At 30.8% G+C, this 72,089-nt stretch overlaps 2 protein-coding genes and 1 long non-coding RNA gene across 5 annotated transcripts; 2 read left to right on the top strand and 1 right to left on the bottom strand.

Moving 5' to 3' along the window:
- The first annotated feature begins 19,602 nt into the window (after positions 1–19,602).
- Positions 19,603–25,832, top strand: LOC101510385 (monosaccharide-sensing protein 2). The gene is made up of 6 exons (XM_004500628.4): positions 19,603–20,119; positions 20,216–20,329; positions 20,409–20,975; positions 21,066–22,009; positions 24,250–24,437; positions 25,183–25,832. Exons 2-6 carry the CDS (start codon positions 20,251–20,253, stop codon positions 25,625–25,627), a joined length of 2,223 nt encoding a protein of 740 aa, XP_004500685.1. The 5' UTR covers positions 19,603–20,119; positions 20,216–20,250; the 3' UTR covers positions 25,628–25,832.
- Positions 25,833–35,076: 9,244 nt separating this feature from the next.
- Positions 35,077–66,694, bottom strand: LOC101510931 (alpha-1,3-mannosyl-glycoprotein 2-beta-N-acetylglucosaminyltransferase). Of its 3 annotated transcripts, XM_073369115.1 has the most exons (18): positions 66,414–66,694; positions 66,281–66,331; positions 66,097–66,184; positions 61,971–62,033; positions 58,850–58,884; positions 58,689–58,765; positions 58,542–58,587; positions 58,342–58,404; positions 56,072–56,138; positions 55,913–55,981; positions 55,751–55,820; positions 55,580–55,641; positions 49,325–49,414; positions 48,990–49,084; positions 40,784–40,846; positions 40,661–40,699; positions 40,409–40,579; positions 35,077–35,567 (listed from the first exon to the last, which is right to left on the bottom strand). In XM_073369115.1, exons 1-18 carry the CDS (start codon positions 66,480–66,482, stop codon positions 35,451–35,453), a joined length of 1,335 nt encoding a protein of 444 aa, XP_073225216.1. In that variant the 5' UTR covers positions 66,483–66,694; the 3' UTR covers positions 35,077–35,450. The 3 variants fall into 3 exon arrangements, with proteins under 3 accessions (XP_073225216.1, XP_073225217.1, XP_073225218.1); XM_073369116.1 differs by lacking the exons at positions 66,097–66,184; positions 66,281–66,331; positions 66,414–66,694 and adding an exon at positions 64,357–64,397; XM_073369117.1 differs by lacking the exons at positions 66,097–66,184; positions 66,281–66,331; positions 66,414–66,694 and adding an exon at positions 63,914–63,934.
- Positions 36,117–40,060, top strand: LOC140920563 (uncharacterized). The gene is made up of 2 exons (XR_012163261.1): positions 36,117–39,237; positions 39,338–40,060. It is a non-coding gene; the product is annotated as an uncharacterized lncRNA (long non-coding RNA).
- Positions 66,695–72,089: the final 5,395 nt, after the last annotated feature.

Raw genomic sequence — 72,089 nt, 5'->3', positions numbered from 1 at the left:
TTTTATTAATTTATAGCCGTTAACTTCTTTTTAATTTATTAAATAATAATAATTTTGTAACCATTAGCTATTTTTTAGTTAATATACCACCGCCTTTTTTTTCTTTAATTACGATTGTTAGCTCATTAATAGAAATAATTTGTTACTCATACTTTTTCTTCACAATTTTTGTTACAGAAGTTTATTAAAATTTTTATTAACGTACTTTTTTTATTTATTTTTCCATTTTATTATTTCAAACAAAAAATATTTGTGGCAAATGGATCCAAATCAACATAATCTTCAACAATCTTGGTTGCATTTTATGCAAAATTATCATCATCCTGATGTTCAAATATTAATGTATAAATTAAAGTAATGAAATATAATATGATTTTTTAAAAGTTAAACAGTAAAAAATGAATGAGTTGATTTAGGGTGATGTGCCATAGTAGAACTTGAATCATGTTGAGTTAACCGTTGGAATAAAAAATGAGTGAATTGTTTTAAGATGATGTGGCACAGTGGACCTCATCTAAAGAATTCATATTGAATTCACAGTTGGGAGATGCTCTAAGACCATTTATTTACTTATTTACTTATTGTCTTATTGGGCCAAGTGGGGAACATATTTGATTCTTCGATAGTACCTCCAATCTTACCTAGTGCTTGTTTGGATTTACATTTGAATGTAATGTCTCTTTCCGCATGTTGTTTGAATGCTAAAAGATGGAGCAACTTTTTATTCCAAGTCAAGTTTGGAATTGGAGCAATGTCTAACTGATTCTGAAAAGTTGGTGGCTCATGGAGTATACTTCTATTATTCCTGTATTACCTTTACGTATACATAGTGCACGGCTTCCAATTAATTTTTGCGTGTCTAAAGATTTTGTTTTTCTAAGGTTTGATGAAATTTATTTTTTTTACAGAATTTATTAATTAATATACAGGAGTATTTATGATATAAAAAATAAATTAAATTGAATCATATTAATTATTTAATTTAATTGTAAATTATTTTTGAATTAAATTCAGTTTAATATTAAATCAGTTTGAAATTAATTTATAAATATAAATTAGTTTAATATTTTGAATAAATTTTAATTAAAATCGATATTAAACTAATTTTTTTTAAAAAAATTAATATTTTTTTTATAATTATTTTTAAATTGTTTCAAAGAAATGTTTTGTTTATTCTTTTCCAAAAAAATAAATGTTAAAAGCTTTACAAAATAAATAGTTTTGATTATAATATTTAATATTTGTTTTAATCCACTTTCTTTTATTAATTAAAATTTAATAAAAATAATGTTATTGATTTTTTAGTTAGATGCATAGTTTTTAAAATTTGATCTGGGTATTAGTCCGACCAGGAACTGAAGCCATATCGGTCTAAAATGTGTATCTAACCGATTGTACCAGTGAACTGGTGATTTTGTGATCGGAACCGTTGTACTCTTGAACGGTTCAATACAAAACAAATAATAATATTCTCTTTTGGTATTTTTCTCAACTGGACCCTTTTTTTCTAACTCTTTATTATTAGTATATTGGCCTCTTCCACCATAAGTAAATGCCAAAGGTTATATATACTATATATATATATATATCGTCCCACAGCTGGCACAGTTGGATACTTTTCTAGTTTTTTTTATTTAATAAATTACTAAATTGATCTTTGATTCTATGAAACATTTAAAAACCTCCGCATTTAAAGTTGTTTAAAGTAACTAGTTTTGAACTCAAACCACGATTATATTTATAATCGGTTATAAGTTATAAATAATTAAATATTTAAATTATAATTTTGAATTAATTCAAATGTTTTAAATATAGTTGTCTATTTTTTAACTTGGATATTCATATATAGATAATGTTTTTTAAATAAAATATTTTACTTTTTTCAGGAAAAAATTTTGAAGTCATTTTTTGAAAAGAGTGAAAGAGTTAGTCTTATAAGTCAATACTTTTTCTATGGTTATTATTTGTATAATGAGACTTAATATTATTAATATTGTAAGAAGATATATTTTAATTTGTTATGTGAATTTATTTAAAGTATAATAAAATTCTTAGAATAGTTTGTTTATTTAATGAAACATTAAATTTGACTAAATTATGAAACCTCATTGAATATAATGACTATTCTTAAATTGTCTCTAGTTAAGTTTGAGACAAGAGTAATGTATAAAGATTATTATGTGATTAAGCTGATAATCACATCTAATGAATATAAGTTATCAAGTCTTTATAATTATTAGGTGTAATATTTGTATTAGATTGATCCACTATGAGAACGTTACATAATAGTTATATAAGTATCATTAATGATTCTCATGTGATTATAATCCGTAATCATTCGAGTTAAAGTCACTACAATCCCTATTTATGTATAATATGACAATCATAATTGTGGTTATTGAGTTTACAATAAATCATGTAGAGAGGGATATAAGTGATATAGATGATATTTATCTCTCATACATAAAAAGAGTTATGTCTTGAGCCTCTCGATAGTATAATATATGAAATATGTGTCACCATACTAAAAATGAATCAATATAAAATATTTGCTACATTAATTAGTGATCAAGAAGACTTGAGAATCTAGAAATAAATTATTGAACCTAACAAAAATGCACATTTATTGTACAGTAAATAGTAGCCACAGTAAAGTTATAATCGTATAACTGATTTTCTTATAAATTAGGTAGTAATGATGCATTGCTATATATATGTTTATAATATTTAATATTTTATATTCTTATCAATTAAGTGGGAGTCTATAGTTTCACATGATAGAATAGTTAAATGAAAAAATAAAAATTTAATAAAATAAAATAAATTGGACTTATAGTAAGTTTTGAGAGTAAGGTAGAAATGAGTAAGATATATATATATATATATATATATATATATATATATATTTATTTATTGTGTCTTCTCTAAACTTAAGCCTATAATTATTTTTATTAACCTAAGCCTGTAATCATTTTTACTGTAACCATTAGATAACACTGATGCAACCTTTCATGTGGACTGAATATAAATACTACCATAATTTTGGTGATTTTATCATATTCAATACTTCAAGAGATAAACACATAAATTTCATGTGAAATGTTATGTATGTGTAATCTATGACAATAAATAATTTTCGCTCTTAAAAATAATTTTAAAATATATCTATTGATTATCAGACGTTATTTACTTTATTAATATTTTAAAATAGTTCTTAAATTTATTAGTTATTATATAAGTCCATCTGTGGACAACTTTTTAAGACAGGGATTTAACAAATTTGTCAAATCAAAAAATGTTTAGGCAAATCTTGTTTAACTTTCAAAACCTAACAAACCAATTAATGTATCATAATGAAAAGCCAAAATTCATAACTTAATCAATCTACTAGTCCATGGCCTATAAAACAACCTCAGTCAATATCACATCCTCAAAATGTTTGAAATGGTCTTACCCGATTCTTCTCTAGTAAATGTCTAAATGACATGGTTCTCCTCAGCTAGACATTAATGAAGCTGAGAGCATTCTTCTGAGTATTTCTTTTATATCTAAAGAGACACAATATTTTAAAATAAAAAAATTGAAAAAAAAAATTGAAAAAAAAAAAAAAAACATAAATGAATTGGAGAAAAGGTTGTGCACATTCAGAGTCAGATTACATAAATTTCTCAACAAACACTTATAAAAGAGAAATATGAAAGAAAAATTATCCTTTTAGTTTGAATTAAAACTAGTTTCTCCTATATATGTTTAAATTGGCTTTTGCACATAAAATTGACATGTGAAATCGGAAGACAACATAGGAAGACTTAGTCATGTGAAAATCACGAGGAAAAATGGAGTCGAAAGGAAGACTTGATTGACGCACACAAAATAATGTACCAAAAAATATTTCGGAGAGAGAGATAGAAACAGACACATTAAACAATAAATATTAAATTTTTAAATTCTAAAAAATAATACATCACATAGTTCAAATTTAGCCAAACTGAGCCAGCTAATGACTGCACGCGTGATGATGATTTGAGTGCGTTCTTTTTGTTCATAAAATTGAGCACCGTTTAGAACACACCTCAAAGGTCATCCTCACTCATTATAATAATATTAGTATGTAGTATATCTTTCTTATGTGACTTTTTTATTTTTGAAATTCACACACCACTAACTCTAAATTTAAACACTTAGTGTTTAAGTTTTAACATCATTTCCTCACACTTATTATGTGAAGGGGGAGTATAATATAAAATAATGATAATTATGGAGAAACTAAAAAATAATTGTGTCGTAACAACCACAACAAATCTAAATCCTTATATAAAAATAAAAACAAATCTAAATTATTTTCATACACAAAGTGAAAAAAAATATACAGAAGGAAGAATAATTTTTTTATTGTTATGATTAAAAAAGTTAATTTTCTTAGTGTGACAGTGATTGAATAAGATTTTTCAGCATTATTTAATTATGAGAAAGAGAAAATAAGTGTTTAGTGATGTAGTACAACTAATGGAAGAAATAGCAATACCATATATTGAATTTTAAATATATTTTTAATCATTTTATTTTATTTAAAAGTAATTTTTTATTTTTTATTTTTTAAATTGGATTTTTGGTTTAATATTTTACAACATCTTAGATTTTATTACCTTTTGAATTGTTATTATATTGCATGTACTTTAATAATGTGACAAAAACAATTAAATTAAATCAATATCATCAATCAATCCATGTTCAGGAGGGGAGCAACAAAATCCTAAAAGTCATAAAATAGTGGAATTAAAAACTCAATTTTAATAATAAAAAAATAAAAGGATTAAAATTAATTTTATATAAAATAAAAAGATTAAGTGTCAAATATATTATTACTATGTATACGTCTTGCACCGGGTAAGAATATTTTTCACCATGAAATAAAAAATTCCACCAAATCTAATGGTACAATATACACCCAAAATATTATTCCTCTTATTTTCCCACATCTCACTTCTCTTTCCAATAAATAATTGTATATATGGTTATTAATTTTTAATTGCAACACTTATATACGGTTATTAAATTTTAATTGGTAATTACCTTGGGGAAAAAGAGCAATAAAAATTTAAAAAAATACTAGGATAGAAAAAAAAAAAACATATTGTAAAAGCAGATTAACACAAGCGTCTATATCATCCTAATTGTTGACACTTAATTTTATCTGTTACTTTATGATTTTTAATAAATTTATTAAAAAAATTAAAATAATAATAATAATAATAATAATAATAATAATAAATAGTTAAACTTTTAAATTCTTTTTTAAGAACTATTATGTTTATTTCCTTTGTGTTCCTTTAATTTATATAAATAAAAATTATTGTGAATTTTTTTGCATATTATTCAAGTCTGATATATTATTTTATAAAATGTATTTTATTTTTTCTCTTTATATTTGGCTCCTTCATAAAATTATGACTATATTTTCCACTGGAAACATAAAAATATTAAGAGATATTAAAGGAAAAAAAAACTACATGATTGTTATTTGATTTGATACGTTTCATTTTTTTGGTTAATCATGTATTTTTTAATTCTTTTTCATATTACGGGGTTTGAATATGTATGTATGCTATACGATTTTTTCCCTAAATTTTAAAAATTGGATAGAGTTTTAAGATTTGATGGTATTCCACCAAATCACAGGGAAAAAGAGGTAAAGTAAGTTTAAATATATAATGAGTTAAATAATTTCAATCAAAGATTTTAAAATATCTCCTTCTATTGTCTTTTCTTTGATTTCATTATTGCTTTAATAAAACAGTAAACTAGATAAAGAAATAATAAAAATTAAAAACAGTGAACCCTGCAATTTCTAAATACAAGGTTACACAGTTAAACTAAAATATAAAAATATTGATTTCGAACATACCTATATCAACGGTGAACCATTCTTAAGATTGAGTATTTTGAAATTGTTAAACAAGGAAAAACTATAAACTAAAAATGTTGCAAATGAACTTTAATAATTATTTATACCCTCTACATTTTGTAGAAGCTGTCCAATTTTTCACAACTGCATTTAATAAAAAGAGTTACATATAATTATTTTTTTCAAATACTTATTTTAATATAATTTTTTTGATATAATTTTGTCATTTAACTTTTTTGACATAATTTCATTTTTAATTTTTTCGAATTCAATTGATATCCACTTGTTCAATTTTTAATTACTCTCGAATTTAAATTTATTATAGAAAAACCCTCAACAAACTCTCTACATCTTTTTATTTTGTTCTATTTTCAAATAGATTTGTATATTAATTTTTTTTATTTTAACATAATTTCACCAAACTTTACACATTATGTGTTATGATTGTTTTTAAACCATCATTGGGGAAGGAGATACACATTTAAAATGCTCAAAAAAGGGATAGTATTTTGCCTCTCCTCTCTCTCTCAAACATCAATTTCATGTTTTAAGTTGATGTTAATTAGGAATTTGTGGTTGTTCTTGCGGGAATGTGCCATTAAGTTGGGGGATGATCCAGCAGTTGAGGATGGTGGCTGGATTTTAGGAGGGCGGTGGGTGACCTGACCAAGTAAAGTTTAAAATGAGAAAAACAAGAGTAACGATTATAAAAAAATAATTGATATATTTATAGTTGATTCATATTATCTAATACCGTCTTTGAATTGGTATTATCCACTTTATCATTTAAATTATTGATTGATATTATCTAATATCGTCTTTGAATTGATATTGTCTACTTTATCCTTTATATAAAATTATTGTTCATTTTAAGAAAGTCATATATATATATATATATATATATATATATATATATATATATTTATATATATATTATATGAGGAAGATACAACTTAGCCACATGATCTTTAAAGAAAAATTTATATTATTTTAAAATGAAAATATATTAATTATTTTTAAAATTTTAAAATAAAAGAGTCCTGAGAACTTAAAATACTATTCAAATACGTTTTTAATACATTTATTCTTTGGAAAGTTATACCTTGAATAATTATCTTTGGATTCATTTTTGGCTTTTATATATATATGTTTGGTTTTTGCGTTTATCTTTCATTTTTGTCTATATAACTTTTTTATTTTAAATTTATTCATGTAAGTTCAATTTTATTTTAAAATCGTCTTCCTATTAATGACAGTTACAAAAAATTGACATACAAAATAAAAAAATCATGAAAATAAAAAAATTGCAATTTATATATATAAAAAAAAACACACAAACTCACTAAATCAAATACATATGTTTTTATAAATTGATGATTATATGAACCAAGCATATATTAAAAAAATACGCAAACTCACACTAACCAAACATATATTTAAAATACATATTTGAAAAATAAAAACGCTAACTCACAACAAATATATATTTAAGCCTCAATTTTTTATACGGTGAAACAAACACCTTCGATAAAGGCCATATACACGTTTAGTGTATACTATTTTACACCCCATACTAGTAAAATACCTCTGTTTCACATATATTAGTTAAAGAAAATTATTTAATTTATTATAATTAATAATAAACAAATAAAATTGCAATTGATAATAAGTTATAGTAATTTATTGTTTTATTATTTTCAAGTAAAGTATATTTGACGGTTTATTAATGACAAATACTCTTTCCGTGTTTTTCAATATAGACCGTGATAAAAAATTTGCTTTGTGTTTTTGTGTATATCATTAACAAATATTTATCGTGTTTTTTATGCATTAAGTATCAAATTTTAGCCCACATTTGTTTAATATTTATTAAATGACAAATATTTGTCATGCATTTTTTTAAATATTTATTAATGATAAATATTTGTCATGTATTTTTTAACATGTATCAACGACAAAAAATTTGTATTGTATTTTTATATGCATATGATTGACAAATATTCATCCAGTTATTTTAATGTTTATCACTCATAAATATTATTTCAAATTTTTTATATATTAGTTATAAAAATTTATTTCACATTTTTTTTAATATTTATCAATGATAAAAATTTATCTCTTGTATTTTGATGCATCAATTACAAAAATTTATTCCACGACGAAATTATTAGAGACAACAAAATCATCAGAGAAAACAAAATTATCAGAGGCAGCAAAATCATCATAGACAACAAAATTATCACACAAATCGAGTTGAAATTGAAAGTAGACATGTGTCAGCAATATAGAAGATGATGGACAAAATAGTAATTTTCAAAACATTTAACTTTCTTACATTATATTTTGATTACCCTTCGGGGTTAGTAATGAGTTACAAACAATAAATATTTTGACTATTACACTAATAACCAGCTTTCTAATAAGTTACTTTATAATTTATTAAACTAGTTTATAAATTGATAATAAGTTAGTTGATAATTTATTCATGTACAATAAATTTCTAAAATTAAATTTACATTTTATGTCAAATTTTAAACGATAAATAAATTGTTTCTTACTATTACTATTTATACATATGAACTTTGCAAAACTTTTGGAGAACTCTTTAAATTTATGTTTACATTGTAATAAAAAAAAAAAGTAAATAGTGTATAAAAAAAATTCAAATTTATGTTTATATTATAATAAAAAAAAAGTAAATGATGTAAAAAAAAAATGAATTGCATGGTTTGTCTATTTCATAGATTTGCTACATTTTTTGGGTTTTCTACTCATAAATGAAAGAAATATAGTAAAAGATAAAGAGAAGAGGAAACACGAGAGACAGTAAAATGGACAATCACATTGGAAGGAGGAAGAGAAATCAAAGAGAAAGGTAGAATCTATAAGATAACATCAACTAACCTAACTAACAATAATGTTGATGGTTGAGAATTGGCGATAGAAAGATTAAAGTTAGTTTCTTTTGACACAAGTTACAAAATAAAATAGGAGTAAGATCTCTTATTCAATTTTTGAATCTTATCTATGGTAGAAACTTGAGGCTAAAAACTTTCATAATAAATTATTAGATCTTTGAGAAATTGTGGAACAAATGGCGAGGAAGAGATGTGGAGATATTAAATTTTGATGATAATGCCCAACATAGTACTAGTAATTCAAATTGCAACAACATTTATTGTGTTATTAATACCATGGTCATTGAATCCAATTTGGAAAAGGATATACTAAGTTATGGTGCTTTTAAGTTAGTTTGACGGAGAATGGAGCAAAACGAGATATTTTTATCAACATTGAAGATGATGGTGCTAGAAAAGATTGATTGTTGTATATGCATACCAAACAGAAATGATTATTTACTTGATTTGCTTGTTTTTATTATCGTTAGTTTATTGATTTTTTAGTGGACATGTACTATTTATGATTTTTATGAACATTTTGTGTTTGAATTATGATATTTAAACCATATCTCTTTCTTTATGTTTTATGTATGGTTTTTTTCAATATAGTAATTGGTTTTTATGTATGTTCTTTTACTAGTAGGTGTATTATGGATGTTTTATGTATGATATTTTACTAGTAGGTGTAAGACACATGTTGGTGTTGGATACTAACACGACATTAATATCTTAATTTCATTGAATTAATTTTTTTTCTCAATTTATTATCAGTGTCAATACATCACTATTGTGTATGATATATGTGTCAGTATTCGTGCTTCATACAATAGAATTCCTAATGTAAAGAATGATGTTTCAATTGTAGAGATAGGAATATGAAGAAGAAAACATAAGAAATAAAATGAAATAGAAAAATGAATTGAGTACAAAAAAAAAATCAATAAGACAATAGACAGAATATTAGATAAAAATATCACATTTTTTGTTATTTTAAATTAAGTAATTATGTCATTTTAGATTGTTAAAAGTTAAAAATTTCAAACACTTTAATTTTAATTAAAATTCTATTTTTTAGCTATAAGTCATTAGTTATCAACTAGCTTATAGTTTAATTTTATCAAACAAAACCTATATTAAAAATACTAAATTTATTTGTTCATAGCGGTTTGTCATTTACATTACATTCATGTCATATATTTATTTTGTCATATATTTATTTTGTTTTTCAATCATGCAATAAATTTTATTATAATATGTTTTTCAAAATATTATCAACAAATATTATTACTATTTTTATAAATAGTCTAATATATTTTTTGGCAACGCCAACAAGCTTGCTTATAACTTATTAAACTAATTTATAAACTTGTTGGATTAAAAAAAATGTGTTTGATGAACAAGTTTTTCTCAAAACTTATAACTTATAGTTTTTTATATTATTTTTCATTTATAATCTAATTATTTTTTTTTTTTATTCTTATGTAATATAAAATAACTACCTCACTCGCTTACTATAATTATATTATTGTGATAAAACAATACCCAGGAGAGGGATAAAATTATCACATTTTTTTTGTTATTTTAAATTAAATAATCATGTCATTTTATATTGTTAAAAGCTAAATTTATCAAACAAATAGTTTAATTTCAATTAATTAACTTTTTAACTATAATTCATTAGTTATCAGGTAGTTTTTCAACTATCAGTAAACTTTTCAGTTATCTGTCAACTTTTCAACTATTAATTAACTAATAAATTAATTTTATCGAACGGAGCCTAAGAGTTAATTATATCACAAAGATTGATTGACAAAATAAAAAATATATATAATTTACACCGTTAGTGTATATGTTTTATAAAATTAAGCTACAAATTAGCTCATAGATGACAACTAATGACTTATAGTTGAAAAATTAATTAATTAAAATTCAACTATTTGTTTCGTAAATTTAACTTTAACCAATCTAAAATTACACATAATTATATTTCTTACATTATAACTTTTGTGGTAGAAATCCAAACAAATACAATAAAGCTCTGAAATAAAAAAAAAATAAAAAAACCAACTAGAATCATGCAATCTATTTATTTATATTATTACAACATGAACATAAATTTAAAAAGTATATATATATATATATATATATATATATATATTTATAAATAGTAATTGTAGAACAATGCAATTCATCTAATGTTTATAATTTAGCATAAAAAATGAATTTAATTTTAATAATAAATAATAAGATGGAGAAATAAAAATAAATATGACAACAAATACTTTACTTGATTTGTATTTGATACAAATTTTTACTTTAATCAATTTGTGTTTGATAAGTATCAGATGAATGTTTTTAGAATTATTTCAAAGAATCTTTTGAAACCAAATCTATAATAAAAACTCACTAGATTGAATGCATGTATTTGTTTAGATGGAACAATAATAACTATTTCAGTCATTCTTGATCATAATCATGAACTAAGCCCAACCAAGGCACCGTATTTTTTCTACTAAAATCAATGGCTCTAAGTATAATCGCTTTATTTTTTTTTAGTAGTGGTGGATCTTGAATTAAAACATTAAGGTGATCAAATTTTTAAAATTTTAATGGATAAATAAAAAGTATAATATTATATATAAGAATTTTAAATTATAAATTTTCAAAAAATATATTGGAGAGAGAAGTAGTAAATTAAATTTTGGTTAGCATTTTTAATAATTAAAAATTAGTTGGAATTTAGGTTATAAAGTTTATTTTATTTTATAATTATAGTAGTTATTTTTTATGATTTTTTTTATAAATTATTCTCTTCTATTTATTTTTTTATTTTTTATAATAGACATCTAGATTATAATTTAGTCTACAAAAAAATTGGTATTTATTCCAATTTTAAAAATTGAGCCTAATAAAAAAATATAATTTTAATAATTAAAAAAATTGATAAAATAAATTTTAGTCTATATACATGTGAATCCAATGAAAATCTACACATACCAAAATTAATTAATGTAACAAAAAAAATGCATATATAGTATATTATTTTTACATCTTACATTCAAACATATATCTGGAATGTATAACCCAACTACCACAATTCAACTCATAAAGATAATTCAACTCATAAAATACAACATTAAAATAATATACACTATAATATCTATATTAATTAATATATCTATTAACATATGTCATACTAGATCTGGTCGGAATTCATCACTAATTATTATATGTCAAATCACATAAACCTCATTATTAATTATATAATTTATTTTTCATAATCTTATTACAATTAAGAATAATCCAAATTATTAAAAAACAAAATAGTGAGAATTTTAGAAGGGCCATGGTCATCCTATATCTCAATCCCAACGAAGCTTTTTTGAGACCATAACAAATACTTTGAATTAAGTGCTGTTCAATTCTAATTCCACGTAGTGACTAAGAAACGCTGGACGGCAAAGAATGTGTTTTGTGGATTTGTTGCTGCTTGATAATTTGCCTACTTTCAATTAATTGGTATTTAATTCCAATTCCAATTGCAACAGATTAACAAACGCTCAGAATGTGTTTTGTTGATTCGTTGATACTTGATACTTTGCCGCATCATCGATTTCGATGGACACCGACGCAACTGTGTTGGACCAAGATCTATCTATGTCTATATATGGCTTTGCCTTCCTTATTGAATTTCTTAAATTCAATATTTTTTTTTTATTTTTAAAGTTAAATGATGACGAAATATCACATTTAATATACATTAAATGACCACTTTAAAATATATAGTTTACTATTTCTTTTTACTAACTTCACTTAAATCTAAAATTATAGTCAACAGTTGTACATTCATCCACTTAACTCATACCACAACCTCCTTTTCTTAACTCCTATTTTTCATTAATCAATCAATTGCACTTAACTGCTTCCATTTATTCTTTTATTATTAACTTCCCAATATTGTCAACTACCTAATTAAAAAAAAGTTAACCGGTCCACTCCACTTCTGCCAGCATCATTTCAATCTCTCATTTTTTTTTAACAATAAATCTTTCTTTTAGTACATATATATCACTCCTTCCATATTAATTTAATTTAAATTGTAATGTTTTATTGATGAAACTTATAAGATTAAAGCTGTTGGTGTAACTTTATTTTCGATTGACAATCGATTAACCTCTTGAGAATGTTTATAGTCAACAATTAAGAGACTATGAAAGAGAAATACAGACACAGAATGCAAGAGATAGAAGACAATTCAAACTTTGACACACAATTTGCATGGTGAAACTTTGGAGGAACTCATGATTATAAAGCAGGATCAGAGCATTAGGCAAATCAATGACATATCACCCAATTAGTTATTAAACTCAAAATATCACTGAGAAAAAATTGAGTTTTTAATACAGCAGATTTAAGTCCTTTACGTGTTCGACGTATTTAATATATATATATATTAAATATTTTATAATTATAGATTTTTATATTGTATTAAGGTGCATAAATATTTAATATAGTTATTACGGGCAATTTTGATTTCTATTTATATTATTTATGGATAACAGACGTCCTGTTCAGTATTGCCACATAATTATTTCAATTGACATGACGGGCAAGTGGACAATGATTCATTATTTTTAATAATTTTATATTCTTAATAATAACTAATTCAATTTAATAATTCAAATTTAAACTCATAATTTTGAAATTAAAATTTATAATTTTCTACATTCTATAAAACCTCAATTCTTTCAATCAAACTTATTATTTAAATTTTTTTATTAACTCACTGTATTAATTAATTGAAAGAATTGCGGTTTTAGGGAAGGTAGAAAATAATAAGTTTTAATTTCAAAATTATAAATTTAAATTCAAATTTGATAAATTAAATTAGTTATTATTCAAAATTTAAAATCATAAAAAATTATGTGTCATTATCCACTTACTGAGTAGGACTTCCGTTAATCCGTCGACATAAATTTGACAACATGGACTTATGGTGCAATTAGTGAATTTTTTGAGGACTAAAATTTATATATTTTTTTAAAATAAAGAGCACACTTGAAATGTTTCAATTTTGTTGGGATCTAAAATATATTTAATTATTTTTTTATTTAGTCATAAAACATTTAAAGGAATGTATATTGTGGTTAAATAAATTAATGAATGTAGGACGGTAACAAACTGTTGTTTTTTAAAACTACTATTTTGAGGTAGAGTGAAGATAATTTTAAAATAATAACGTAAGCAACATAAGAACTCTAGAAAATTAAGAAGAAATCACTCAAGCAAGATATTCATGCGAGCGAATTTCTTCACTTTGTTAACAACATCATGCATTGGAGGCAACCTTATTTATTTCACACTTTCTATCAATATTATGCAATTGATTTGATTTCTTTTCCAAAATAATTTCTAGTTCTCAATCTTGACTCCTATGTATTTTAAAAAAAAAATATGGATTAATAATAAAACGTAACAACTGTGGAATGAATTAGGCATTGAAATGGTGTAAATGTCAATCCTTATACCAAGTAGAAATTTCCACTAACTAATTTTATGGCAGCTGAAAATTTCCATTTACTTGACAATCAAAGAAAGTTTTACTATATTCATGAAAAATTTGCTATTTTTTAAAATATTTTCTCATCCTAAAATTGTAGATCGTAATTTCACGTTAACAAGATTTTAAGATCTCTCAACAACAAAACGAAGCAAGATATATCAAGCACAACCAATATTAATATTATTAATGTCAACGGTAAGAGTACACATATTTATATTTATTTGGTAAGAGTATAAATATTTATATAGTATTATGTAAAAAAATTGTTTATATTCAAAAGCATACGAAGTACAAATTTTTTAATACAAAAGGACGATATAATTTTCAAAATACCAATGTCATGGTCAAATCCATATTGTCTACTACTCCGAGTACATAATGATGCAATGCAATATTATTTTATCATAAATTATTACGTGACACATGTTGCATTAGTGGGAAGATGTCAATTTCTCAAGTAAATCATTCTCAATAGTTACTAGATTTGTTTCTTGACTATTCAACTCAAGGACTACATTTTAGAAAACATATTAGAAGTACAACCATATACTCTCATTCACTTTGATTGGTGTTCATGTCTTGTAACTGGTTGTGGTATATATGCATTTTGTGCTTAAGGTTAATTTGTTGCAACATAAGAGGATTCTATCCAAACGAAGATTCTAGACCACGCTTCTTATAATTATACATTTACAATACTGAATATGAGCTATAAAATAGGATGCAAGAAAATCCTCAACTTCATCGGTCTATAGTGTATAAATTGCAACAAATGCTCTATCAATACAATTCTTTAGTAATTAACTTGAGACAACTTGTACTATGTCCAAATGTACATGAGTGTAGGGTCATTATCAAAGAGCGTCCAATTAGCCAACCGCTATATACTCTATTTTCTGCTTCGCCAGTCGCAACTATAAATGTTGGCGTTTATGTTGAATCTATGGAACATGGAAGAAATATTCATGTTGTAAGACATGTTGTAAATCTATCAAAGGTTTAAGAGACAAAATTATATTATGACCCCTACAGTATCCTTTATTGTTACCTTTTGGGATGCATGGATGAGACCCAAACACAAAAAATGGTAACGTAATAAATATAACGTATTGAGAGTATTATAACTACATGCTTCAGGTACATTTCAATTCATTAACAATATCAAAACATTATATTTTCAAAAGGCTTTAGTTTTAATTATAATAAGTAATAATTGTTTCATCAACCATTGATTCGTCCCTACAATCGATCTATATTGTTGAAAGTGGGTCGCCTTTTACAACAATATGTTGTAAAAACTTATGTCAATATTTTATTTGGAGATTAAGGTGGGTTTGAACACACCAACATAATATTTGCGCTCAAATATGTCAAAGTTTGTAAGATGTTTACTACAGGTACTCATTGTAGTATTATAATAATTATGACTTATTAAAAAAAGTTACAATTACTTATTTATAAATATGCCAACATATTCAATTTTTCATTGTAGAAAATATCGGTCAAAGAACATTACTTCCCTAATCATTTATTGGTAGTCATCTAAACATGAAACACCGTTATGAAGATGAAATGACTATTGTTCTTAATGATAGAAAGCCATATATTTTCTTGATAATGACATGCATAAATTAAGATAACATATGAATTTGGCCATTTTATATCGTCATGATTTGCTAGCAAAAATATTTTAATCCAAATTTGAGCAATTGAAGGATGATGTGATTAACAAAGGGATTTTAGGAAAAAATAAAAGTTACATATACGTAACTGAGTTTTAGAAACATGGACTGCCACATGTGCATATGTTGTTGATTTTGGACAATAAGGACAAATTATGTGACCTAGAAGAGTACGAAAGTGTGGTTACAACAAAAATATCAAAGATAGAATCATAATCATAATTACATGAGACAGTACTAAAACACATGATTCATAGACCTTGTAGTAGACTCAACCATAATTCTCCATGCATGAATAATGGAGAATTATCCAAAGGAACAATTGGAAGAGACACAACAAGCCAATGACTCATATCCACAATATGGAAGAAGGTTTGATGAACCTACATCTATAAATAGAAACAAGTTAGTTGACAATAGATGGGTTGTTCCTTATAACCCTTGGCTATTGTTAAAATATGATTGTCACATCAATGTGCAGGTTTGCAGTAGCATCAAAAGCATAAAGTATACATGCAAGTATGTTTACAAAAGCTCTAGTCGAGTTGCAATAGAGGTTCATAAAGGGTCAAGTATGAATGAGATATAACAATATGTTGATGCAAGATAGATTTGTGCACCGAATACCTTATGGAAAATATTTTGATTCACTATTTACCATTTATATCCCTTTGTTGAAAGATAAAAAATCCACATATAGAATCATTATCATGTACAATTTTTTAATCAACAAAGAATTGCAAATATATATAAATAATGACAAAAACTCCAAAGCAATGCTCACACAATTCGTTGCACTAAATCAAACAGATATAAAAGCTAGAAATTATTTGTACAAACAGATTCATGACTATTATTAATGGAACCAGAGGAATAAGGAATGGTGTTGAATGCAATTAAAGAGAAAAGTTTTTGGTCGGATCTATACAATATCACCTTCAGAAGGAGAAACATTTTATTTGTGTGTTTTGTTGTCTCATGTCAGAGGATCAACTAATTGGGGATATCTTCTTACAAATAACAATAATTGATTTCCTACATTCAAACAAGCAGCGAAGGGTATCTAAAGACTGATAAAAATATTCATGAATGCTTAGTTGAGGCATCAAATTACTGAAAGTCATATACCATAAGGAGATTGTTTGTGACTATATTAGTTTTTTGTGCACCAACAAATATTACATGACTTTTAAATGACTTTTACTCTCACATGATATAAGATCATTAATCGACAAATATAGTCATAGGATCAAGTTTAACTAATATGTTATTGAGGGATTTGAACGTGTTCTTGGTTCCATTTGAAAAGTCCATAAAAAATATGATATCCCACCATTGCAAAAGGTAACTACAGAAGATAACACACTGTCAAGGGTTGTAGAAGAAGAATTATCAATCTAAATTTCCAATGAAGAAATGGAGTCTATTAATAAGTTAAATAATGATCAGACGATAACTTTTAGAATCATTGTGAATGTTATACTTACCCCAAAAAATGATGATGTAAAAAAATTGAATGATATAATTATCAATCAATTTTCTATAGAAGAACAAAATTTGCTATCGTTTGATAGGGACACCCACAACTGATATCTACAAGAATTCTTAAACTCAATTGATCAAGGTAGTTTGCCAACACATATTTTAAAAGTCAAGAGAGGTGCACCATTTATGTTGGTGCGAAACATAAATCCTAATTATGGTGTATGAAATGACACAAGATTGTTATGTCGTGGTATTTTTAGAAATATGTTTTATGTCAAAATTCTAATAGGAAATAACGTTGGAACAAGAGTCTCATTCCAATGATTAAATTAAAAACATCTGAGAGTTTTGAGCTTCTCTTATGTTTAATAAAAAACAATTTCCTATGAAACTAAGTTTTGTGCTTACAATAAATAAGTCATAGGGACAAATCATTTTGATGTTAGAATTTATCTACCACAACATGTTTTTAATGATGAGTAGTTGTATGTAGCTTTGTTAAGATGAGTTTCACAAACTGCAAGAGAAGTCCTTATTAAATAAGAAAAAATTGAAGGGAGCGGTGAGGAATACACCAACAATGTAGTTTTTAAATATATTATTTTGTCATAATCATATGTATCGTTCTCTTATATTTATAAAATTATGTATACAAATATTATATTTGCGATTCTTTGTTACTAACTAAATTACACTAAAAATTGAAACAAATAATAATTAAACAATTATTTTAATAATTGATGATTTTCATAAGGCAATAAAAAATACAAAGATATCTTCAATTTATGTGGAGAGTTTAAAATAAAACAATAGACATGAAGGTTAAGTGTCACAAATATACTCCAAAATATATATTATATATCATTATTTTATTCCTTCAATTGATTCATCATATAAACAAACTATGATAGGATGTAGACTTTGCAACAACAAAAAATGGGCAAATGTGGAAGAATGTATAATAACTTGGTTCTATTAAGAAGAGGGACAACAAAGTTGTTTAAAAGTGTACAATTTACACAATTATAAAGTCCTGTTATGCTAATTACACAAATATTATACTCAATTGAATAAGATTTCACAATAATAGCGGATAAAAATAAATTTAAAAAAATGGTAAATAGATAATTAATTTCTTAAAAGATGAATAAGTAATTTATATGATTCATCTAAAAAAAATAAAAGTATTATGAATCTGCATAATGCAATATCAAGTGCAAACCATCATAGTAGCAGATCTTCGTTTTTTGTTTGTTTGACGCATAAAAGAATAACTGAATTCCGATCGGGGAGGGTGATGACGTGGAGAAGAGTGAAAGAGCAATAAGGGCAGGTGTCCAGCAGAGAGGCTCCGTTGCAAAAAAAATAGGGGGCTCCATTTGCGTTTCCTTACCTGCTTTACTTTTCGACCCGGCGAATAGGATCGCTTACTTGTCTTCTTTTCTATACGCCTTTCGTTGTCTGCCTGCACTCTCTCTTAGTATTTTTATTATTATTATTATTTTTATTTTTTTATTATTATAGTAATAATTTTTGTAAGAATAAAAAATATAAAAAAAGGAAGGAAGGAGCTGCTGATCCTCATTTCATCTGATTGATTGATTACACAACAAGTTGCAAGTTGCAGTGAGTGAGTGACCCATGTCCTTTTCTGCATCTGAAACACGGACCCAACTCTGCTCAAAACCTAGGTGCCGAATTGATTAGGAAGGAAGGAAGGAAGGAAGGAAGGACATCATATAAACAAACTATGATAGGATGTAGACTTTGCAACAACAAAAAATGGGCAAATGTGGAAGAATGTATAATAACTTGGTTCTATTAAGAAGAGGGACAACAAAGTTGTTTAAAAGTGTACAATTTACACAATTATAAAGTCCTGTTATGCTAATTACACAAATATTATACTCAATTGAATAAGATTTCACAATAATAGCGGATAAAAATAAATTTAAAAAAATGGTAAATAGATAATTAATTTCTTAAAAGATGAATAAGTAATTTATATGATTCATCTAAAAAAAATAAAAGTATTATGAATCTGCATAATGCAATATCAAGTGCAAACCATCATAGTAGCAGATCTTCGTTTTTTGTTTGTTTGACGCATAAAAGAATAACTGAATTCCGATCGGGGAGGGTGATGACGTGGAGAAGAGTGAAAGAGCAATAAGGGCAGGTGTCCAGCAGAGAGGCTCCGTTGCAAAAAAAATAGGGGGCTCCATTTGCGTTTCCTTACCTGCTTTACTTTTCGACCCGGCGAATAGGATCGCTTACTTGTCTTCTTTTCTATACGCCTTTCGTTGTCTGCCTGCACTCTCTCTTAGTATTTTTATTATTATTATTATTTTTATTTTTTTATTATTATAGTAATAATTTTTGTAAGAATAAAAAATATAAAAAAAGGAAGGAAGGAGCTGCTGATCCTCATTTCATCTGATTGATTGATTACACAACAAGTTGCAAGTTGCAGTGAGTGAGTGACCCATGTCCTTTTCTGCATCTGAAACACGGACCCAACTCTGCTCAAAACCTAGGTGCCGAATTGATTAGGAAGGAAGGAAGGAAGGAAGGAAGGAAGGAGGTATGGAAATGGAAAATTGGATTGGATCTGTGATTTAGGATCGTGAGAGTCTTTTTATAGTATCTTTTATTCCAACGGCCTTGTTTGCTCTTTCAGGCTGATTCATTGCGAAAGTTTTTTTTTTTGAAACAATGAGCGGAGCTGTTATTGTTGCTGTTGCTGCTGCTATCGGTAACTTACTGCAAGGATGGGATAATGCCACTATTGCAGGTTCGTCTCTCTCCCTCTGATTATTCATTTTAATTAAATTAAATTCGCCTCCGGATCTAACTTTGTTTCCTTGTTTCAGGATCTATTCTATACATAAAGAAGGAATTTCAATTAGAAAATGAACCCACAGTTGAAGGTCTAATTGTGGCTATGTCACTTATCGGAGCCACCGTTGTTACTACATGCTCCGGAGCCCTATCAGACTTGCTAGGACGACGTCCCATGTTGATTATATCCTCTGTCCTTTATTTTGTTAGTTCTCTTGTCATGTTTTGGTCTCCAAATGTTTATATCCTTCTCTTTGCAAGACTTTTAGATGGTCTTGGAATTGGTTTGGCAGTTACCTTGGTACCTCTTTACATATCTGAGATTGCTCCTCCTGAGATTAGGGGATTACTCAATACACTTCCACAGTTCACTGGTTCTGCTGGTATGTTTTTCTCCTACTGTATGGTCTTTGGGATGTCACTAACCAAGTCCCCCAGCTGGAGACTCATGTTGGGTGTTCTTTCCATCCCCTCTCTTATTTATTTTGCACTCACAATATTGTTATTGCCTGAGTCTCCAAGATGGCTTGTCAGTAAAGGCCGAATGCTTGAGGCTAAGAAGGTTTTGCAGCGCCTTCGTGGATGCGAAGATGTCGCTGGTTAGTTATCTTTTTCTTCAATGCTTACTTGCTTTTCCTTTATTATTAGTTTATTAGTATTAGTTTATCATTGTTTTCGGGCATGAGCAGGTGAGATGGCTTTACTGGTTGAGGGTCTTGGGGTTGGGGGTAATACATCCATAGAAGAGTACATAATTGGTCCGGCCAATGAATTTAATGATGAAGAGGATCCATCTACGGGTAAAGATCAGATCAAGTTGTATGGCTCCGAACATGGTCAGTCCTGGGTTGCCAGACCTGTCACTGGACAGAGTTCCATTGGTCTTATGTCTCGGAAAGGAAGCATGGCAAATCAGAGTGGTCTTGTGGATCCTATGGTGACCCTCTTCGGTAGTGTCCATGAGAAGCTCCCGGAAACAGGAAGCATGCGAAGCACTCTTTTTCCACACTTTGGAAGCATGTTCAGTGTCGGGGGAAATCAGCCTAGGAATGAAGATTGGGATGAAGAAAGCCTTGCTAGAGAGGGTGATGACTATGTCTCTGATGCTGCGGCCGGTGATTCTGATGACAATTTGCACAGTCCATTGATCTCACGTCAAACAACTAGTCTGGATAAGGAAATGCCTCATCCTGCCCAGGGTAGCCTTTCAAGCATGAAGCAAGGTAGTCTTTTACAAGGGAATGCAGGAGAACCTGTTGGGAGTACTGGGATTGGTGGTGGTTGGCAGTTAGCTTGGAAATGGTCTGAACAAGAAGGCCCAGATGGAAAGAAGGAAGGTGGTTTCAAGAGAATATATTTACACCAAGAGGGTGGTGGTCCTGGATCTAGACGCGGGTCTGTGGTTTCACTTCCTGGTGGTGATGTGCCAACAGATGGCGAGGTCGTACAGGCTGCTGCTCTTGTGAGTCAACCAGCTCTTTATACCAAGGAGCTCTTGCATCATCAGCCAGTGGGACCCGCTATGATTCATCCATCTGAAACAGCAGAAAAAGGGCCAAGTTGGAATGATCTTTTTGAACCGGGTGTGAAGCATGCGTTATTTGTGGGAGTAGGACTTCAAATTCTTCAGCAGGTAATAATATTTTTTTTTATTGTTTGCTGTGTTCTTTGTTTCCATCTATAATAGTTGTGCTTTAGTACTTTTATTTTATTCTTTGTGATGAAACAAAACATTATTTGTGTAATTGTGTTGTATCCAAGTGGTTGTTAATGGTTCTTAAAATATGGGTCGAGTCTAACTCAACCCTACAAAATTGACTTGTAAGGTGTAGGATACCTCCCACTTATAAACACTTTTTCATATCATATCAGATTTAATGTGTCATTCCTGACACCTTTTCATACTGTATCACATTTATTGTGCGACTCTTAGCACACACCACTAACGTCCAAGATTGGACATCTAAAGTGTGACCCGGGTGGTCCGATAGCAAGTGACCCAACATATCTTAGATAGACTCTGATAGCCTTTTAGAAATTGGATTAGGTCTAACTCAATCCTACAAAATGGACTTGTAAGGTAAGGGCTGCCTCTCACTTATAAACACGTTTTCAAGTCATATTTCATCCAATGTGAAACTCTTAATAATTCTTCTTTTCGTCTTATTCATTTCCTTGAAGACGTTTAACACTATAGCGTGCGATCGCAGAGTGCCGGTGTGGTCCACTGCGACACATTTGGCCCGCGAACCTCATTCAACAAGTGCTGCAGTGTTTTCATTCTTTTGCATCCACAATTGGGGTTTGAGGGAGAAAATAAATCCCTAAAAAATCCATCATTTTAACTATTCTGTCTATTTTTATAAGGGTATATCAGTCATTTTGTTATATTTTAAGTGACCTGTATTTTACTCTTCATGAATTCTTCTTTCTCCCTGTGTTTGTGGCTTTGTGCAACTATCTTTTTCTCATTCTCCCTCTGCTTCGTGCGGTTGTTCTTTTGCGGAGCTCTGTTTTTGTTCCCGTTCTCATTCCTCTGCTCTGTTTCAATTTTTGAGTATTTATGTATTCTGTTGGGATTTATGTTTAGTTTGTTAATGTTTTTTAGTCTTTCCAATAGTGGCTATCCTGCTATATTGGTTTTGGGGTTCGGCACTCCAAGTCACTATCCGATATTAAAAACACAGGCTTAGCATGCAAGGACAACATTCACTTTCATCATCTACCTCCATTACACCTGTGCAATTATTCATACATATTAAGTATAGATGTTAAATGATACCCTCGATTTACGTTTGCCAGAATAATTGGACTCTTTGTGTTGTGGTTATTGGACTAGGGTTGTGCTATACAAGTATATACCTAGATTAGCTGCATAAGTCGGTTTTAGTGGTTTGAGTCTAATGCACACAATTTCTCTTAAAATTCATCTTTTCCAAGTTTTGACTTTGAGATGTTGTGGGAGTGAAATTATTGTAGTTGGTGTATGTGTAAAACCATTCAGTATTCACATGTTTTCACTCACTCAATTGCTTAAATTTTAGGTATAGTTGGTTCAAGCCAAATTTCTTTGGATTTGAGCTTTTTGGTTATAATTAAAAAAACTTGACATTTATTAAAGAAATAAGTATGCACATATTGTATCTAAACTTTAATGAAATTCCTTTCTTAGAAAAGCTTTAATGAAATTGTGATAAACTGTTTACCTCAAAATCTCTCGTAATTGTTTGACCCATAGTCTTACAGATTTTTTGGATCTTCTCCATATATGCCCAATCCACTTATGTTAAGACTCTATCATTTCATATCTTACTAGATTATCATTATATTCTGATTGAATTTCATATCTTTGAGACTTTGACAGCCTTAAAAGGAAAATGCCAATTGGATGGAAACTATTTATTCATTATATGTAATCAATAGCATTTCATTTTTGAAAATTAATAACATAAATCCTTTGAATCAATGTAATTGAATAAATTATACTTCATAGGTTGTCATGTTAGTGTTACTGCTTTTACTTTGATGCAGAAAAAAACCCAATGATGAGGCAGTTTGAAATCAAGCTAAACCTTGTTTTTCCTAAATAGGAGGTTGTGCCTTTTGATTTGGTACTTATCTAGTGGCAGGCAATGTTACTATAGAATCACCCATACTTGCTGTGTTCTATTGTAGAAGAGAAAATGAAAAAAAGAAAAGCGAAAAAGAACCATTGATAAAATATTTCCAGCTTAGGAACAATTAACCCGCTGAATTTTCCAATTAAATCAGTAAGATTTCATTCATTAACCAATCCTTGATGCTTGACTTGACTCTATTACTGGTTAAATTTTATGCTGGACTATCATTTAGCTCCCCTTTGAATCAATGCAGTTCTCTGGTATAAATGGTGTCCTCTACTATACACCACAAATTCTTGAGCAGGCAGGTGTTGGTTATCTTCTTTCAAACCTGGGCCTTGGTTCTACTTCATCGTCTTTTCTAATTAGTGCGGTGACAACCTTGTTGATGCTTCCTTGTATAGCTGTTGCCATGAGGCTCATGGATATTTCTGGCAGAAGGTATATATCTCCCCTCTACCATTTTCTATTGACATCTGTTGTTCATTCTGTAAGAAATATGTTTCAAGAGGTGGATGTATGTTGGTGGGTTTTCTCTTCAAATTATTATTTCTGTTGCATTTTAATCTGTGTTTTTCTAGAATCTCAGACTGATTTAATAACAAGGTGGGCTTGTCATTTTTTACACTTTGCTGTATCAAGCCTCATTAAATTTTCTTGATATTTATACCGGTTCCATTGTCCTCTTTCTTTTCACGTTTTTAAAAGAAAACTCTGTTTTTTACTTTTTGTGATTGTATACAAAAGTACATACTCATATTTTGCTTCGTATCATTGTAGGGTTTTTCTTGTAGAGTTGTTTAATGAAACATCTTTCTACGGTTACATTACATCGATCATTATTTCTTGTTTTACTGCAGAACTTTTATTGATGTTGGGTTGTTTTAGTTCTGTAATTCTTGCAGTTGTCAAGGATAATATAATGTAAGGTTTTAAAAACTGATCATCATTAGAGATAATCTTGAAATTGTTCTTATTATAATTTGTTCAGAACAAGGTTTCTATTTTGACAGCAAATAATAATAGTTTATGTGTTATATTAATAGAGAGAATTAAATCGATGACATCTTTATCACTCCAACCTTTATGTCTCTCAAACCACATCATGACTTGGTTCATAACAAGGTGAACACTTGTAAGGCATGGGTGCTTAATATTTGCTAACTCTGTTTTTAAATTCTTGCAGGACTTTGCTGCTCACTACAATCCCTGTCTTGATAGTATCTCTTCTCATATTAGTCCTAGGGAGTTTTGTGGATTTGGGCAGCACTGCAAATGCATCAATCTCAACCATTAGTGTTGTTATCTATTTCTGTTTCTTTGTCATGGGATTTGGGCCAATTCCGAATATACTTTGTGCTGAGATCTTCCCGACTCGAGTTCGTGGTCTTTGCATTGCCATATGTGCTCTTACCTTTTGGATATGTGACATCATTGTTACCTATTCACTCCCAGTTATGCTAAATTCTATGGGCCTTGGTGGTGTTTTTGGTTTGTATGCAGTCGTCTGCTTCATAGCTTGGGTGTTTGTCTACTTGAAAGTTCCAGAAACCAAAGGCATGCCACTGGAAGTGATCATCGAGTTCTTCTCCGTCGGAGCAAAACAAGCTGAGACTGCCAAGCATAACTGACTGAAGGATATGATAAATTGAAAGTTTTGACTGTACCTTCAATTGTTTTCAATCTACGGTTTTGTTTAAATTTCTTTCCTCTTTTCAATTTATCTTCTGTTAATCTCTCTTTACCGTGGGTTGAGATTGAGAAGCATGAAACTTTGTTTTTGTAAAAAAAACGTTCATTTTTCTGTTATTCGACGACATCAAAATTGTTTTTTTATCTGCTTTTTTGGGGGAGAACCGACTCTTACGGAATGTTTGACAGAGATGGCTAGTGTATGATGAATTGAGGATCTTTAGAGATGGCTAGTGTATGATGAATTGAGGATCTTTAGAGATGGCTAGTGTATGGTGAATTGAGGATCTTGGTATAGGCTAATACTAAAAGCTATATAATAAGAAAGTTTGTTTGAATCCCCCTATTTTTTTAAAAATGTATTTGTTAATAAGTGTCATAAGAATACGTGTTTAGTATTCTAACAGTAGAAATTCTATATTGAAAAGAGTAAATTTTAAATTTATGAGAAATTGAATACATCCCTTAACATGTGTTTTTAAGGTATTTGATAGCATTTTTGGTAACATTTGAAGGGCAAAAAAACGTGTTTGCCTAGAAGTACACAAGGGTAAAAGAAATGTTTTTATTTTATTTTATTTTATTTTATTATTATTATTTTTTTTTAATTTGTACTTCGAAAATGTATATGGGATTGGAAAAACATTAGCGGCTGTTCATTCATCTCTAATTTTTATTTAAAATTTGTGAAAACACTATTGGATTTGAACTTACAATAAATTAAAAAATCTCATTTTTTATTATTGCATTATGGAATCCTGTAAAAAGCTGTAAAGTATCGTTTGATTCAAAGACAACTAAAAAACGATTTGATTTGATCCAATGTGATTTGAGTATAATTATGTTGATTCTTTTTACATAGACAATATATAAATACTGGCAAACAATATGATGTTTGGTTTGAATTGCATTTTCATTTCCTTATTAACATCAAAGTCAGACCAGATGGATTTAACTGGTTGGAACTAATAACAAAATATATGTTCATCATGAATACCAGAAAAATCGGCGGTCCGATTGATTTCATAGGTTGGATTGTGTTTTGTTTTTCATATAATATAAACAATGAAACGACGCCATTTTGCGTAAGGAAAATCAAAATAGAGAGGACAATTTCTTCTTCCTTTTTTGCTCTTTTGTTGGCGGAAGGTCGATTTGGTTTCAAAGGTAATAAACAAAGAAGCAATGGGCGCATATGAGAAAAAAGATGTGACAACATGTCACCTATTATCTAAATAGAATGAAATTTGAGTTAATTCTGTTTGTTTTTTCATTGTTTTTATTATTTTTTATTTTATAAATTAGTTATTTGAATTTCTCCTTTAAAAGCCTTAGTTGGTAAATTTTTTATTGGATTCCTTTTGAGGGTGTCATGGATTAAGGGATATTTATAAGTAGATTTCTCTTCCTCCTATATTCTCATAGGCCTTCCACTATTCTAAAATTACCTTCTTTGAATTGAGAGATCTAAACGATGTTTATTCGAATTTATTATTCAGACATTACTTATATATAAATGAGCTCCTCATTCTTCCTCATATATGTGTTTTCAAAATTTTCAAATTCAAAAAATCTAAACTCCCAAATCCCTTTGCAAATATTTGATTTTCCGTTAAAACATCACATTTCGCTTGTTGACAAGTCATACACTAGAGGTAAAGTGTTGTTTTCCCTTTATTTCATTTTGCAAATTGTGTTTTTCTATGATTGATAATGTCTAGCTTGATCGATCTAAACATTGTGTTGGATAAATTTTTCCTAATTAACAGTGTCTGAATCCATTGAACCAAACACTCTATCTGTGTAATTTTTTAGGGTTAGTGTGCCATTTATCATTAGTTAGTTTTAAATGTTTCTATTTTTTCTTTGTTTGTTTCGGTGATGGAGAGAGATGTTATGAATTCTTGTATTATAAATGGTAGGGTTTTAGCTCATTTTATTTGTGCACACTGTTAGAGGAAACATGATTATGAGAGAGATCAAAATTCGCATGCAACATTGCAAGCAGAAGAGATGCAAACTTAGACGTCGTCACCACCACCACCACCACCACCACCAATTTTATCATTTCTTGGTGGCCCCCCCAATATATGTCACTATTGGGACCTTTTTCACTACCATGTGGTAGACTACACTTGAGTCGGAGAGGTAAAATGTTCAAACACAACTTTGTGTATGGTTTGTCAAAGTGCATCATAGGATTTGTTAGGCACTTACACTACAAGAATTATATGATTTTGTTAGGAACAAAAGCCATAGGAAATGATTAAAAAATGTCTTAGGAAGTTAAGCATTTTCAAGGGCCACACAACCATAGCTATATTTTGGTCAGAAATGCATACTTAGGGTTGAAGCCCTCGCAAAACATGTTTTTAGGGCTTTGGCCTTCACTACATATCTAGGATTAAGACCATCACTATTGCCATGTTACAGAATCTTTACCAGGACTTAGATTCTCACTATTGCCATGGTTAATTAATTTATTATAAAATTTAAATTTAATTATATAAATTGCTTTTGGTAAAAGTTTAATTATATAGGTGTGTGTATATATATAATTGTTTATTAAAATTATTTAATATTATAATAAATCATTTATATAATTAAATAAATAATTTTAAATTTAGTTAAAATTGAATAGATTTTCATTAAAATATAAAATAGTATTTATATATTTTAAAATATACAAATTAACATATTTTAAAAAAATACACAATAAATATATTAACATATTTTCAAATTAAAAAAAAGGACTATAAAGACAAAAAATATTATATTTTTTTTATAAAAATGCACAATAAATACATTATACATTTTTAATACAAATTTACATAAAAATTCAAAACTGAATATCTTAAATTTTATTTTTTTATATCAAATACATTTCACACTATGAAATATAATATACAAATCACATTTAACATATAACATTATTTTCACAAATATGATAACTCACAAACTACATTAAAAAAAATACATAAATATATAATTAAAAAATACATAATATATAAAATAAAATAAAAAAGTATATTAATTTACATACAAGTAAAGAAAGGTCGAAAATGGAGAAGAGAGTTTGAGAGAATGAAAGTAGAGAAAAAAATAAGAGTAAAATAAAAAGTTTGAAAATGAAGAAAAGAAAACGAAAAAGAAGAAAAGAAAAGTAGAAATGAGGAAGAAGATAAAAGAAGAAAAGAAATGAAATGAAAAGAGAAGGGAAGATGGAAGCTTTATGCGTGAGATTAGTGAATGTGGGTGAGAGCGATAGCTCTCGGAAACGATGAGGGCTATAGTCCTAAGAAATGTCCAATTTTGAAAGGAAAAAAACTCCCCTCCGCCCAGAACTTTAGCGAAGGTTTTAGCCTTAACAATGTTTTAATATAACAATACGAAGGGTTTTGACCCTCACAAACTCAAAAAGACCATATTTTTCTAGGATTTTGACCCTTGGAAAATACCTAAAAAGACATTGTGATGGCTTAAATGCCATATCTATTTACCAAGGACTAAGAAACCCTAGGAATGACCTTGGATATATGATAAGAACCTCAAGAGCATGGAGATGATCCATATTTTATTAAATTAGGATGAACATATATTTATTTTAATTTGATTTGTAATAATTCTTAGTTAGCTTTAATTTGAAATTGTAATAGTTTTAATTTAGATTTAGTTGATGTCATGTGTAAGTGAATATATTTTATTTCATTTCATTTAATTTATTTTAAAAAAAAATGATGTAAGCCCAATATAAGCCTACATAATAGTATCATTTATGGTCCATTTAGATTTAGAAATCATCTTACTATAAATATGCATTTGTAACCCCATTGAGACAATTTTGGAATAAATTAGAATTTCTCTCATAATGGTGAGTGAGTTAAGTCTCCTCTTTGAGTTCTTGGATTAGAATTTGTTGGAATCTTATCAATTGTTTTCTTACCATTGTAGTGATTCCTTATTCGTTTATCAATCTTTTAGATTGTGGCACCTTCTTTATCCATCTTCTCAACCTAATTTATATTTGTTTCTTTCTTTTTCCATTTTATTTTATCATTTTATTTGAAGAAACCATTTGATTAAATCTTCATCTCATGTGGAAGCAACACTAATCCAAATCATTTGGAATTCAAAATTTTTCATCAACTAGTAATTTTTTTCTTTAATTTCTATTTTAGGTTTATTTTGTGTTCTTGAAGTTCTTGAGAAGTTTGAAATTTTAGGTTCATTTCTTGTAATTTAATTTTTTTTGTTGTGCAATCTTGAGTTGTTAGTTGGCTATAAGTATTCTAATATGTGTGGGAAGGTTTGTTTTGGTAATTATTTGTTTCATTTTTTGTGAAAATAGAAAATCTAGGTTGGTAGAACAAAATTTCGTAGAAAAAAAAAACTTTGTATTTCATCATGTTCATTTGCAACTCTCTTTGATCTAAAATTTCACTTGCAAATTTATTTTTGATGTTATTTCTTTCATACATGTTCGATTCTGAAAATTCAAAAGTCTAAATTGATTAGAAAATAAAAGGAATTCAAATTTGCAGAGAAAAATATGAAAATATAAGTTTAACAAAAAAGTGAGTCTGCACAGAAGCACTCGTTGAAAAAAGGCATTTAAAAAAAATTTAAAATTAGTTTACTTTGATACATCAATCATTATTGTCTTAGTTAGGCATTGTAAATTTTACCTTAGTTTTTTACATTCAACTTATTTTTCACTCATATTTAGATTACTTAGTCACATAGTTCCAATCTTTCTTAAATTATTTTTTTGATAATTTATTTGAGTGTGTCTTCATTTACTTAGTTTTTCTTAGTTGTCATTTTAAATTATTATTTTTTGTTTTAGAGTTTTTCTTCCTGAAACTCTTGTGTTGATTGTATTTTGTGGACTTGTTACATTATGTTTAGATTCATTGATTTGGATTCTTGTTTGAGTTCTTCTTTAAGAAATTGAAAGAGGAGTTTGAGTGGAAAAGGACAAAAGTGCGCATCATTAAAAAAATCTATCCATTGAGTTATATACACAAGTGATACATTTCTTGAGTTTAAACACTTAATTAGTGGTGAGGGTCTTATTTTTATTTTCTTAATGTGTTCTTGTCATTTACTTGATTATTGTGATTCTTGTTGCTTGTTGTTGTTGACATAATGAGTGGAAGTAAACTAAATCCCCCTTTTCTTAGAACCGCTTCTCTTTTGGATCATTTTACAAAAAAAAATGGGATACTCAAATGAGTGCCTTGAGAGAAGAGCTTGTGAGTCAAATAGAAAAGAGATCTCATCATGGAAGATCTTCTCAAAATGAAGATGGGTTCGAAATCGAGAGCAAAAGTATACATGGATTTCATGAGGAGAGAAGAAGATATAAATGTTATGATGAGAAGGAAATGAGATATAAGAGATGATTTAGAGAAAAAGAAATACGATATTAAGATTATGATGAGGATGAAATGAAGTATGAAAGGAGAAACAGATAAAAAGAAAGAAGATATAAGAATTATGGTGAAGAGGAAATATAGAAAAAATAAGGAGACTTGGAGATTTTGAGAGGAATTATATGAGGTATGCAAAAGAGAAAAGACATGTAGAATATAAAAATGAGGATCAAGAAAAACAAAACATAAGTATTTTATATCATGAATATATTAGATATTTTGTATTGGATCCGAAGTATGTGAAATATCTTTATGAAAATAGATATGTAAAATAGGCAATAAAAGTAGAAATACTAGCCTTGAGAAAGAAAGAGAAAATCAAAGAGAAGAAAGAGAAAATTAAAGAAAAGAAAGAAGGAGATGAGACACATTTGAGAGACAAAGAACAAGAAATGACTCCAACTATTTGTCTAACTTTTATAGTTCTTTTGTGCAAGTGTTTGAAGAAGTGTCTCTAAAAGAGGAATATCATCAATACATTGATTTTGAAAGCAAAGAAAAAAATGATGGTAAAATTGAAAGTATCTTTAAACAAGAGAGTGATGTAAATGAAGCAGTGTTAGTACTTCAAAAATGATTGGTCAAAAGTTCCTCAAAAGAATGCTTCTAGGAAATCATTGAGTCACTATTTGTTTGTGATGAAGATAATGTTTATGAGACTCAACTTGCTTTGAAGTCTATGCAAATACAAAATAACATATTATTTTCCACAAATTTCAATCTAAAGAAGATAAATTTGAGGATGAATATCAACTTCAAAAGGTATAATTTTGTCTCCATATTTATAATTTTTTACATTTACCATAAATGTGATAAAATATCAATTGTTCAAGATGGAAATGCATTTCATCGACTTATCACATTTGGTGACTTTTCTAAATTTCCTTTTGATTCTGGTGGATATGATGAGCTTGTGGTTTATTTGGGTTTGTTCTTCATGTACGGTATAATAGCGCTTTCGTGGTTGAAATTATTCAAGAATGAGATAATGATAAGGACCTCAAGAGCATGAAGATGATTAATATTTTAATAAATAAGAATGAATCTTATTTATTTTAATTTAATTTGTAGTGATTCTTAGTTAGCTTTAATTTAGAATTGTAATAATTTTAATTTAGATTTAGTTGATGTCGTGTGTAAATGAAGATAATTTACTACATTACATTTAGTTTATTTTAGAAAAATATGAGGTAAGTTCAATATGAGCCTAGAGAATAGTGTCATTTAAGATTCATTTATGTTTAGAGATAATCTTACTATAAATATGCATTTGTAACCTCATTGAAACAACTTTGAAATGAATTAGAATTTTTCTCAAGAGAATGGTGAGTGAATTAAATCTCCTATTTGAGTTATTAGATTAGAATTTGCTTAAATTTATCAACGACTTCTTTATCATTGTGGCAATTCTTCATGGCTTATTAATCTTCTAAATTATGATGCATTTCTTCTTCATGTTTTCAACCTAATTTTTTTTTTTTTCACTTTATTTGAAGAAATCATTTGATTAAATCTTCAATCTTATGTAGAAGCACCACCAATCCACATAAGTATATCTATTCATTCTTGTAATGTTACAATTTTCTTCTTCATTGATCCAATATGGTACTTTTCATATATATATTTAAGGAATGGTTAAAAATTTGCGCACGTAATTTTAAACTACAACATAATATATGATTTCTTTGAAGGAGACCCTAGTACAACATCCCATACTCTAATGATGATGTCTCATGATTATTCGTTTTGACCTCATTTGCGTTTGCATCTTCGAGTTTGATAGTCTTCACCATTGTTCAATCCAAACACATATTATGCATGTATGTACCAGGACCAACAATACAGAGTTTCAAAAAAAATATGCAAAAATACAAAGTTTCAAAAATGCAAATAAATACAATAAGAAGAATTTATAGGATTATGTTTAGACATATTGATGAAAGGATTGTGTGTTGAAACACAAATTTCGTAAAATAAATAAATAAATAAGTTTAGAGGGTTTTGAGATTGTTTATTAAAGAAGATGAAATGTTTCAAATTTAAATATATTGATAATGTCTAGATCTTCCAATTCGGATAATTCCCGTTCGGATCGCAGGAGCTAGAGGAGAGTAATTTGATAAATTTTGAAAGACCTTTAAGATAGAAAAAAGGATAATTTTAATTAGAAGCTAACTTTCCAACTTATAGCCTTTTTGACAATGACAAAATTATACAATACAATTAATTATTAATCAATTCTTACTACATTCTCTCTTATTTAGTACCATTTAGTCTTTTCTTCTTCAAATAGTATTATTTTCTTTCTATTTCATAATTATGTCAACACGATAATAGAATTAGGGTTATTATTTTAAAAATTAAAATTTTGGATTTCAGTTAAGGTTTACTAAACGTCTGTTTAGTACGTTGATGCTTCTTATGCTAATTTGTTTGTTCATTTACAAGAATGTTTCTATCAACAACAAAAAATTCAAAAGAGTGTTAAATCGTTTGTTTATAAGCTTTTAAACATTTTTAAAATAATAACATATTAAATTTTAGAACTTTAAAGGGACAACCAGAAACTAAACAAATTATAATTATAAATGAAAAAATCATGTCATTTTAACTTTTAATAAGTATTTTTTTCTATATTGCTGTCATTTTAATTTTATATCGTATATTAAATTTTCGCAGTGAAATATGAATATATTTTTGTGTATATTACTGTTTACATAAAATAAAAAATAAACATTTAATTATTCTCTCTAATTTCCGTCATACTTTTGAACCTTAAATCAGATCGTCATACCCTTGAACCTTAAATCGGATTGTTAATAAAAATACGGTTTTAATATATTGGTTTGAGATCTTTATCTCTCCAAAGATATTAAGGGCTCTATTTCTTTGGATCAAAATTTGGATCAATTTCAAGTTTAAGTCTTGTTGGAGCATGTCTTCGATAATGATGGGAGTAGAAAAAAGAGTGGGAGTAGAAGAAAGGGTAGAGGAAAGACTTGGTTTGGTCTTCGCAGCTACAAGATTTCACTCTAGTGATTATTCAAAACTGTTTGTGATGACTGCAAAATATTTGACTGTTTTGACAATACAGATCAAGAACTATGGAATTTTGGATTTATGGTTTCTGAATGATAAAACCGTTTATCGTTTTTAATTTGGGATTTTTGCATTTTTGGGTGTGATGTAGATTATTGAAGGTGAGTGTTGTTGCAAGTGAAAAAGGTATTGAATTTGCTGAGTTAAAGATGAAGAGAGAAGACGAAGACAATCATATAAAGTTATTAATAACAAGGAGCTTTTACTATACATTAAAAAATTAACATTATTTTAGTAATGTCAAAATAAAATCACCAATAAATTAATGATAATTCGTATATATATCAAAACTATTCATATAATTAATTTTAATAGAAACTATAATAATACATACATAAATAAATTAAAGAAAATTATTGTAAAAACATTTATAATACCAATATACACTCTGTTTTTAATTGTACTCTAAAACTTATCTAATAATAATGCTGATGTGATTTGTCACTCCATATTTCTTCAATATTAAATTGAAGGGACTTTTATGCTATGAAATCTCAATAGTTGTATAACATATCCTCCATAAACGAGTTTAACTTTATGTGATTTGTCACTTTTGAAAAGATTTTAATTAAAATTTTAATTTTAATTATGAAAACAATTTATTTAATTATTAAAATCGAAATTAAATAAACAAATGTATCCAAACTTTAAATTTTAATTAACTTTAATAGATATTATAATAACACACACATAAACAAATTAAAAAAATTATTGGTCAAAATATTAATAATACCAGGCACATGTTCTTTTTTTTTTATAATACCATAGAATAGAAGTTGTCTTAAAATGAAAAACAAATAATTAACTTGTACACATTTTAATAGATAAATGACATAAATAAGAAAAATTCTAAGTGGTAAAAATAAATAAGATAAATAACTAAGCGTAATTTTATGATTAATTTATAATACATTTAAAAATACACCTTTATATCCGTGGGGTATGATCTCTTTTCACAAGGCCAGTCTAAGATCACACCACATCACAAGACAAAATTTTGATCTCTACAATACATGGTGCCCGTAATTGTGTTCCAGAACATTTTCGTCCATACCCTTCATACTTTCAGTCATATCTTAATCGCTTTTACGCATTGGATTCAACAATGAGAAATATCCATATGGTATGATGTCTTTTTAAGCTAAGTATAAATTACTCAGCATCACTACCTTGACATCTGAAAACGACAACTCTCCGGGCTCTGAACACCTTTCTTCGTCATCCAGCATTAAAAATCTTCGATCTGAAGTAGCTTCAAAGATTCTGGACCAACAAGGAATATACGCCTTGTGGTTTGATATCTAAAAACGACTACTCCTTTGTAGGCTGTCCTAGGCACACCATCCTGGAAGTGAACGAATGCAACAAAAAAGAATATAGGACAAAATTAGATCTATCACAAGAAGAAAAAGGCAGAACGGTAAGTTTGCTAATAAAACAACAAAGCTTTTTCTCGCTGAGTATAGTTGCCTAGATGTGTAAACCCATCCACTGAACTGGTTGACTTTTTGCTACCGCATATTTAGCCTCGTACAACAGTGGGTATATTACTCTATTAGTTGTGCAATCAAGTTTTGCCTACCTATAAGCTAGAGTAATGTGGCAAAAATAGATGGAATCTGTTGTGCACGGCTACATACAATCTACATATATGTGCAGCTTTAACCAATAATACATGCACCTTCAGGCCACAAATTAGAACTGTTAGGGGCTCTCTCAGTTAAATAGAGAACCACATGCACTGAAAGTTATAACTGCCTCTAGCTTGCTCTGCAAGCTTGTCAGTTAGGGAGTAGGTTAATCCACCTGTGTGTATCATAAGCCCTCCATAAATCTCTCAGTTCGTTGAGATTCAGTTGTATTAAAAGCTGAATCAAGAATACATGAAAGGAGATGGTTGTGTTAGACAGTCCACATTCAATATAAAACTTAGTTGAATTTCGGTGATATGGATCAACTACACAATAGTGTTAATGTTAGGTAAAGAAGTTGGAATATAGGCACACTTACAGGAAAATCTATGGAAATAGTGAACACTATGATTACGAGGATCAATTAAGGTATTAAGTGCTGGGTAAATCTATCTTTAATTTTTCGTTAACTTTGGGTAAATACATGTTTTAGGCAAAGAGAAGAACATCTCATCACTTACAAGAGTGGGGTGCCATGTTTTCAAATTGATTTCTTCCTAATTAAGACTTGCATGGACGGTATAGTCATACCTAGAGAGAGCTTGAGGACCCAACATAGAGTCTTTGGTTATTAATGTAAGATTTAGGATAGCGAAGAGAAAAAATAATGATCAAGTGATGACATTAGAAGGGTGAAAAATTAATGATCTACCAAAACAAGGTTTTAGAGAGTGGTTTCTAAAGCCATAAGAAAGTGAAAATCACATGTGGGACAAGATGGTAAAGGGGATCAAAAAAGTACCAAAAGAATCTTGGTGGTGGAAAAAAAGTGTGCAAAAGAAAGTTAACATAATAAGGGAATGTTTTAACACGTTGGTCTAGGTGAAAAAGGCTAAAAGTTTGGAAATCATATGGAAGCAAAGAAAGATACGAAGAAGGCAGAGGGCGACGCGAGAACTAAAGCTTTTAAGGGGTTATACCAAACTTTAGCCACCAAGGAAGGAGAGACAAGAGACTTGGAACAAGTAAAGTGCATCAAGGATGACAAACGTAAAGTTTTAGTTCAGGAAATAGATATAAAGGATAAATGGAAGAATTATTTCCACAAATTGTTTAATGACGGTTAGGCAATTCTATCAAACTCAAATGATATACATTGGAGAAGAGAACCAAAATTATACCTTTTATCGTAGGATTCAAGAACGAATGGTAGAAGCGCTGAAAAGGATGAGTAATGGCAGGAAGTTGAGCAAAACAGCATACCTATTGTGATATGAGAAAGTCTTGGAAATAGAGTCATAAGGTGGCTCACTCATAACTTTTTGGTGAAATTATGAGGTCGAAGAACATGATGGCCGAGTGGAGAAAGGGCACTCTAATTTTGTTAGTTAAGAACAACAATGGTTAACAAAATTGCTCAAATTATAGGGGGATTAAACTTATGAGTCATACCATGAAGTTATGGGAAATAGTGATTGAACAAAGACTAATAAAATAGAGCAGAATTACTGATAATCAGTTTGGTTTTATGCCTACGAGGTCGACCATGGAAGCAATCTATTTACTACAACGGGTGATGGAGCAATATGGGATGGACCAAAAAGACTTGCACGCTTAGCTTTCATTGATTTGGGAAAGGCAATAGAGAAAAAAGGGTTAGGATCGTCTACATTCAAGCTATCAAGTATATGTATTAGGGGGTCTCGACTAGTGTGAGTACACAAGGTGGTGTCGCAGAAGATTTTCTCATAACAAAAGAGTTGCACCAAGGATCAACTTCAAGCCTTATCTTTTAATGTTAGTTTTGGATGTAATTACATAGCACATTTAAGAATCGACAGAGGGACTAAATACGAGGTAAGAGACTTGGAAACAAGCCTTGGAAGCGTATGGCTTCCTCCTGAGTAGAAGCAAGACAGAGTATATAGAATGTAAGTTAAGCAAAAGGCACAACATCTCCAACTTGGAGTTAAAAGTTGGTACCATACCAAAAGTCGCATGGTTTAAGTCTTAGCTCAATAATACAAAATAACGGAAATATTGCAGGAGATGTAAACCATAAATTCAAGTTAGGTGGTTTAAATTAAGAAGTTCCTTAGGAGTTTTATGTGATAAAAAAGTACCACTCAAATCGAATGAGAAGTTTTATCGCGCAACTGTAAGATCGACGATGTTGTATGGGACAAAGTAGTGTTGGACGGTAAAAACTAACATGAGGATAAATTACGTGTACTAGATATGTGAATGTTGTGTTGGATGTGTGGAAACACTAAACGAAATATGATTAAGAATAACAATATTAGAGAGAGTTGAGGTGGCACCTATAGTAGAAATAATGGTACAAATTTGATTTAAGTGGTTTGAACATGTGTAGAAAAGACCAGTAAATTTTATAGTAAGGAGAGTAGATCAAATGCAGGGTAGTCAAATTGCTGGAGGCAAATGAAGACCCAGAAAAAATATAAGAGAAACTTTTATGAAAGACCTAGAGATTAATGAATTGGAAAAACATTTGTTATAAGATAGAAAGTTATGGCATATAGTTACTTTTATATCATCAAATCAAAACAAAATACTTGAAGCAAAAGATGGAAGAGATAGTGAAAGCCATTGAAGAACTTTAGGTTATTTGGAAGATTGGATGCCCCATCATGGATGATGGGTGGACTGACAATAAAATGAGAACAATTTTGAACTTCTTAGTGAACAGCCCTAAAGGTACTTTTTTTTAAAGTCCATAGATGCCTCTCACATATCAAAAACAGTTGATAAAATATTTGAGATGATTGATCAAATTGTGGAAGAAGTTGGGGAAGAATGTTGAACAGACTGTGACCGACAATGCAGCAAATTACAACGTTGCTGGTGCAATGTTAATGGAAAAAAGAAAGAAACTTTATTGGACACCATGTGCAGCACTTGTATTGATCTTATGATAAAAGAGGATTTTGAGAAAAAAAACTAAAAGTTCATCGTGAAACAATTTCAAAGAGTAAGAAAATTATCCAATATATTTATTCCAAGTCTTTTTGTAATTTATTTATTATAGTATTTCACCAAAGGAAAGGATTTGGTGAGACCAGCCATGACTCAATTTGCAACTTCATATATAACTTTGGGGTGTCTTATGGACAACCAAGGAGCATTGATAATAGACATCAAGCCGGTTTCCAAAGACATAGGAAGGAAAGCTTATTGAAGAAGTCATTATGGATAAATAGTTTTGGAAAAAATACTGTGATTTGTTAGAAAGGTGCCTTGTCTAATAATCAATGCACTTCGTTTCATGGATTATGATGATAAGCCAGTAATGGGATTTATCTATGAGACAATGGACCAAGTTACAGAGAGAATCCAAAGTGCTTTCAATGATGTTCAGAAAAGGTACAGTATAAACCCTAGTTTACATTATATGTTTTAATTTTAATTTAAAAATTTAGAAGTTTATTCATAACTAATTCAATCTTGGTTTTGCCCTATTTAGTTTCAAGCCTCTATCAGTTATCATTGATGAGAGGTGGGATAAACAACTACACATACCTTTACTCCATCACAATGGTGGGAATCATATGGGGACGAACATCCAAAACTTTAATCTTTTGCAATTTGGATGTTAAATATGACATGCAGTTCATTTGGATGTGAGCAAAACTGTAGTGCTTTTGAGACGATAAAATTTATTTAAATTTTCATTTTAAACATTTCCTACAACTTGATAGATTCTAATGGAATTTATCTATTAGGTCCACACAAAGAGAAGAAACTGTTTGAAGCAAAAAACAATTAATGATGTTGTGTTTGTGATGACAAATTCAAAATTGGCCAAAAAGAAGCAAACTAGAAAAACTGTTGAATATAACCTTGATGACATTGAATCCGATGATGAATGGATTGTTGAGAATGATGATAAAGGTTCATTTGACACTGAGATATGAGATTCAACAATTGAAAATTTGGATACCCAAAATGAAAGAGATTCAGCTGCTTCAGTTGAAGATAATTTGGAGATTCCTAACCTGGATGATGAATTTGATGAAGTAGGAGATGAAGATTATATGGAAAATGTTGGTTGTGATAAAAATGCCTTAGATGATTTGTTAAATTAATGTTTTAGATGGTTCTTAGATGTTGGTGATGTTTTGAAATTTTATATTTGAGACTCTGAGTGTTGCGATTCGTGATTAAATTAATGAAAAATTTCTATTAAGTAATTTTTTTTAATTATGATATAGAGCTCCAAGTTCTGAGGAATGGAGAACTTCTAAGGAAAGGAATGGTAAGAACTTATTGGAGGACTTCTAAGGAATACTAAGAACTGATCTCCTTATGAATATTGCTTAACTGCCATGGCATGCCTGATTTCTGATGTTGTTCGTGCATTCTTGCATTCTAGCCTGATTTCAAATTTCTTTCATGACTCAAAAGGTAGCTGTATTCTAAAACTCATCCAATCTTAATCCGCCACAGTAGTTTGACACCAGGCATTATTTAGGATACTATTGCTTAGCATGATGCATCGCCTTTATGAAGTTGAGAACAAAAATAGTTGAAATACCTTCCACTCTTGAAATATACCGAACTTTTGAGCAATGTTTTCGAAGTCCCATTGATCTTTATACTTAATACGGACATCGCCGTCTATACTTTGTGCCTTTTGAATGATGTCTGATCCAGAGACAGGTTTAGCTTTTTTAATATTGTTGGCAAAGTGTGTAGCATATTTGTCCTGAAAATGCAAAACAAATTTCAAATACCACAGCAGCAATTTGTAACACATATAAAGACAAAAATACAACGCGTCATTCACCTCAAACAAATAGCTCAATTCCATTGACTTCCAGTCGACCTTCAAACAATCAACAGTAATATAACATCATTATAATATAAGAAACATATTTAACTGTATTTTATATAAAGCATGTATGGCTACCTGGACCTCATTCAGCTTGATTGGCTCAAGATACTGCTTAAAAAACTGTCCCAAACTAGAACCCTGTAAAAATTAAAATACTATTAAATTTAAAAGGGCATGAAAAATACTCATGCTCTAGGATTTGAGAGTTCAGATAAGATCTACATGATGTTGCTTTATAGAGCCTTTATACCAACCACCAGCCAGCTCGGCAAGTTTAGAATAATTGGGCTTTCTTAAAAATTTACTGCTACATGAATTTGAAATTTTTTGGTAAAGAGATGCCGCTGGGGAAGAGAGTATAAAGATTCACAGTTTGATGAGAAACAAAGTTTGTATAAAAATTGCAGCAGAAAATTAGAGAAGTAAGAAGAAAAAGGATCAACAAAAAGTATATACCTATATAAGGATCATGATATATGTTTTTACTTTTTATTGCTCTCTAAGTCAATTTAAAGAATGGAAAGAAGAAGCTACACTAAGGGTAATGTGGTACTCCTGAAAGAAAAAAATACAAAGAATGATCGGAGGGAGTAGGGAGTATGAACAGACAAAGCCTTCCTATAAAAGCAGAGCCACTGAATTGTTGGAAATAATACCTCAGTCATTTCCACTTTCCAAGTAGTTCAGATTCAATGTACAGCAAGAAGAATAGGTCCAATGCATCTTAGGGTGAAAGTGTGCCGGTGGTGCGCCTAAAATGGTGGGATGGTTTACCTGAAAAGCCACGGGAAACAGTGGCAGCAGCGGTGGCATCTATCAGGATTTTTTTATAGGGTCTAACTCATCCTGACAAAATCAGCTTGTGAGGTAGGTGCCTCTCTTTATAAACTATGTTTAGGTCGTCTTGTGTCTACTCAATGTGGGACTTGAGTTTTCCGCAATAGCATAGACGGATCAGGAGAAAAGGTAGTCAAAACGAAGGGGTGGAATGAGTCACAGTAGCGAAAAAGGGACAAACCGAAGTTGGAATACCGTCAAAGTGTTGTGGTTTGAATTCTTAGATACATCAAGAGTGCACTAGGTAAATGATTACTTAATGAAACCCCCAAGTTGTTGGTTATTTTGATGTTGAATCGACTGCTTCACTATTAGAGAGAAGATCAACCTCAGAGTATTGTGTCCTTGTTGGAGGTAACTTGATCTCATGGAGAAGCAAGAGGCAAAACATAGTTGCAAATTTTGAGATCGAGTGCAGAAGATGAGTTCTATGCTATGGCAGCAACAACTTGTGAACTCACATGGCTAAGACCCTTAGTTAAGCTTGTGGGGGAAGATTAGAGATAACACTTGCACACCCTAAGTAATGTGGTGCATACTTAGAATATAGCTTAGATAACTAATGTACACCATAAGCAAAGGTGGTGCACACTTAGAATATAGTTTGTATATAACTAACTGATCAAGTTAGTTAGTAGTTAGATCCTGTTTCAGTTCAGTTATGATCTAATTATATAAGGATTGGAATCAGTTGTAATCATTTGAATGAACGAATAAGATTCAGTTCTGAAAAGTAAACAAGAATGAACCAAGAGTTCATCTTCTAACAAATCTATGTGTAGCAGACTTGAGGAATATGACATATTTGCTCCAGCCTGAAGTAGTCACATGTTAATACCCTTAGTTGTACAAAATCAGGGATAAGGAGTTGATTAAGCAATCACATCAATTCCACATTCATTGTATTTATTATAATAACATTAGAAATACAAGTGAGGTGTCCTGTGTTTTAGACACAGAATTATAAAAAGTAATTTCAAGCCCAGTGATGTTGGCATACTGCAAGTCCCAGAACCACTAACATAAACATAGAGGGATCCTACATGCAGCTCATAGAATCCAACAGTACCTGTTGAAATATCTTGTCATTATTAAAACTATTCCTCTTCTTTCAGTTTTTTTATTTCTTTATATCACTCTTAAATTTAAGGAGCTGAGTAATTGTATTTTCTCATATAAAAGGAGCCCCTATTTGTCAGAATAATACACAACAATTATCAATAATATTTCTATATATGGTATCATGAGCCCTAGGTTTTTTATCTAGGCAAAAGGGATGAACCACCCATCTTGGCAACAAGTCCTAATCGGCTCCTCTGTGAGTAACCCTACCGAAGCGGAGGCAACCCTGGTGATGGAACCGGACCAGGCGGGCCCCGGTGATGGCCGCAGTGGCAGCCCTAGTGATGGAACTGGCCCATGCGGTGACTCGAGCAACAGCGGCGGCAGCCATGGGCGCGGTCACAGTTCTAGTGGTACCGGTCAGTGGAACAATGGTTCCTTTCAAACTGGAGAGCTTTAGAGAGTTTTACAATAACAGCTTTAGAGGCGGCTATGGCATTGAATACGGATGTGCTGGCGGTTTTGGTATGGGAGGAAACAACCAAAGTAATTCCTTACAAGTCAACATGCAGAAACTGAATGAGAAAAATTACACAGATTGGGCCCAAATACTGCGACTCATTTTGGACGGCAAAGGAAAATATGGCTTCCTAAATGGTACGATTCCGGAACCTAAAGAAACAGATCCAACTTACAAGTTCTGGAAATCTGAAAACTTGTTAATCATTGTTTGGTTAATTACTTCGATGGAGACAGGAATTGGGAGATCATTCATGTTTATACCTACAGCAAAACAAGTATGGAAAACTCTGAAAGGATGGTCACAATCTACTACAACGAGTTGATGACCCTATGGCAAGAACTAGATTTGTGCTATGAAGATAAATGGAAGTGTATGGCAGATAGTGTTCCGTTCATCAAGAGGCAAGAAAACGACCGTGTTTTCATTTTTCTTGCAAGTCTAAACAAAGAACTTGATGAAGAGGCAGAATCCTTGGAAAACCCCTTTACCATCTCTTTGAGAAACTTTTTTAGAAGTTAGAAGAGATGAGACAAGATAAGAAGTAATGATGGGAAAGTCAATCACAGATGGGTCAGCACTAATCACCAAAAATTTCAATAAGGAAGGCAAGAAAGATAGTAAGAAATCAGAGAAGCCATGGCATGACCATTGCAAACGTTTGTGGCACACGCGCGAGACTTGTTAGAAGCTACATGGGAAGCCTCCTTATGCGAAGAAGAAAGGAGAAGGACGTTCATTTCAAGCTACTTCTGATCAAGAGTTACAGTTTTCCTCAAGTTCATTCCCATTCACCAAGGAGCAGTTAGATCAAATGTACAAACTTCTTGAATCTCAAACCCATTCTAGCACCATGGCTCAGAAAGGTAATTTTTTATCGGTCCACCTTAGTGTCATCCTTAACCATAGTGATTCCGAAGCTACTGACAATATGACCGGAGAAACTTATTTATTTTCCTCATATAAACCAATTAAGATGTTTCACATGTTGAAGCTACTAACCATATGACCAGAGAACCTAGTTTATTTTCCTCATATAAACCATTTAAGATGTTTTACATGTCCCTAATTTGGCTTACAACTTATTATCTGTCAGTAAATTAACCCAAAATAAAAAAACGTGAAACTCATTTTTTTTACACTCATTGTGTATTTCAGGATTTGATCTCAGGGAAGATGATCGGCATTGCTAAGTAAAGTGGTGGCCTCTACTATCTTGAAGATGGACCTAAAAACAGACACCAATCCAGACCAATAGGTTCTTCAGTTGAATCTTTTTTTGTTTCAAATAATAAGAATGATATTATGTTCTGGCATTCAAGGTTAGGCCACCCTAATTTTAAATATTTAAAGTCTCTATTTCCAAAAAAAATTGTTAATCAAGGTATTTCCACATTCGAATGTGAAATTTGTGAGTTTGCTAAACATCATCGAAATTCCTTTCAAATACATGAGTATAAACCTTCAAAACCTTTTTCGGTGATTCATAGTGATGTCTGGGGGCCTAATAAAGTTAGTTCTTTATCCAACAAAATATGGTTTATCACCTCTACAGATAATCATACCAGACTTTGTTGGGTGTACTTATTAAATGAAAAATCAGAGGTAGATAAGATAATAAAAACTTTTAGTAAATTGGTGCAAACACAATTTAACTCTCAAATACAAATTTTAGAACTGACAATAGAACTGAATACTTTAACACAATCGTGGGAATTTTTTATGGAAAATGGAATTGTTCATCAAAGCTCATGTGTTAGCTCACCCCAGCAAAATAGAATTACAGAGAGAAAAACGACACCTTCTTGAGGTGGCACGAGCATTACTTTTCTCTACCAATGTCCCAAAATATTTGTGGAATGAGATTGCCTTGACAGCTGCACATTTGATTAATTACATGTCATCGCGTGTGTTACAATTTCAAACACCTTTTCAAATTTTCCTAAAATATTTTTCCATTGCATCAATCTTTGCTGATTTACCATTGAAAATTTATGGATGAGCGGCTTTTGTTCATGAACATAAATATCTTAGTAAACTTGAACCTCGTGCTATTAAATGTGTTTTTCTTGGCTAATCCTCCACTCAGAAAGGTTATAAAAATCCAATTACAAAGAAAATGTTTGTCACAATGGATGTTACCTTTTTTTGAAAACAAACCTTTTTTTGAGAAGAATCATCTTCAAGTGGGGAAGTCAAGTGAAAATGATTCCCTTCAATTTTATGAAAATATGATTTTTTTTCAGAAAATGTGTATACATCACATAGTTTTGTTTCTGTTACACCTAAAGAAATTGCCTCAAAAACAATAGTGATTCTACTTCTATCATGATTAAGGGTCTTACCGAATTTGAGGTAACAAATTAAAAAAAAATGCTTTTTTGGAACTTAATTTAGAAAAAAACCAAATATCACCACATAAGAAATCTTGTGATGAAACAGAAAAATGATTTGAAGAGGATGATCCAACTTGAAAAGAAAAGGTATATGTAAGAAGGAACCAAGATCAATTAGTGGAAGACCTCATTCCTCAGCTCAGCCAAGAATCTAAACCGAGTGAATGTCAACCAACCGAAACAGGTAAAATTCTTACTAATTCTATTCCTATATACACTGATCTAGATGTTCCCATAGCCTTTAGGAAACCTAGTAGTGACGGCAGTCGTGTACGACGTGGCTTCTTCCATTGCACTCGCCTCAGCCATGATACCATGTTGAATGAGAAGAAAATATTAAAAGACATGTTGAATAACCCGTATGTTTCAACTACACAGTGGAAGTTCTTCATATAGACTATAAGTGATAAATACACATATGACATGAATACTTATAGACATTCTATTTATTTACATACTAATATTTTAATTTCAACATACCTCTCACTTGTCTTGCATAAAGATTCTAAAGAATGTACAGGAAGCTCTAGAGGTTCCAAAATAGAAAGAAACTGTTCTTGAGGAGATAAAAATTCTTGAAAAGAAGAAAACTTGGAGCGTGATGACTCTACCAACAGGTAAAAGAACTGTGGGTTGCAAGTGGGTGTTTATAGTGAAGTACAATTGAAAGGTACAAAATTAGATTGGTTGTTAAATGATTTACTCAGACCTACGACATAGACTACTTAGAGACCATTGCCCCTGTTGCTAAGCTTAACACAGTTAGAGTTCTCTTATCTCTTACAGCTAATTTGGATTGGGCACTCCACCAATTAGATGTTAAAAATGCATTCCTCAATGGTGATTTAGAAGAAGAAGTGTATATGGACTGCCCTCCATGTTTTGAAGACAAATTTTAGTCTCAAGTATGCAAACTGAGGAAGTCTTTGTATAGATTAAAACAATCTCCAAGAGCGTGGCTTAAAAAATTTACTCAGTCAGTAAAGGAAAAGGGATATACTCAAGGGAAACTGATCATACCTTGTTCACAAAGTTTAGCTCAAATGGAATGATAACTGTTTTAATAGTCTATGTTGATGATATTGTTCTTACAGGTGATGATGTGGCAGAAATGGAGAAACTAAGAAAAATTTAGCTGCAGAAATTGAAATCAAAGACTAGGGTCCCCTAAAATACCTTTTTGGCATGGAAATGGTGAGATAAAAAAGGGGATAGTAGTCTCTCAAAGAAAATATGTTATAGAGCTCTTACAAGAAACAAGTATAAGTGGTTGTGAGCCAGCTGACACTCCTAAAGACTCAAATTCCAAACTTTGGGAGAAAGGAGACACCTTGGTTGATACTTGAAGATATCAAAGATTAGTTGAAAACTGAAATATTTGGCTCATACTCGTCCTGACATTGCCTTCTTTGTTACTGTTGTCAGCCAATTTATGCATGTCCCATATGAAGAACATCTCAAAGCAGTTTACAGAATCTTGAGATACTTGAAGGCAACTCCTGGCAAAGGATTGTTCTTTAAGAAGACCAATGATAAAAATGTGGCAATATTTACCGATGCAGACTAGGCAGGAAATGGCACAAGGAATTGTGAAGGTATGTAAATTCTTAGAGTTTTGAAAGAACTTCAGATAGTGGTGGAACTTCCACTAAAGTTATATTGTGACAACAAGGCCGATATAAGCATAGCCCACAACTCGATTCAACATGATCAGGCAAAGTCCATTGAAATCGATTGCCACTTCATAAAAGAGAAAATTGATTTTGGTATTCTTTGCTTGTCATTCGTTCCTTCCAATCAATAAACAACAAACATATTGACCAAGAATTTTGACTAGGACAAGTTTTGAACATTTGTTAAACAAATTAGACATGATTGATATCTATGCACCAACTTGATGGGGGTGTTTAAAGTTATAGTGTGACAATAAGGCCGCTATAAGCACAACCCACAACCCGGTTCAACATGCTCGAACAAAGCATGTTGAAATCGATCGGCACTTCATAAAATAGAAAATTGATTTTGGTATTCTTTGCTTGCCATTCGTTCCTTCCAATCAACAGATAGCTGACATATTGACCAAGAGCTTGACCAGGACAAGTTTTTGAACATTTGATAAGCAAATTGAACATGATTGATATCTAGGGGGTGTTGAAATATCTTGTCATTATTAAAACTATTCCTCTTCTTTCAGTTTTTTTATTTCTTTATATCACTCCTAAATTTAAGGAGCTGAGTAATTGTACTTTCTCTTATAAAAGAAACCCCTATTTGTCAGAATAATACACAACAATTATCAATAATCTTTCTCTATAGTACCTTAAAGGGACTCTAGGAAATGGAATTTCAGATAAATGGAGTAGAATAAAAGGCCAAATGTGGTAGCTAGTTCAGACCAAAGAAAAGCGAAACTTGGAGGATGGGCATTTTATCAAAGAGCAGCTGGATTCTGGTTTGATTTGTATTCTGCAAGAATGTTAACAAGGGAAACTTACAGAGAATATCATCCAAAGGATTGAGCTGTCCAAGTTTTTAAAGAATAGAATAGTATCCAGAATCAAAGAAACTGTTGTAAAAAAACCACATTAATGTTCCACTTTCCAAGTGATTTAGTTTCAGTACACACCAAGAATGGTTTTAATGCATCTTACGGAACAGGGATCGCTTAAATACTCACCTTGTAAATGAAATGCAATTTATTTTCCATGTAATTGTCAATAATTAACTTGGTGCTAACTTACTCGAGCATATTTAGAAAATATCTTGCCTAACTATTTCCTATTTTTCAGGTGACTTAAACACCATAAAGAAGCTAAAAGGACACTTGTCTATGATTTTTGTTGCCAAAAACTATAGAATTGTTAAGAGCCCCACGATGGATGAGATATGGTTTGAACATGTGCTTATAAGTGAGGCAATCCTCACCTTCTACGCCAATTTTGTAGAATTGTGTTAGGCCTCATTCAAATTCTAAGATAGTATCAGAGACTATCTAAGATTTATTGGGCCACCTGATATAAAGTCACAAACGTCCATTACTGGGGCATGACGGGGATGTGTTAAGAGTCTGACATTCGACCAAATATGACTTGAAAATGTGATTATAAGTAGGGGCAGTTGTCACGTTACAAGTCGATTTTGTAGCGTTGAGGTAGGTCCAACCCAAAATTGAGTTAATGAATGAATCTGCAGAATATAAAAAATATTGACACAATCTTTTGTCCCACCCTAAAGATTACCATCAATGCATGTCATCTAAAGAGAGATAAAAAAAAACACAATAAACTTCCTTTACACCCAAAATGTTAACTGAGTAAATACGAAGTATATCAGCCAGCACAAAAGTACTTAAGTTTTAATTGTACTAATAATATTCTTAAAATTTGAGGTTCGTAGGATACATGCCTTACACATATAACCAAGTAATGCAAACGATCAATCTTATAAGTACAATAAACGAACTTACATGTTCTCCAAAATTATATGTTCTGCATACTTCGGGTCTGATAAACTGTCGTCCTTTGTGATTCTCTTTTAATCTCAACCAATCATCCCAGTAGGTGAAGTTTTGTCAAAGAAAAATTCAAATACACACACAATAATACTGCAATAAAAAGGTAGTATTGTATATACAAAAATCCTATTAGAAAATCATATTGGCTTAAATTAAAATCTCTGAATGGTTGGTACTCCTTCAAGGTATATATTTCTACCAGTGATTCGTAAATTATAATTCTTCCCCATAAACAAATATCGCAGACACAAAGAAGAATGGTTATGAAAGTAAAAATAAAGGATATGCCTTTGGCCATTTCGGTGATAGTTCATCCCATGTGGATCTAGCCAACATCCACCCTAGTCCAGGAAAGAAGTCTGAGCGATAAAGTTCGTCTGCAGAGTATTATTCAAAATTTATCAGAATAACAGTTGTGATCTACCCACACATCGTAATATTTCAAGGAATATTTAATATAACATAATTTTTTACGAGACATCTCAACCGAGTTTGTTAGATAGTGGATGTGCACTTCTCAAATTTATCTTCACTGCTAGAACAACTTACTGATCAGCTGCTGTTGTAGATAGTAGGTACTTGATAAGTTTGATCGCTCATGCCTATGTTATATAACAAAGGCTCCCTTTCAAATTGTTGATATATAGATAGCAGCAAAAAAAATGGTTTGGTATGGTTATATAGCAGCAGCTCTGTTTAATTTGACTCTACATTATAACAGTTCAGTTTGTTCGTGCACAACCAGTTAGGTTGAAACCGGTTCGGTTCGGTGTTGTTGAACCAATGAATCGGACCAAAGAATCAGTTCAGTTCGGCTTTTCTGAACGGCAAACCAATTCAGTTTGGTTCACATTCAGTTTCAGTTTAGCACTGAACTTTGCCATGTCTATCCTTCGTTTCTGAAGACTCACGGCTGATCCACAACAAACGAAGACAAATCCTCCTATTTTTACCATCTATATCACTTTCTTCTCCATAAAGCAATTGAAGTTGATATTGATAATTGTTGGGCTTCTGACATCAAGTTATGGGTTAGGCTACAAGGACCACCTCACCACCAAATATGATTATGTGGCTATTGTTGATTATGAACATCAGGAAAGGATTGACACCCAGTTTGCAGTGTCATCAAGCCTATTCTTCGTCTGCACCTTACATGCAAGTCGATTTGGGAGCAAGCTAAAGCATTGTATCCTAATGATATACAAAGTCTCTATGAAGTTTGTCATGACATGATGAATGTCATTGCGTCGAAGAGGAAGGGTGGCCCTATTTCTACTTATCTAGGTTGGGTTGATGTTGCATTCCATGATTTTAATGAGTTCCTACATCTTGCCGTAAGTCATGACAATCTTGTATCATGCTCCTTGCCCCTTCATGGTTTGCCTCAAGAGTACTCTGTCACTCAGTGTTTAGATTTTGCATCGACTATGAGCTCCCTGGGTTCATGTTTCATTTAAACCCCTTAAATGAGCTCCCTAGTACCCCTACTCTTGGTGTTACTATTGCTCTTGCATTTCATAACAGCAATCCAAGTCTTGTCCTAAATGTGAGCACTGTCATCGTTTGGAACATGCTACTGATCACTGCAGGATATTGCATGACCACCCTCCACGTCATGTAAATGTGACTCAGATTGCTCAATTTGACTCTCTTTCGACCATGAATCCTCCTCAAGCTTCTCCAGCTAACTATGAAGATTTTTCCTAGCGATTACAGAGTTGTCAGAACTCTAGATCTACTACTTATGTTGTACACAGTGGTAATTCATTTGCCTCCCTGTCTCACACTTTCCACTGGCCTTTGGGTTCTCGATTTTGTGCATCTGACGCATTTCTGGTTATTAGGCTCTTTTCTCCTCTCTTATTATAACTGGTTACTTTCCCAGTGTATTCAAAAACACAACCCCAATATCCAAATCCCTCATTCCCTGTCTATTGCATATATATTGTTACCTTTATTGAGTTAGTTTTAATTTTTTATCAATTTTATCCAGAAATTAAAATTCAATTTGATGTGCCTATCCGCACGTTACATAGAAATAATAGTTGTGAATTATTGTCCCGTCAATGTCAAAATTTTGTGGCCTCTAATGACATTCTTCACAAAACATCTTGTGTCAGATACCTCAACAATATGGGGTAGCTATGCAGAAAAATCAACATCTCACTTAAACCACTATGGTAATGTTCCATATCAATTTTGGGGGATGTTTTCTTAACAGTGTGCTCTCTTATATGTCATTAATAACCAAGTCCCTCGATCCTTGTTCCCAGCTAGGGATGGGAATAGGCTAGGCCGTCCGTCAGGGGCCTATGGTCTGGCCTACTTATGGTCTGATCTGGCCTGGCCTATTTACTAAAAAGGTTAGGCTCAGGCTGTTTTTAAAGCCTATTTATTTAAATAGGTCAGGCTCAGACTTGTAAAAAAACCTATTAGGCCTGACAGGCCGACCTATATATATTTTATTATTTATTAATATTATTTATTATTATTATATTAATAATATTATTTCTATTTTAAATTCTATCAATTAGGCAATCACTCAGTGAGCATTCCATATTCAGTAGTTGTTTCATATTCGGTAGCAATTCCATATTTGGTAGTCATTCCATATTCGGTAGCCGTTCAATTAGTCAATCACTCAGTAGTCATTCCATATTTGTTTAATAGGTAATAATGAGTGTGTTTGTTTCAGGAAAAAAAAATCTATTATTTGACACAAAAAATTATTTTTTAGGGTTTAAAGAATGTTTGTTTCATATTTTTTTAAAATTATTTTAAATAGGCTTCCAGGCCAGGCCAGACTTTTAAAAAGGCCAGGTCAGGCCGAAAAAAAAGCCTATGATAGGCCGTAGGCCAGGCTTAAGCCTAAAAAATAAATCGTAGGCCAGGCTCAGGCCTTTCAAAACCTGGTCTGGCCTATTCCCACCCTTATTCCCAGCACACCTCATCGAGCACTTCTTTCACTAAGTCACATGTTTTGTCCACAATCTGTCGGCTCAATCACTCCGGTATGTCTTTCTTAGTTATCATTAATCCCATAAAGGCTATCTCACTGCTATTCTATTATTCTTTGATTGTACTTCAGATTTGTTGATGTTACCTATTTAAGTGTGTCTCATACTTTAAGTCGCCCCATGACCCTCTGATTGAAGTCATTCCAATGGACACACGGAAGTTTGTCCCACCCAATGCTTTAAAAACAAAACCCGCCAGTTAATCGATGGAGTTGCGAATTAGAGTTGGATTTGATTTGGTCAGACATCTAAAATCATTGGTTTGAAAGAATTCGAAAAAAACTGCTTGACCCGTTTTAAAATGAATAGAATTGGTGTAACCATTGAACCAGGACCGATTTCGAAAATTTGACTGGTTCCAAAAAAAGGTTCGTTAGTGCTTTTTTTTCCTTAAAGAATTGACTAAAGATGAAATGCGGAACTTCTATATATCTTTCTCTACAATTTTCTCCTCATGCCTTAGTTTTGTTTGGCTCTCTTCTCTTTTAATATGAACCTTCAGCCTTGGATACCTTTGTGGCTGTGTGCGCTAATGGTAGCAGAAAATGTGAGACTCATTATGTCGTTGCAGCCGTCTTGATGCACAAGAAGCCAAAAATCAAAAGCAAGGAATGAAGGCTTGAGCTATTTTTGAGAAAAGGCCAATTTAAGCAACCAAAAAGCGACTTGGATGGGACCCTCCAAGTTGAGTCATGCTATGGGATTCGTTATGTTTTGTATTTTGGTTTTAATTAATTGGGATTAATCATGCTATGGATTTGACTTATAGATTATGACTTTGCATAAATTACCTATGAAGTTTAGCATGATATCAATTTATACATTAATAATTTGGTTGAACCTTGTTGAGGCAGTTGAACCATGACCTGAAGTTCATTATGATTCAATCTCCTGTCTAATTTTTACTACTTTTGTCTCTAAATATACGACCTTTTTGAAATTGTTTTCGTGTCCCTTTTTATAAGACCTCCTGTAATTTTTCAACTACATTAGCGATTTCTTTACTAACCTACCCTTAATTAGGTTGCATCTCTTCCTGTAATTTATGATAAATATTACAATAAAAACATAAACTAGTTGTTTCTTCAAGGGTAAACTAATTAAAAACAATTCAAATTGCCAACAAATTTGATACTATAACCAACTTATTTAATACCCGTGACTTAGTCAACCAAGTCTTATATATAGGTATCTAGGTAGTAAAACATTGGTTCCACTTGCTATTGTACCACTTGAGCCTCTTGCATCTGTCCCACCAAGGACCCCTCATGTGGACTCTCCAATTGTAGAACCTCTTCAGACTCATCGAGGTTGCCAACCGCCTTCCATTATGCATGTCTTTGCACCTATTCCTCGTAATGAGGCCATTACTAAGTCTCCACCTCCACCTCCACCTCATTTACCAAATATGACCCTGCCATCTTACCTTGATTTTCCCATTGCTCTTCGTAAAGGTATATGCTATACTCGGTAACTTATCCCCACAGTCTTTTTCTTCTTTGCATTATACTTGTTTGTCTTCTATTGATCAGGCCTATTGTGGAGACAAACAATGATTAATGAGATGTGTACTTTTTAAATTGTTGGTTTTACATTGTGAAGGTCACTCTAGATGGTCAGATTGATAGCTATAAGAATTGTCTGGTGGCAAAAAGGGTATACCCTAGACTTTTGGACTAGATTATATTGACACTTTCTCACCTATGGCTAAGATGATCTTAGTCAGACTCCTCTATTGTAGCCATCTAACATTGATCTCTGCGTCAACTTAAAATTAAAAATGTGTTTTGCATGGTGACCTTGAAAATGAAGTGTATGTGGCAATTTGGTATGATTCGTAATGAACTCGATCATTATTTATTTTATCGCTGCTTAGTCCAAGGGTACATGTTGTTTATGTCGATATTGTCATAATTTGTAATGATCAACACGACATACTCCAATTGAAACAACACATTTTTCATCAGTTTCATACTAAAAACTATGGTAAGTCAGTTCTTAAACTTTTCAAACAGTGGTAAGTCACCTCATCCAAACATACCGTTTGCAAACAGTGGTAAGTCACTTCTTAAACTTTTCTTGTCAAGAGCACTAGGTTGTTGTAATACGAACTATGAAATACAATAATGGTCCTCCAAAAAAGATCTAATTTATGAGAACAAATGACAAACTCAGATAACTTGGTTATTTAGATGTCCATTGGTTAGACTCATCAATTGATAGATGATCCACTTCTAAGCATTTTGTACTTGTTGGAGCAAACATGATATCCTGAAAGAGTAAAAAACTGTGTAGTTGCATGATCCAGCATTGAAGTTCAATGCAGAGTCAGGACATTGGTGACTTGTGAGCTCATTTTGTTGAAACAATTACTCAAAGAGCTTTAGTTTAAAGAGGCAACACAAATGACATTAATCTATGATAATCAAGTAGCATTGCATATTGCCTCTAATCCCGTTTTTCATGAGCAGACCAAACATATTGACATAGACCACCACTTTGTAAGAAAGAAGGACGAATCACGCAACATCACCACTTTGTCAATTCCAATCATAAATTGACAGATCATTAATTGCTTGAGAGGTCATTGAATCAGTTATATATGTAACTATGCAAAGTGAAACAAGCTTAGCGCATATGATTGATACGCTCCAGCTTGAAAGGGAGTGTTGAAAATAAAATAGACACGTACAAATATAGAGAATATCAGGTAATTACAAGTATGATATCCTATAATTATTTGTCATTATTTGTATTTATTGTCTTTAAAGTGACTGCATTATGTAGTTGATCCTGACAAGATCGCATGCTATCCTGGAATCCCGGTGCAGTGGATGGACTTACTGCGCCGCTAACGGTTTCCACACCTTCAACAAGTTGCGCCCTAATTGCGAACCACTGTCGTAGCCCGACCTGTTCCGGTTTTTTCTGGAAAACGCAGCTTTTTTCTAAATTTTTATTTAGTCATGAAGGGTATTTGGGTCTTTTCAACGCACACCCACTTAACCTAATTATTTTATTTATTATTATTATAAAATCACTTAACCCCTTTTCGCAGCCAGCATTGTGTATTCAGTTTTTCAGTTTGTTTTCTTCTTCCTCAGTTTCACTTCACACACGTTCATTTTCTTCTTTCTCTCTTTCACACATGTTTGTTTTTCTTTTTTCGTTCTTACTAGTCTTTCTTTTTCTTCTTTGCAACCGGACTGTTTTGCCTTTGTTTTGTCGCTAATACGATTACCCCTTAAATTTAAATTATTTTGCTATTTTTTAGTTTTTTTTATACAGTTTTCATTTTATGTTTAGTTTATATATTGTTTTGTGGCCTTCGCAATAGCGGTCATTCCGCTATCCCATTTTTAGGGTACGGTGCTCTGCGCCGCTATCTGAGATTGACGACATAGGTTAAAACACACGGTTTTACCATAGGTCCCTCTTGTTTCCTTTCTCTCAATAATTCCTAGCCGATTTAGAAAACAATTTGGCGATCAGAAGTTATACAAACTCCGCTACAGAACTTACATGGATCGTGTACAAACTGCTTCTGTCCATTGTCATTCCATGACGAAACAGCCATAATGGACCTGGAATGGATAATGCAAAATTATAAACAGAGATCTGAAAATCTTAAAAAACATGAATAGTGAATCAGGAGAAAGTAAATTCAGCACCCCTCTTTTCTTGAACACATACTTATCCTTGTCAAGGAGAGTTGCCATAGCTTCAAAATAATCAAAGAAATCAGGTGCTATTTCCATGTCATCTGAGATTGGATAAAGATGTTCTATTAGTTTCCATATATTTTCAGCAGTGATCGAAGAGGATAAAAAAGCATAATTAAATAGCCCATTTCACCTTCGAGAATGATAACTCGGCTGAAGTTATGCTTGTAGAACAGTTGATCTAGAGCCCACTTGTAATGACCTGAAAAGGTATCAATTGACCCCTCGCTAAGAATATTCATTTCAAATAGAGAACACAAAACACTAAGGAAAAGCGTGAAGAAAATTTTACTTGCAATCTTGTAGTACGCAATTAACTCTCCTGGTCTTTCAGTTTTAACCGACTCAAAATCTAAGTGCTGCATCGACAATTATCAGTACAAAGAGACAGGTTTCCTATTGTCAAACACGGTTATGTCCCTCAGTAACCAAACATCACAAATTATTGAGAACAAAATAATATTTTATAGGAATCAAAATATTGATTTTATATCTGTGGCGATCACTATGTGATAAGCACCAATTGTTGAATAAGCACAAGTGTTGTCGAATTGCAGCCATTGTGGTGGCCATGGTGCAAACCAGTGGTGGAAATCTAGCTTACCGCCATACAAAGCTTATGACGTGGCAGATTTCGTATGGCAGGGCCATGATGGCGTGACAGGAAATGCGCTTCGACCTACTGCTCTTCTTTTTCCTTCTCTGTGTGCGACATCTTCTATTTCACCTGGTCCGACTCTTCTTCTTCCTAATTCTTCTTCTGCTATGTTCTTATTTCGTGTTCAACATTGTTTTTTTTTTTGCTTAATTGCAGTTATGGTCCCTCTATTTTCACCAATTCACCGAATTGGTTCACTATTTTAAAAGTCGACAGTTTTGATCCCTCCATGAGATTTGGGAACTAAAAAATTGTGATTTGACATAGATGTATATACGATTTCATGATAAAGAAACTGCACAAAGAGGCTATATTGCTCGTTTTTTGGTACCATGTTGAATTATCCTTTAAACTTATTAAGTTGAAGAGTTTTGGAGATATGATTGCAGCCGTTGGGTCTTATGGACCACATCTGCCAGTTCCTACCGATCATGGTATTAGAGTTACATACCTAAAGTAGTTAAAATACACTGACATTTTCATCAAAGATCATAAGGAGTTGTGAACCATGGTTGTTCTATTATGTTGAATTCATGGATGATTGTAATAAGGCTGGAAGTGATTTTGTGCATGAAGGCGAGCCAACTCTAAATTGGCAAATTGTTTGTGAGGCTTCGGGGGTTGTAGAACCTATAAAAAATACTAGGCATCACATTACAAAAATGAAGGTTACAATTGCCAAAACCAATAAGAAGAAACGTCAAGCAAAAGCTTCAACCTCTAAATTAAAAACAAAAGGTTATTGATGATGTAGAAGAATTGGAAACTGAAGAAATTGACAATGAAGATGAAGTATAATAAGAAATAGAGGAGTTGGTAATGTGGTGGAATCTGAAGAAGAGGGAGATGTCCCACTTGATGATGACTTTGAAGACGATTATGTTGGAGTTGCACAAGAGGATTAGAGATTTTTACTGTGTTTGCATTGTTCTTTTTCAATTTTGTTGTTATTTTGAAGTCTTGAATTTGATGAGAAGTGATTGTTAGTTGTTTATGACATGGTGAATTTGTGACTGAGACAGATGATATTTTCTATCAATTAAAGATCATGGTTTTTGCCTTTTTTTGGTGTTTTATTTATTTTTGGTGTGTGTATATATGTAATAGGTTTTTTAATTTGTCCGCCATACTTCCGCTATCTGCCATTATGTCATCTACCATATGTTTATGGTGGATTTTTGGCTCGTCTATGTAAACCGTCATCTGCCATCAGTAACAGTGATAAGCACCCAAGAACTTGGAAAACATTCTCTTAAAAGGTAGTTGTCAGCAGAGAAGAATCAAGCCTATTTCACCGAACATCCCATACAACTAGATGTGGTACTTGGACAGCTCATGATGCCGTCTTAGAAGTTGATCAGGTAAGAAAATGCAAGAAAACAACAGAAAATCTTAAGAGCAGAGAGGTAATTCAAACCGTGATTACTGAATCTGAATTCAAAATTACATGGAATGAGGACAAAGTACTTTGTAGTGTATTTATAGAGGCTGTTGCATATCAATTATATGTGCAACTACCTGATAGTTGTGTTGTCTGAATTCTTTTAAAACAAAATTTGTTACAACTAAGCTGCCATCCTTAGCTGACTTAATACAGAGCTAACTGATGCTAGCAGATACACGAGCTGCATTGCTCAAATTGAATAACTAGTACAAGCAAAATATACTATAACAATGATGTCCCTTCTGTTTTCAAATTGTCCAATGCAGGCCAAAGAAACAAATAGTTCTGAGAAATTGAGTATAATGACTTGCATAATATTTTATTTATTTTATTTATGGTATAATTACAATCAATGAAAGAGCTAATAAGTAATCACTAGCTAATGTACAGTTTACTGCAATCATCATAGTTACTGCATGCAATCTCTAAGTACAGTTCATTTATGTAAAAATGCATATACCTGCATATAAGATAACTCATCATAGCTCAAAGCCTTACTTTTGACGTCTGAATTTGATCCATCCTGAATAATAAAAACTAACACTGTCAGCTGGGTATGTTGTATTGGCATTGGCAAAATAAAAACAATGATTAGATTATTTCAGGGAGACAACAGAAACTCCTAAAAATTGCACACGTGGAAGAAAAGACAAAAAATACCTGAGATACAAATACAGGATATCTTGAAGAAATGGGCCTTTGGTATCTGGAAAAACACATAGAACATGTCTGAACTGGACAAATAAACAGTTTTATAATCAAGTATTAAATAAACGAGAGAACAAAATAGGTTGTAATGATGCATACTTCAATACAGAATTGATAGTCCGTTCCAGGTAATCAGCACGATTACATGCCATGATCACAACAGCTGCCACTGGAACCTAAAAAGTTCAGCATGGAGAATCACACACTAAATTCTACATGAGAAATAGAAGATTCAGCAAACTGCCAACACTCAGGTCAACCTGCACTTTATCGATCAGCCTCCGTAGGTCTTTTCCTGAAATATTTATTTATAAAATGGTAAATTTCTGAATACCCAATAAACCAAAAATTCATTTGAGATTGTTCATAGCATACTTTTGACAGGATGAACCACTAAATATGTGTGTGTACACATTATATAATATAATAAAAATAAAAACAAACAACATGTGCAATAAACTCAAAAAATTATAAAAAATAGTATAAACTGCAGAACTAAAATAGAAGAGAATATAAAAACCAACAAACTGCTCGAATAGTACAAAATATAAAAGAAAAAACTAGAACTGTATAGGATGGATAGATAACAAAAAGGAATAATTGTTTGACACTAGAACATAGATGTTGCAAGAAAAGAGAACAAAAAGGATAAAACGAAAATTATTCTTCACCAGAATAGGAACTTTGCTGGAGAATGGAGGTTGCTACTGAGTACAATGCAGTGAGTATGACACTTGGTAGTTTGACGGGGGAAGAATCAAAGACGCAAGACTTTTATTAGGATTTACTTTCACGGGTCATGGGTTTCTCAATGAGTTAGGTCATGATACTCATCTCTCTATATTTTCCCGGCTTCCCCTTCCTCCGTTTCTACCAGCAGAGCCATGGCCACTATCGAAATGGTGGCCAACATAGCCCCATGCTGAACCATGTCATAGCATATATATGGCAACTTGTAAAAAATCTGCTACACCACACCACCATGGCCACTGTTCATAGCAATGTTACCGAATTGTAAACTCGCACCTCTACATTATGCAAATTATATGCTCAGTCCTTCAACTTTAAATTGATTGTAATTTCCTAATCTGTTTGTATGTCACACCATTTCTTGCATGTCCCCAGCCATAAAAAAAGAATCAAATCTTTTAGAAAAGTTACATTACTGTGATTTATTTTCTCATTCTTTCAGGAAACATTTTGAAAAAAGATGTTGAGCAGTCGCCAAAAAGCCTCCTCCTCCCTGCCATATGTTGTTCCCACCACGGATGTGGAAACCTAGTATTTTACTAGGAAAAGAAGGGAATAAATCCAGTATTCAAAGGTAGAAAACTGTAAAACTTCCCAGGTCCACAGTACCAGTGTTATCGATAGCGGGTTGCAGAAAAAAGCAAAACACCAAAAATCCGGTATGTGAAATAGCAGATATTATTCCAGTCAAAAAGCAGAGGCTATAGAGGACAAAATAAGTAAATTGTATATAAAAAAGGCATGTTGCATACAAATTAAAAAGGGAATGGGGCCATAGCATAGCTCATATATTGAAAGGTATACAGTGAGCATGCGAGTAATACTCTAATCCTAGAGTTTTTCTATTATAAAAATAGACCATATTTGACACTCATGCAAAATATTCAGTTTTATTATTTTGAAAAAACCTAAAATTCTTTTTTTTTTCCAATATTGCCGCTATTTCGGCTAACAGAAATTGGAATAGTGGCCGCTATTGTCCTAATAGCGAAACTAGGATAGCGTTGAGGTTTTCATAGTGGATTCATCAAAATCTGTTGTGTTGTAGTCTATCGCCGCTATTTAACAACAGTGGTCTACACATCATTTTATCCAAAGGACCAAGTCTATCTCAAATCACTAGCTGCTCCTCTCATCCACTCTGTTTATTTATGTATATCATAACCTGCAATACATTTCTAATCATCTCCCCCTAACTATTACAGCTAACCAACTAATTCACCGTAGGTAGGGTACAAAAACAATTATATTGACCAGATCTCATAAATCTCTAGTTTGTGAGGTGTTTTACATATTTAAATCATTTCATATCCAAGTTCTATCAGTAAACAAAATTTATTTTCATACTGCACAGAATTTACTGCTTGTCTAATATATATGCTATCTATCATTGAATGAAAATATCCTATCCTATTATGTTAAACATAAAAAGTGGAAAGGAAAAAAAAACTCATGTTCAAGGATTCAACTCAATTTGACAGTGTAAGGCACGAGCATCAATACTTGACTTCGTTACTCATACATATGGCATTATTTAGGGTTTGGTTGGTTGGGAGTACATGGAGGGGAGGAGATATTTTAAATCATTTGTGTTTGGTTCAATTTTGAAAAGGGAGAGGGGAGGGAATCAGAACTCCTCCTAAACCACTTTTTGCTTCCCCCCAAATTGGGGAGATTTGGAGGGAGGAAAGGTAGGTTAATAAATATATTATGTTGACAAAATTACCCCCATATTTTTGTTAAATTCCAAAATTATCCTTGTGTTGTGCTATTCAACTGCCTCTTGTCACTTTTTAAAGTCTGCTCCTAGTAAGTTCTGTTGTTCCATTATTTTCGCCACTTTCCTATTGCAATTTTTCCGTCTTTTCTTTCCTCGGTCACATTTCTATATTATCAATTTTATTCATGCCTTTCTTTTGTTTATGTTCCTTGCCAAAAAAATTATACTACGTTTCCCTCTTCTATTTTTTTTTATTCTATTTTCTTTTGTCGAAATATGAAATGAAATGAATAATTATAAAAACATGAGAGTTGTAAGATTATAAAAACAAAAAGGTAAATTAGTTTTAAAATCCCTCCCCTCCTCTTGTGAACCAAACATATTGAAATCTCTCTTCTCCCCTTCGTTGAATCAAACCGGCCCTTAGAGGAAGCGGTCAAATTACCTACACCAATGACTTATGAAACTTAACAAACAAACATTAGAATTCAGAACGTACAATTAATTTGTTATTGACCCCTCATCTTTTGGGATAGTAAAAATTACAAATATTTAAATGTTCCACTATAGAAGTGCAATTGTGAGATTACCATGGAACAATAAAATGTTCTAACATCACTCCGTTAACATTTTTTATAACAATAGTCTTCCTAAATGTAAACTTTAAATTTTTTTAAAAGCAATTTATGAAAATAAATAAATAAGTCCTCAAACAAACGGAAGAAGATTATATTATAATTCATCATTATTTTCAACAACCCAAGGGTCTCGGTCATCTCTGCATCGCTTCCTCAAACTATGGCTATGAACTAACAGAAATGTTTAAGACCAATGAATTACAAATACCCCACCCCACACACACACATACACCCAAAACCAAAAAAGAAACCTTATAAATGATCAAAACATACTTTCAAGATCTTGAACAAGAGACCGCATTTGTCCGCATTCTTGGTCTCGACGCTTCCTTTCTTCTGAAAGAGTCCAAGACAACACACACTTTAACAAAACATTACATGCAAAGTAAGTAGGCAAAAGATAAAATAAACAAATAAAACCAAAATGGCATTTGCTAATGAGCATAGGCACACATATTCAACTATTTAACCTTTTTAACCAAGAACAATATTTTTTACGAAAAGGGCACAAATGCCCTCTATGCATTTGGTTTGGCCCTAACTTAACCCTCAACACCCTGCTTGAAAGGTGGGGGGTGTCTACCACTTATAACCACTAATCAAATATGTTAAAATATTAGAAAATATCTTATAATATCAAAGATATTATATTAGAGCATCTTAATTGATCTTGTACCTGAAGAATTAAGGTAAAATATATTTATTGAATTGAAATATGTTGACAATACATCAGATATATGTACTAGATTACTATACAACCAAATCTCTATTACTACTCCTATATAATTAAATCCCTATTAGTACTCCTACACAACCAAATCCCTATACTTGAGGGATATTTTTAATGATAAAACATGAACAGATTTTGACGTTGTACGATCAATTTCTAATCTTAAAGTATTTTCTTATTATCTCCTAAGATTAGTTTCCATATTACTTGGTTATTATCATGACCTCTGTTGTCAATAGTGTCAGGATAGCACGCAATAGCGGTGCGTCGGACGTCGTCTGCCCCTGCGTCGAGCCGTGAAACCGCTGTCATCAGTTGTGGCGAACGTGGCCGCGAATAGCATCCTAAACGCGCTGACGCATTGCGTCCGACCTGGATCCATGAACTGCGACTCTGTTTTTACATGTTTTTTAGAATTTTTTAATTTCATTAAGGGTATTTGAATTTTTTCGCACCCAAATCCCTAATATTATATTATTTCTTGACCTTTCTACATCTGCTCCTCCAGTGAACAGTTAACGACCACGACCCTTCTTCTTCTCATTATTCTTCCTCTGTTTTTGTTTTTTGCGTCACTTTTCTTCTTCTCGTTTCTTCTTCTTGTTCTTCTTGTTTCTTCTTCAGTTCTTCTTCCTCTCGTTTTTTCTTATTCCTCTGTTTTTCTTCTTCTTCTTCCTCTGTTTTTCCACTGTTTTTCCTCTGTCTTCCACTGTTCTGCCACTGTTTTAGTTTTAGTAGAATTTGATTACTTTTAGAACTTATTTTTTATTACTATTAGATATTGATTTTGATGTTACATTTTGGTTATGTAATATGAAGTATGATTACCCATTTATTTGTGTGTATTTTATTGTTGCTATTTTATAGCAGTGTTGTCTACTGTTTGTATTTCATGTTTAGCTTATATACTGTTTTTTGGTCTTCACAATAACGGTCATCACGCTATCGCGATCCCGCTATCCTATTTTCGGGATTGGACGCTCCGCGCCGCTATCCATGACAACATAGATCATGACTTAGTTTCTTAATTTCCCTATTTATTTAGGATTATAGGAACTCTTACATCCCCTATAAATAGGGTTTTGCTTTTTGCATCAACTAAATAATATCAAGGCAATTATCAAATCAGTAGCAAGTTAATTATCAAAAATACTAGTACACCATTATCATATTAAAAAGTCTTTCTCACTTAATGTTTCCCCTCTTAACTAAAATCCAACAAATTAATTGTGATACCAAAGCTATACCATCCTCTGTGACCTGTCCAGTCACTGCGTTGTTGAGTTCCCAAAAATCCGGAATTCTAATATTTTTTATATTTATTAAATAATTAATATTATAAATATATACTAAATAAGTTATATTAAAATATTCCTTAAGTAATTTATACTACATATATATAATTATTTTCTTTTATATTTCAGTTTTTTATTTATTAGACATGAGTATTTTTTCTAATGGAATGGTGGCAGCAAAAGGACTATACAGCCACATTATTGTCATGATTTGCAGCCGTGAACACTGCAACTGTTGAACGCAGATAACCAGCAAAAAGCTTCGCACCAAAGGTCATTTCTGCTCGGCAATTCTGCAATTGTGGTACTATTAACAACATAGCCAGTCATGACCTGGCCCACACTTAAGTTGTTGTTTCAGGAAAAGGACAATGTTTCACTAAATATCATCACAACGCCTGCAGTTTGCAAAAGTTGGTTATTATATTAGAATAGTGACTTTCAATGCAGTTCGCTTGAGGGTTAGCTGTTACTTGAATTATTTAGACAAATAAAAGCACAAAAGGAGAACCTGGTGCACCACACATGGGAATAAATTTTAAAATGAACAAATGAAATAACCTCGGTTTTGTTCGCACAAAACAGATGAGGAAGAGGAAACGGAAAGAAAAAAGGCAAAAGAAGAAAGAATTACCTTGCCCTGGCGACAGAGGCTAGAGATGGCAGCAACTGCAACAGCGAAGGTTGTGGTTCGTTTTGCAGCAGAGAAAGAAAGAGGGAAATGTGAAGGGAAGCAAATAATGTGAAGAGAAGAGGGGAATAGAAATTTTTACCACATAAAAACCCTAAAATGCCCCTGTAACAACTTTATTTGCAGGGTATTTTTGGATTTTCAAACACCCAACACTGTAGCGCCTCTATAACATCCCCATCCCCCCATCATGAACGCGGTGTGAAACTGAGACGTGACGACAGCCACAACGGTCGCACCTCCATTCTGGTCCGTACTACCGTGTGTGGGAGAAGCTAGCCGGTGTTCTGTGCCACAGCCCCGCAGTCACGCCATTGACAGCATAGGCTACTATCATGATTTGTTTTCTAATTTCCTTATATACTTAGAATCATAAGTCTTGTGTCCCTATAAATAGGGGTTTGCATTTACTGTTTAATCTTTTGTACTCTTCCACACATATGTCATTGCAGCCAGACACAACCCCCCATCCATCTTCAATATACAAGCCCGAATCATAAAGGATAAGTATTTAGCTTGATATTGGATGCTCCATTTAATGATATGGATAACATGTATTCCTAATTGTGCTCCCAGATGATGATATTCTATCTCCAAGATAATATTTCCAGAGAATAATGTGGTCTTCACAGCGTTAAATGAGTATTGCAATAAAAGCTATGGTCAGGGTCACCCTTCAAGCAAGGGACAGGTGCCTTGTGTTCCATACATAAAGCCAAAATAATGTGTGTTCTCTTCAAGGTGCCCTTAAACTGATGGTATTCCAAGATAATGCCTCACATGGTCAGTTTCCATGAGTTTGGCCCTCTGAATGATAAACAGTGTGAGCTCGTTTGCAACATTGCAGGAGTAAAAAATATTAATCTCAACGGAATTTAACCTTGGATCTGATAGTTAGCAAAAACCATCTAGAAACCTACAAGTACAATGAATCTGCACAACATAAGCCTGTCCAAATAAAAGTATATAAGCAATCATGAGGTATGGTAAAGGACCACTTCACCCTGCTCTAATAGAAATTCCATCACCACTTCTCAACCTAATGTACTACAGTGTAGGATAACGAGAATAATCGATGGCCTTGACGGACTATTCATATGAGCATAAAACTTTTTGTTTGAAAGCCATTTCAAACAAGCAATGCCAACTGTTGATGCAGTAGTTATGCACTGCACCTGTAATGTACCTTTGTTTGAGGTACGTTACTGGAGGAGTAAATATTATAAAAGAGACTAAAGACTAATGGTAAAACTATTCTAAACATAGCTCCTTTTTTCATAAATTTATTGGTAATGTTTACAATCCAGAATCCACAAAGTCATTTATAGTAAAACATAAATGGCATATTCTAACAAATATACCCATGACTCGCCATAATTGGTCTATCTAGATCCTTCTAGAGTTTGGTGACTCATAACCTAAATTACCTAATGAATTTTGGGCCTAATTCTATTCTATTTGGATCATAAAAGCACCTAATTGTACGTTCAATTCAACCAAATATTTAAGGAACACAACTTCCGTAACAACGTTTTGTTATGAAGTTGTAGATTTTCCTATTACGGGCTTTTTCAAGGTCAACCTTGACTATGAAGAAAACAGATAAACATGGCCAAGATATTAGGGCAATATCAAATGATTAATAAGATATTCCAAATTAAATAATAATAAAAAATAGCAAACCTTCTAGGGCCACAATGCGTCCTTGTTGCGAGCTAATTTGATCAATCAGTGATCGCTTATGACTTGTGCACTGGTTTTCAGCTTCAATCTGTGAAACAAAAATGAAACGTTGATGATCTAACATATACCAATTATGCAAATATCAAATATAAATCAATCTGAAAAGTGATGGGAGTTGAATTACAGCAACAGCGAGACGATCAGCATATTTTGATTGTGTAGCGAAAAGCCTCATCTGAGCAAGTGTGAACGACAGGTTACAGTCACATAACAATGGGAAACCGAATCAGTAAGGGTTAGGGTTAGGAAAACAGCACCTGGATGTAGATGAATACGACAGCTGCAACTAAGAGAAGTAACCGAAAATCACAGAAAACTTTCGCCATATGCTTTCGGCCAAGTTGGAAATTGGAAACTACTATCACAGCTCAAGCCAATTTTGATTACGTAGGTTTTAATAACTTTTCAACTGTCACCGATTCCGGCAGAGTCAAAATATAATAAAATAAAATTAAAATACAATTTTGCTTTTATAAAATGAAATTACACTTATCTCTTTTAGACTTGACGAGATGAATTTGAACAAATTTTTTATTCAATTGTGGGTATTTTATAATTGAATGATACTCTTTGTTAAGAAAGTGGATACAATATATAATTTTTAGTCTTAACTTAAAAAACAATAATTAAATCATATTATCTTTAAAAACACTATTAAAAGAAATTCACATTAGTTCAAATTAAAACTTTATAAAAATGAGGGACATCAATAAAGAAAAAATATATTATAATCAATAAGGGGATCACGAAATTGGTAGTAGTTAAGAAATCTCGTTATCGCAATCATGGTATGCAATGAAGAATATTAGTTTGCAAATTGACATGTAAAAGTTGATAACTTGGGTGCAACTAAAGCAAAGAGAACTAATAAATAATAATGAAGAAATCTTGTTACAACTATGATATAGCAAAAAGAATTAATAATGGAGAAGCACAAGTGAAATAGCAAAGCAATTATCCAGATTCTTCATTTGTGTGTTTTATTGAGAGGGATAATTTGGTAATTAAAAAATTAAAACGTTGGACTTCATCTTAAGGTGGCAATTTTATTTATTCACTCATTTATTCATCAATATCTATAATTTGTTCCATATATAATTATTATTTTGTAAAAAAATTAATATCAATTTGTTCCGTATTTGATAGTTATTTGAAAATATTTATCAATGACAATTTTTATTTGTATGATAGTTATTTTATAATTTTAATTTATCACTAATTATTTATCTCACATGTGATAGTTTAATATTATCAATAATAACTTATTTTAAATATGATAGTTATTTTGTAATTTTTATTAGGCTAAATTACATTTGTGGTCCCTTAACTTAATTTCAGGTAACGTTTTAGTCTTTTATCTTTTTTTTTTCCGACTTAGTCCTTTATTTTAATTTTAAATGACAATTTGATATTTTATGTTTTAAAATTTCAACAACGTTATCCTTTTTTAAACAAAAATTCAAAAAAAAAAATAATTATATTCTTCAATATAATACAAATTTCATCAAATTCGTAACGCAAATCTTCAAATAAACTCATATTTTCATACTTTATTTGATATTATTATGAATAAATGACTAAATCGGGAAGAAAAAAAAAAGATAAGGGACTAAAACGTTACCTGAAATTAAGTTAAGGGACCACAAATGTAATTTAGCCTTTTTATTAATGAGAACTTATCTCGGGTGTGATAGTTCAATATGATAAGCGACAATTTATCTTGTGTATGATAATTATTTTGAAATTTTTATCAGTAATAATTTGTCTCATATATGATAGTTCAATATGTCATGAGTATGATAATTCAATCTCATCTGTTACAAATTGTCCCTTGTATGACAATTATTTTAAAATTCTTATTAGTGAAAACTTGCATCGTGTATGATAGTTCAATTTCATAATTCACAACTTATCTTGTGTATGGCATATTATAACATGATAGTTAAAATTTCATTTATCTTTTGTATAATAGTTAAATTTCATTTATCTTATGGGTGAAAATTTTATAGGTGAAAATTTATCTTTTGTATGATAGTTAGATTTCATTCATTTTACGATAGTTCAATATCATAATATGTTAATTATTTTGAAATTTATATCTATCCTGTTAAGTCAATATATATATAAAATAAATTTTTGCATGCAGCTTTACCACGTATGATAATTATTTTCATATGATTCTAATTTAGTTTTAATGTCAATTTGTCATGTGTATGATAACTATTTTCAAAATTATACCAACGACAACTTGAACTGTATTTGATAGGTTAATTTCATCAATAACAATGTGTTCTGTATACAATAGTTATTTGGAAATATTAATATGTGACAACTTGATATTTGTATTATAGTTATTTTGTAAGGTTAATTGATCAGTAATTATTTGTCTCATGTATGATAATTTAATCTCGTCAATAATAAATTATCCTGGATATGATAGTTATATTGTAATTTTTATTAAGGCTTAATTGCAGTTTTGGTCTCCTTATTTTAGCTGAATCGCGAAAGTAGTCCCTCCATTTTGTTTCTCTCCAGTTTTGGTCCCCCAAACAGAATTTTAGTCTAAAACTTGATGAAATTTTATTTTTTAAAGCCGTACTACACCATTTATGGTCATATATTTCAGGTACAATTGTCGCAAATGAGATCTTGAGGCATCGTGTGACTTAAATAAATGCAAAAAAAATGAAATTTCATCAAGTTTTGGACCAAAATTCTGCTTGGGGGACCAAAACTGGAGAGAAACAAAATGATGGGACTATTTTCGCGATTCAGTTAAAATAGGGGACCAAAACTGCAATTAAGCCTTTTATTAATGAAAATTTATCTCAGGTGTGATAGTTCACTACGTTAAGTGATAATTTCTCTCGTGTAAGATAATTATTTTGAATTTTTTATAAGTGAGAACTTGTCATATGTATTAAAGTCCAAAAAATTATTTTATAAGTGATAATTTATCTCGTAATGATATTACATATATGAATTGAAAATCTCACGAGTTGTGAGGACTTGATTAGCCCATATTGAGTAAACCAATATATTTATTTTCTATGATTTCTTTACTCTTATATTTTATTATTTTGTTATTTCACCGAATCACATTTCTATCAACTTGAAATATAATTTTATTGTTGATCATTCTCCAAGCACGAGTAAGTTCATCATACTAATCTAACATTCTAAAATTTTATCTTAATAAGTAATTTTTAAAAACATATTTTAAATTATCACAATTCAAACTCTATTTCTCGTGACAATTATATTCATTTCAAGAGATATAGAAAATAAAGAGGGCGATAGTGACGCACAACACAACCAACGAATGTGGAAGTATAGAAAATTGTCATGGCCATGTCGTTTCATTTTATTTATTCAAGATTTACGGTTTTGTTTTCTTTTAGGGTTTTCTTTCTTTTGGGTTCTTTCATCTTACCTTATAAGATTCATGGTTTTGCCTATTTTTTCTAAAATTAATGGTCATACTACCACAAAAAATCTAACTATAGAAATATCATCACATTTATATTTGAGTGAACGACTCCTCATACCAGATGCTCATGTGTTGTTGTTTGGTCGATTATCTAAACCATAGCTTCATAACCACTTATTTATTGACATTTTTAAGATTTGGTGATTGGGCAAGTTGCGAAAATGGAGATGAATTTGTTTTGAGGTGAGGAGGAGGAGGACACTAATTTTGGTGGAGATGATGAAGACAATCGTGAACCTGTAAAAATGGTGAATGAGAAAAATCTATTTTTGGTCCATGGCCTTTTACATATTACTCGGTTAGATATGTTATATAAACGTCTTTAATTAAAACAATTATAAATATCATATTGACTAACGGGAACTTATTAATGAGACAAAAAAAAAAGATGAAAATTAATTAGGAGACTAAAATAAAACGAATAATTAAGTTAGAAGACTGAAAAATCAATTTAGCATGTATAAAATGTACATTTAATAAATATTATTTGTATTGTTTTTGAAAAGTCATTTTTAATTAAAAGACTGTTAACTTTACAGAAAAAATAGTATTTGTTTAATTAAAATAAAAACAGTCTTTTAAATAAATTAAAACTAATTGCTTTTTTATATAAATAAATAAAAATTGTTTTTTTTATTATTTATAGTTAAGTGATTTATGAAAATAATTTTAATAATAATTATTTTTAAAAATATGAAGTTTTTTTTATTGTCTTTACTAACATTTTTTTTTAATTTCAAAACTGAGTATTTTTTTAGTAAAAAAAAAAACTGGACTTTTTTGTACTAAAAAACAGGAATTTATTTAGTTTTAAAAAAAATCATTTTTGTAATAATTTTAAAATAGGCAATTTATTTTTTAAAATAAAAATTTAAATAATATTATTTATTTAATAATTAATAATGTCAATTGCGGTTGGTGGTGGTCGTCAATCGGTCGTCGAAACTTCGTTGCTAATAATTGTGAGTCGCCGTAACTCTCTTAAACACCGTTGAAACCTCACCATTGACCATCGTAGATCGTTGGAGCTCCGTCATAGTGGTCACTGGAGCTCCCTTGCCAATATTTAATTTATTGTTGTTATTTTAAAAATAGTATAAGAACCTTTATTTCTATTAAACATATTGTTTTTTTTCTAATTTTATTTTTTTCAGTAAAAATATAGTTTTTTTAGTATAATAAATAAATTTATATTTTATAATTTTTTTTTAAATTTAATTTTTAACAATAATATCTAAAACGATTTTGTAAGATATATAAAACATATATTTTCTATCAAAAAATAAAATATATTTTTTAAAAATAATAAATGATATTATTTTTAGGAATGATAACAAATATTATAATTTATTTATTAAAACGGTTAAAATAAAGTAATTAGATGGATATCCATCCATTGAAAATATGATAATGGATGGATTTGATGGGTTTTATTTTTAATGGATACATTAGATTAAATATTTTTAAATAACTTTTAATGGACTAATGAATTGTTTTGATCCATCCATTATCATTCAAATCTAAATTAATCTAATCCATGCATTTTGCTACCCATAATTCCATCTCATACACCCCATTGGGAGGAATGAAAAATAAGGAAAAAATGGTGGAATCTAATGGAATAGATCTCATCATACCCCCACTTTATGTTTTACATATGTAAACAATAGAACATCATTATATACCATTTCATTCCACCATATGCTATCAATCCAAACAAAATCATAAAAATTTATTTTTAATGACAAAGACCCCTGTAATTTTTAGATACCTTGTTTATTCGATTAACACACACCTCTTCTAGAATTAACAACATTTTATTATGTGTTTATTCAAAGGCAATCAAATCAAGTATTACAGTTACTAAGCTAGTATTAAGCAAAATATAATAATGGGTTTAATTTAAAATATGACACGTGGAAGAGTGTCAATTTGAAGTATAAACTTATATACTAGCTAGGGCTGTGCAAAAAATCCGGTTATGAGGCCCAAATCCAAAATCGGATCCAAATCCATTTTAAATATCCGGTTAAAATCATATGGTTATAATCCGGTTTATTTAAAACCGGTTGGATAACCATTTATATTTTAAATTTGGATTTGGTTTTTAACCGGTTTTTATCCACTACCAATATTTTGTTAATTTTGAGATTTTATGTCTTGAAAAAAATTTGAAAATTTTTTTTTCGAAAAAATATCGGAGAAAAATAAATAAAAAAAACTTTTTTTTTCTCAAAAAAATTTTAAATCGAATTTTTTCTCGAAAAATTTGGTGAGAATTTTTTTAAAAAAATTTATCGAAAAAATCGATTTTTTTAAATAACCGATTTTTAAACTATGAATAAATATTTTTTTAAAAAATAATCAAATTTTAATCGATTTTGAAAAAAAATCGATTTTAAAATTAAAATTTTCAAAACCGGTTGCTTAATTATAAACCGGT

The sequence above is a fragment of the Cicer arietinum genome, chromosome 5 (assembly GCF_000331145.2).
Source record: "Cicer arietinum cultivar CDC Frontier isolate Library 1 chromosome 5, Cicar.CDCFrontier_v2.0, whole genome shotgun sequence".
Classification (NCBI taxonomy): domain Eukaryota; kingdom Viridiplantae; phylum Streptophyta; class Magnoliopsida; order Fabales; family Fabaceae; genus Cicer; species Cicer arietinum.
The sequence above is the reverse complement of the archived record's forward strand: the minus strand, read 5'-3'. Positions and strand labels throughout refer to the sequence as shown.

Coding starts and splice junctions, on each gene's coding strand:
- LOC101510931 (XM_073369115.1), bottom strand. CDS start 66,482: ATGGCGAAAGTTTTCTGTGATTTTCGGTTACTTCTCTTAGTTGCAGCT. Junction 58,766..58,849: donor GGCTGATCGATAAAGTGCAG/GTTGACCTGAGT, acceptor TGAACTTTTTAG/GTTCCAGTGGCAGCTGTTGT. Junction 55,642..55,750: donor ACTCTCCTTGACAAGGATAA/GTATGTGTTCAA, acceptor TATCCATTCCAG/GTCCATTATGGCTGTTTCGT.
- LOC101510385 (XM_004500628.4), top strand. CDS start 20,251: ATGAGCGGAGCTGTTATTGTTGCTGTTGCTGCTGCTATCGGTAACTTA. Junction 20,976..21,065: donor TGGATGCGAAGATGTCGCTG/GTTAGTTATCTT, acceptor GGGCATGAGCAG/GTGAGATGGCTTTACTGGTT. Junction 24,438..25,182: donor ATGGATATTTCTGGCAGAAG/GTATATATCTCC, acceptor AAATTCTTGCAG/GACTTTGCTGCTCACTACAA.